Source organism: Elaeis guineensis, chromosome 12 (genome assembly GCF_000442705.2).
Source record: "Elaeis guineensis isolate ETL-2024a chromosome 12, EG11, whole genome shotgun sequence".
In the NCBI taxonomy this organism is placed as follows: Eukaryota; Viridiplantae; Streptophyta; class Magnoliopsida; order Arecales; family Arecaceae; genus Elaeis; species Elaeis guineensis.
In genome coordinates this window covers 23,656,373-23,728,461 of record NC_026004.2, presented here as the reverse complement: position 1 = coordinate 23,728,461, position 72,089 = coordinate 23,656,373, and the positions used below count along the sequence as shown (strand labels likewise).

Here is a 72,089-nt window from a genome sequence, read left to right as displayed (position 1 = left end):
ATCAAGACATATGATGTACATGGCCAGGCCATGTCGAGTGCATACACAATATCACTAGTCCACTTCCCTCAAAGTCCAACTTGGGCTTCATGAGAAAGGATTTCTATTTAAGCAAGTGGTCTTGCTTTCATATATATGATAAAAAAGAAGATATTTAAAAATATTTGAACAAATTAAAATTTAGTGATAAGGTTGGTTTAATTTTTAAAATTTAAATCTTTTTTTCAAAATAAAACTCCAACACTAAGCAATTAAGCAATCGCATATAATGGACATCCACGTTCAATATCCCAATGGCACCTATGATAGAAGCATCCATTACCCTAGTTGCAATGCTTATTGATTTAGATCCTTAAATTCGTGAAAGAATGTATTTGTTTGACATACTAGATATTTATGTTCAACATTTCCATCATCATCGATACCATGAATCTTTTAAAACAACTGCCTAACAAGAGACATATGCATCATCTTTGGTACCATCAATCTTTCGAAAAAAAAAAAAAATCTTCCTTCCGTTTAACATTTAAAGGGTATTTTTCTTATTTGGTATGGTAAATTGTTGAGCATTCTTCTTTTATGTATATAACCATGTGCCTCTCACCAATGCATCTAATATTAGGCTAGAGATGAAGGATGACAAAAACAAGTTAATAAGACATTCAACAATTCTCCTTGGGGTTCATTCCTCTTCATTTTTTGTTGTTAATGTTTAAGCCAATTTGGTCTAGTTATGTTACTTTATGTCATCTTGCCAGAACAAGATGGAATTACCATTACGATCTGATTTTTTTAATTCTAAACTATCATTATGTGTGGTAAAAAAGTTTTATACAATTATTTTGCATACCTTTTGTTATGCAACATTCCAGCTTTGTTTACTTATATATAGTCTATATATTTAACATTTTTAATATCTTTTCTGTACTTTTAATTAAATATTAAAATACAAACACAATCTTTAAAATGTAGGATAATGAAATCATGTGCTAGCAACTACTAAGTTGACTAAGATGATGGTAAAAAATGATGATTTCTTGATCACCATCATCAAGTTTTATCATGAAAATGTATAATTCCTTTTACTTATTTGTGCCTTTCATTTAATTAATTTTGTCCACTCATAATGGGTAAGCAATAATCATTTTGCACAAATGATAAGTATATATTTAAGTATGTTTGTGTGCGTATTTATGTTTGCATATTTGTATGTACATGTATTTATATATGCATTATAATGACTTTCAAACTTGAAAATTGAAATATTAAAACATATCTGATGCAAGAAATATTCTCTTTGACCTCAGCATGCACCGAAGACAGTGAGCTCAGTGGAATACCAACTTATTCACCTTGGTCAGGAACAAGGTAAAGGTGCAATCTTGTAGGTCTGAAAGATGTTTATGCCCTTGATAGCTACCCAATCATTGAGGAACAAATATGGCATCTAAAACTACCAGATGATAGCTTGGCCCTCCAGCATGCAGAGAATAGGGTGTAATCACCATTGATGTGATTCACATAACTCCCTCAATGATAGCGCTACTCATTATAGGAATGGCCTTCAACCCCCATTTGTAAATAGGGGGAGGCAGGAGACCTCAAGCAAGTCTCAAAAGACCATCTCGGGCCTCTCTTTATTTTATTCCTCATGCTCTATTTTACCGTTCTACACTCAACAATTAATTTAAGCATCGGAGGATCCTACTAAAAAAATTTTCAGTTAGAAACTTGTTTTCATATCTAGCCTTCATTGGAGCGTACGACACTCTATCAGTTCCAACTCTCTTCAACCAGATCGATCTCAACTTCAACTCGGAGATCGGCAGCAACAACATCTATTTTAAGCATGCTTCCATAATTTTTTATTTTACTCTCTAACATTATCTCTAAGTTGTATGCAAGAAAACTGAAAAAGAAAATCATCTCTAAATTTGCTCTCTCTAAGCATGCTTGCTTCTTACATCAATATTTTGTAATTATTTAAATTTGCCTTCTAGTTTAATTTGATAATAATCGGAATCAATAATTTTGAGTTTATTTTTATTTTCTTATATTTAAAAGATGAGGATCAATGTTGATGGTTGTACTCTTGTTAGCCTTTTATAAGCTATCCTTACCATCCATATCTACAAAAGATATGATATCATCTTTTTCGTTCTAAAAAGGAAGCATCGCATGTCTAGGAGGCTAGGAGCAACATCTACTACATGTTTGACTTCTCTATTTCGGTAGACAAGGAAATGAAGTTGTCAATTATGATGCAGCCTAGAACAGCAATCCTCATTCTTTTGCATATATATCTTTTTACATGTTTAACTTATGATTTTTATCTCAAATATCTTGTAATGCATTATGTTTTATAAATAAAATACCATTTCAATGTAAAACAACTTTTACTTACTAGACTATGTAAGAAACAAGAGTGTATTAGAATCCAGCTTGATCAAACCTAGGCTAGATCAACCTTCGCTTGAAACTAGTTTCAAGCTTGAATTTTGAGGCTTGACTACTTAATCCAATTTGAACTTAGCTTTGAATTAAGTTGAACATGATCCTCATGAGTTGCCTTAATAATATCAAACCAAATCAAAATCAGTTCATGCTTGTGCAAAGCGTGAATTAACGTGTGATGATTTAAACAACTAAAGTTAAAAAAGCTATTAGAATTGAATAACAGAATGTAAATCTAAAAAATTATTAAACATGCCATGAAATGTATTATCACACAATGAAACATAATAATTTAACTAAGGGTGCGTTTGGTTAGCCATTAAAAAAATATTTTTTTTGCTTTTTGATTTTTAAAAGTAAAAATCAAAAAATAATATTTGATAATACCATGAAAAGTAAAAAATCAAAATCAAAATAATTACTTTATATGCAAAGCAAAAAATTTTTACTTTCCAAAACTTATTTTTCTGCTTTTTTGACTTCCGTACATCTAAAATGCTAAACCAAAATGTAAAGAGCTCGAATCCTTCTCCCTCGTCGAGCTCTTCACCTCCCCACCTCCTTCTCTCTTCCTTCCTGAATCCTTGTCCATCATGGAGCTCTTCATCTGCCGTCCTCAAACGTTACTTTTTGCTTTATAGCAACGTAGTTATCAAACATATTTTTTATTTTTTTTATTTTTACTCAATAGCAAAAATCAAAAAAAATAAAAAGTATTTTTTAAAAATTAAAAAGTGTAACCAAACGCACCCTAAATTACCGATCATAGATTTTTATGTGTATGTATGTATATGTATATGTGTGTGTGTATATGCATATTACCACAAATATATAATATTTCACATTATATGATATTTTTGAACCTTATGGAGCTGCACGAGATCGAGACATGTTAATTTCAAGCTGGATTGGAAATTTACTCTAGCTTATAAACCAGGTTCGAGCTAGATATACTAAAATATGATTCAAGATTTAATTGAGCTTTATTCAAACAAAGCTCAAGCTTCTTAGATCAATTGATAGCCTTAATAAGAATGTTTGATATACTACGTGGAAAGCTAGTTGTGAGAACTAAGATAGTAGTTGGTCTAACTGTAATTTGCTGTTTTACATCTTCAGCCGACGCAAGTTAATTATTAATATAATGTAATGACTCTATATATGTCAAATGAATGTCAAGTAGAACACTTATGTTCTTAGGGCATAATTAATATATTTTGCCAAGCTATCCTAAAATACATCTTGGGCAAGCCACAATGATAATTGACACCATTTATTATCTATTTCAAATATTCAAGAAAAATACTAATAAAAATTTAAACATTTAGATATTTTTGACCAAGGGCTTGTGTTGGTCAAAAATCATTTGACTTTTGATTGCTAGATGCAGTAGGCAACAAGCAGCCCAAATGTTTCATCACTAATACTCAGTCATTGCAATAATTTAGACTATAATGAATGGCACAATTATATTTTACACCAGGGCATAATTCCTTGAGTACACAAACTGTTTCTAGTGCTGTGGATTGTATAATATATAATATGATTAATTAGCTTGAGCAGAGATTAATTTGAATATTTCCCCTGAATCATTTGACAAAAGAGAGAGCACTGGATGATCACCCATCTACTCTCAACAATCTGGAACTAGCTGCTAGTGACTTAGATTATTTTTGAAATATTTTCTGATATTCAACAAAAAAAGACTACTTGCTGGATTATCTTCCACCCTCATGTTTTTTTTTTATTTTAAGCAATGCTATAGAACCCATATGAGCAGTTCCCACACTGCTTAGTCATCATAGTTTATGGGATCATAGTTGATGAGAGAACTTTCCCATGGAAAATATTGTAGGAGATTGTGATTTCGTCGATCCCCATTTGACGATAGATTCACTTGCAATGCAATATAATTAAAAAGCGATAAGATCATTGTTCCAATTCCTACTAGATGTTAATTAACATGGTGTTCCGGAAATGGTAATGCACCAGATGTCCCCATGCTTCTCGTTTGGGATGCTTTTTTACATTCTTTCCACATCCAAACAAGTATGGTTCATATGTTAATAGCTGATGAGAGAACTTTCCTGTTTGAAGGGATGAGTGTGGAAATTATTGCAGGAAATCACGATTTCTTCGATCACCGTTTAATGGTAGATTCACCTGCAAAATGATATGAAAATTGCTAAACATCATTGCAATAATCACTCTTATCTAGAGCATGTAGGTGCAACTTAGTGCGCACCTTGCATGTTGATTGGGTAGCAATGTTTCCTAATGCTACTTTAACTTGATACTTCCACTTGGCTACTGTTGCGGCCAATCGCCTCGTCGCCCGATCGCCGGGAAGCGTGCACCTGCAAAAGGAAGTCCGCACTGACCGGAGGCGGCTCCGGCGGGGACCCTCCGACGGTCAAGTCAGAGAGGTGACTGGGCAACAGTGAAATATAGACGGAGAGCTCGAGAGAGAGAGAGAGAGAGGGAGAGAGAGAGAGAGAGAGGAGCGAGCCTGCATTTTTGGGAGAGACGGAGCGGATCGATCCTTTGCACTGTTGCCTTCTCCGGTATATATAGTGGAGCTAGGTATGGCGCCGTCATTAATGGCGCGGACAAGTGAGGAACTGTCAACTCACTGTGGGCTGTCAGAGCCGCCGTGAAAACGTCATGTCGCCGTCCGGCCGTCCAATCACCAGGGTTGACCCGGCTCTCGGCGGGACAATGCCCCTAGGTAACTGCGCCGCATGTCCGTGTCAGAGCTGACAACGTCTGGCGGCTGTACGGTGGTTGGAGGAGCCGACCGACCTAAAGTCGGTAGCCAGCCGAGTGGTGTCGGGCCCCTCCATCGGTCGGCGAGCTTCATGTAAGTCGGCCATATAACCTCGGGGTTCAGTCGGTCGAGATGGATACGCCCGACATACCCCCAGTCGGCGATGGGCCGTTGGACGGCCGGCGGTTAGCCGCTGATGGCATCCGTCAGTCGGTCGCCCCGACCGACGATCGGTCGGTCTGTCGGCCAGTCGGAGTCGTCCAACAGAGGCGGTCAGGCCATCAGCCGGTCGGGCGGTCGGGCCCTCCGGCAGTCGGTCGGGCGGTCGGGCCCTCCGGCGGTCGGTCGGGCCCTCCGACAGTCGGTCGGCGGGTATCCCCCAACAGTTGCCCCCCTCCACTCCTAAGTTGGGTGGAGAGCTGGCCGAGGCTTCCATTCGGGCAGCAATCCCGGACGACTGGGAGTGGATTTGTCGCATGTATAGATCTGACCGTACTGCCGGATGATCCGATGTCAGACGCCTCATGAATGCCTAGCGATCCGGACGTCCAATCGATTTCAGAAGTCACGTCGGCGTCAGGTGTCAGACGCCACGTCTTGTCGTCGTCAGTCGTTACGTCGGTGTCAGAAGATCGGGCGTCGGACGATACGGCGTCAGTCGATCGGATATTCGGCGCCGATCGCGGGAGAGAGGGCCGCTGTCAGGCGTCCCATCGGGAACGCGAACCGGTGCGGGCGCGTGAATGCAGGGCCGCGCCCCGCATGCCGCATGTCAAGGTGGTTGGCCGGTGCCCCCTCCGGCATTTAATGGGGGCGGTGCGGCCGTCCCGGGGCGGGGCACGCCGAATCCTCCGCCAATCGGTGGGCGCCACGCGTCGCGCATCTGCAGGTCTTCGGTCGGCGCGGAAGGATCTCGGCCGTCGGTCGGCCCTATATATATAGGACCTCCCGGACCCTGACCCACATTTGCAACATTTCGCTGGGGAAACTCTGTCCGGGCGATTTTTCAGTCGTCGCGGGCAGAGCTCTTCTTCGCTTGCGGAGGGTCCATCCGGTTCGTAGTCCCCCCTTCTCCTGCTTCCTTCCTTTCTTCTCTTTCTTCTCTTTCGGTCCCTGCATAATGACCAGGAAACCGACTCAGGGAGCTCGGTCGGGGAACCCGACCGACGACTCCCGGTCGGCTCCAGAAGATGAGGCCTCCTCGCTTTCGGGGCCGAACGTCGATCAGCTTCGGGAGCACTATCGCATCCCGGAGCAGTTTCGGCTCTCCGCTCCAGGGGCCGGCGGTCGGGTCAACAACCCTCCGCCTGGCGATCTGGCGCTGTACGTTGAAGACCTTCGCGCGGGTCTTCGACTTCCGATTCCGGAGTTCATCCGGAATCTACTTGATTACTACGGACTCTGTCCGGCGCAACTGGCGCCGAACTCTGTTCGGTTAATCATTTCTTTCGCGCTGTTGTGTCAGCTCTTGCCAACCAACCCCCGTGTTTCACTCTTTCGGGCCTTCTTTGTGCTCCGACCCCACCCTAAAGCCCGAGGGTGGTGGCTCTTCAACCCCCGGAAGGGTCTTGCTTTCATAACTGGTCTTGCATCGTCCATTCATGGATGGAAGAACCAGTTTTTCTTTGTTTCCTCCTCTTCTTCCTGAGGCTTTCCTTCTCGTTGGGGTATACCCCGAACAGAGGTCAACGACAACAGTCGGGTGGATGCGGACGACCGGGAGGACTTCCACCGACTGAAGGACATGTCGGTACCAAAGCAGAGGGAGCTTGTTACCGAGCAAGCTCTCTATGACACCGGCTTGAGTCTGGTCCCCCGAATAGGTATCGCCCGATCCTCCGGCTTTTCTTTTTGTTCATCTTTTGGTCGGCCTTTTGGTCCAGCCTTTAACTCTCTTGTCGGTATTGCAGGGACACCACCGAGGATGAGGCCGACTGACGCCGAAATTCGGCAGTTCGCCACAAGGAAGAGGCCAGCGTCGGGGGCCGGCCCTTCGCGCCCTGCAAAGAAACCAACCCCAGCTCCGCCAACCGTCGAGGCGTCGGCGACCGATCAGTCAGAGCCGGTCATAGCCCTCGTGGCTCCGACGGTCCCAGCTGAGGAGAGGCCGACTGAGGAGGCGGCCGAAGAAATATCGGCGGTTTCGCCGGTGCGGGTGGAGCCGGATGACATTCGGGAAACCGAACATCATCCGGCGGCGTCCGCTGGCGCAACGGGGGGCGCCGGGTCGAACTCCAGCGTGCCGTCGCTGCCAGTTCCGTCGGTCGGGGCAGCTGATCGGGGGAAAGCCCCGATGGAGCCCACGGAGGAGGATAGGTCGGGGAGCCGTTCTATGCCTCCCAGCGCATACTACCCCGAGGGTGCGTCGGCGTTGGCCGACCACAACCTTGCAAGGAGGTTGTGCCAAGGGATCCTCCTCCCAGCCGACGTAGAATCGCTGCGGTCTCGGCAGGTGACCGAGATGCTGTCGCGGTTCTACCCGACGATGGTTGAGGTAAGCTTCGCGTCACCCTTCTTTTGACTTAGAAATTTTTCTTGTCATGCAATTCTGACGAAGCTTTTTGATCGGCAGCTGATCTTCACAATGTCCGAACTTGAGGCCGGGTACCGAAGGTTCGGCAACGTTCGGGCAGCCTTCAAGGAGAAGTCGGCGGCGGCCGAAGCTGAGAGGGCGATGTTGGCCGAACAACTCCTGCAGTCGGCCGACCGGGAGGCCAAGTTAGTCGACGAGGTCTCCCGGCTTGGGTCCGAACTACAGTCGGCCAAGAAGGAGGCCCGGCACAAAGGTCGGGCCGTGCGTCGTCTTCGACGCGAACGGGATGGCGCAACTGCCGAACTTCAAGGGGAACGCGAGCAACTTCGGGTTAGCCTGGAGAAGCTCGCGGAAGCCGAAGAGGAGCTGTCCATCGTCCAGATCGACGCCGAAATGGCGAAGGTCGAGGCGGAGTCGGCGAGGCAGGAGCTCGCCCAAGCTGAGGACGAGGCAATGTCGGCGAGGGAGTCGGCCGATCGGGCGGTGGAGGACTTCCGGTCCTCCGACCGATACCGGGAGGAGATGCTCGAATCGAGCTTCGCCTCATACCGGGTCGGGTTCGAGGACGGTCGGGACGCCGTCCAATCCTTGTACCCGTAGTTGGACGTCAGCCGCGTCGTCCCGCCGCTAGCCGAGGAGGAAGGAGCCGAAGGAGAAGGAACGGAGGAGATGGCCGACCAGCCGTCAGGAGGCGTCATCGTGGTGGAGGAGGCCGTCCCGGAGCAGGTGCCGACCGAAGTTCCTTTGCCAACCGAAGCCCATCCCTCGGCGGCCGACCCAGCGCCGCTTATGGCCGAGACGTCGATTATCCCCGATCCTCCGTCGGTCGAAGAGATCGACTAGGACGGATGATCGGCCCTGCCGACCATCTTTACTTTTTGTCTTTTTGAAAATACATGTAATCGGGCTTCGACCCGACTCTGTAATTTCTCTTTATCAACGAATGAAACTTCTTTCTTTTTCCTTCCTGTTTGTAATGCCGACTATAGCTGTGATGTCGAACTTTAGTCGCTAACTTAAGTAAGCCACTAACTCACGTGAGTCGGTAGGACTCCGACAACTTGCGCAGCCCTGAGAGTAGAATGGGTCCCGACTTTGGGTCGGCTTCCAATAGTCGAAGTCGTCAGTCGGGTGCATCTATTGAGTCGGGAGCCGACCGAACCCGACAAAGGTTCGGTAGCCGGACTTCCATAGATGCATTTAGTCGATCGTCGTCCGGCGCAGTGTCGGGGGAACGATAGTAAGTCGGGTCCCCATGCTCTTGCGTCGGGTTCTATGCCCTTTGACAGACGGTGGCAAGCCGAATGTCGTTCAGCCGGCCGTTGGTAGGTCGGCAAGTAGTGGGTGCGACTAAGGTCGCGTCGTGTGATAGACGGTGGTAAGCCGAATATCCCTTGACCGGCCGTAGCCTGGTCGGAAGTCGCGACAATAGTCGCATGGGCTTTTAGCCTTTCTTCGGTCGGGGCCCGATCGGTCTGTCGGTCGATGGATTCTGCCCGAAAATTCGACCGTAGAAGGAGTATGAACTCCCGTCGCAACAGCTGCATCGGCCTTTGGGCGGATGTGTTGCCGAAAGTCGAAGGAGTGTAACTCTCGTTCATAAGAGTCCGTCGGCTCTTGTGAAGGTCCGACGAGTCGTCGAAGGAGTGTCGACTCCCGTCATTGTAGATGCATCGGTCCGTGTAAGGGCCCGGTGTGTCGTCGGTGCCAGGTCCACGTCGATACGTCGGGGCTGAGCGCCGATTGCTAGTCGAAGAGTTAGAACTCCGATTTTTCAAACTGAACTTGTATTCCGACAATGGAGTTACAAAATTCACTGGTAGTACAGCTTCAAGTTGTCGGCGTTCTAAGTCCGGGGAATGGGTTTCCCCTCAAGGGTCTCCAGCCGATAGGCTCTCGGCCCGAAGGTGTCAGCAACCTTGTAGGGTCCTTCCCAGTTGGGAGCCAGCTTCCCTTGGTCCAAGGGCTTCGACACTTCTGCCTTCCTCAAGACTAGGTCGCCAGGCCTGAAGAGCTTTGGTCTGACCTTGGCGTTGTAGTACCGGACGACCCTCTGTCGGTATGAAGCCATTCAGATTTGAGCCTCATCTCGCAGTTCGGGGAGGAGGTCCAGGTCGGCCCTCCGACTCTCAGAGTTGTCCGGCTCCTGGTACTGTTCGACCCTTGAAGATGGCAGGCCGATCTCGAGCGGGATCATAGCTTCTGTCCCGTAGGCCAAACTGAACGGCGACTCCCCGGTCGGGACGCGGGGGGTCGTTCGGTAAGCCCACAGAACGGAGCCCAGCTCGTCGACCCAGAGACCTTTGGCTTCGTTCAGTCGGGTCTTGAGTCCATGGAGCAAGGTTCGGTTAGTCACCTCAACCTCACCGTTGGACTGCGGGTGCCCGACTGAAGTTAGTCGATGACAGATGTGGAACCTGGCGCAGAAGTCTCTGAAGTCTTGGTTGTCGAATTGCCATCCGTTGTCGGTAATGATGGTGTGCGGCAATCCGAACCTGAAGATGATGGACTTTTGGATGAAGTCCTCCATCTTCCGCTCGGTGATCTGCGCCAAGGGCTCGGCCTCGACCTACTTCGTGAAGTAGTCGATGGCGACAACGATGAACTTCCTCTGGCCCGACGCCGGTGGGAATGGGCCGAGAATATCGATTTCCCACTGAGCGAAGGGCCACGAAGCGACAATGGGAGCGATTTGGCTGGCCGGTTGATGCTGAATATTGGCATACTTCTGGCATGGCTCGCACCTTCGGACCAGCTCTGCCGCATCCTTCCTCATGGTCGGCCAGTAGTAGCCTTGTCGCAAGACCTTGAAGGCTAAGGACTTGCCCCCCAAGTGGTTCCCACAAATTCCTTCGTGAACCTCTCGGAGAGCGTAGTCGGCATCGGTCGGCCCCAAGCACCTGAGCAGAGGGAGGGAGAACGACCTTTTGTAAAGTCGGCCGTCCATGATCACATACTGCGACGCCGACCATCGGAGTCGCTTGGCCTCCGCGGGATCTTCGGGACTGGTCCCGTTGGTCAGGTACTGGACGATCGGGTCCATCCAACTTGGTTCGGACGTTAGCTGCTGTACCTCTTCGACCCGATCGATGCTCGGCTGCTGGAGATTTTCGACGAACGTCCGACCCAAAGAGTCATAGGCCGACGTTGCCAATCTGGAGAGAGCATCGGCGCGGGCATTCTCCATCCTGGGGATGTGGGAGATCTCGAAATACTCGAGGCGTTCCACGAGGTCCTTCACCTTCTGAAGATACTTGACCATGGTCGAATCTCGCGCCTCGAAGTCGCCCTTGACCTGCCCCACGATCAGCTGAGAGTCGGAGAATGCCCGGAGGCTGTCGATGCCCAGCTCCTTCGCCATCCTCAAGCCCGCGAGGAGCGCCTCGTATTCGGCTTGATTGTTGGAGGCCTTGAAGTCGAACCGGAGGGCGTATTCGGTGACTACCCCATCCGAATTCGTGAGCAGGAGCCCGGCCCCGCTTCCCTGAGCGTTGGAGGCTCCGTCGATGTGGAGTACCCAGGTGGAGATCGGGTCTGGCTCAGAGACCGAATCTCATCCCGGGCCTTCAGCTCCCGACCCTCGGTCGGTCGTCGGGCATTCGACGATGAAGTCGGCCAAGACCTGGGCCTTCAAGGCAGGCCTTGGCCGGTACTGAATGTCGAACTCGCTAAGCTTCATCGCCCACTTAGCGAGTCGTCCGGATGTGTCGGGTCGGCGCAGTATGGCCCTCAGGGGCTGGTTGGTGAGTACCACGATGGCGTGGGCCTGGAAGTATGGTCGAAGCCGTTGCGCGGAGACGGTCAGGGTGAAAATCATCTTTTCAGTCTCCGAGTATCTGGCTTCGGCACCGTGGAGCACTTTGCTGGTGTAGTAGATGGGCTGATGAGTCCGGTACTCATTTTCCTGAACAAGCACCGAACTGATCGCCTCGAAAGATGTGGCCAAGTAGAGATACAAGGTCTCCCCGACTTGCGGCTTTACGAGCAGCGGCGGGGAAGCCAAGTACCTTTTCAGGTCTTCGAAGGCCTGTTCGCACTCATCCGACCAAGAGAAGCCGTTCGCCTGACGCAGAGTCTTGAAGAACGGGAGGCACCTTTCAGCCGATCGGGAAATGAATCGGCTAAGAGCGACGATTCTTCCGTTCAGCTGTTGGACCTCCTTCTTGGTGTTCGGATGACGCATGTCGAGGATTGCCTTTATTTTCTCAGGATTGGCCTCGATCCCTCTCTGAGAAACGAGGAATCCGAAGAACTTCCCTGAGGTCACCCCGAAAGCACATTTGGTCGGGTTGAGCTTCATTCGGTGTCGTCGAAGGGTGCAGAAGGTCTCCTCGAGATCCTGAACATGGTCCGGGATCTGCGTGCTCTTTACTAGCATGTCGTCCACGTACACTTCCATGTTACGCCCGATCTGGTCTTTAAAGACCTTATTGACGAGTCGCTGGTAGGTGGCGCCGGCGTTCTTCAATCCAAAGGGCATCACCCGATAACAGTAGAGGCCTTGGGAGTTACGAACGCGGTGTGCTCCTCGTCTTCAGGCACCATCCGGATCTGGTTGTACCCGGCGAAGGCATCCATGAAGCTGAGCAGTCGAAATCCGGACGTCGCATCCACCAGCTGGTCGATCTTCGGAAGTGGGAAGCTATCCTTCGGGCAGGCTCGGTTGAGGTCGGTATAGTCGATGCAAATCCTCCACTTCCCGTTGGCTTTCTTGACCATGACGACATTGGCGAGCCAATCGGGATACTTAGATTCCCGAATGAAGCCTGCTTCGAGCAGCTTGTCCACTTCTTCGTCGATGGCCTTCTGCCTTTCTGGGGCGAAGGACCTTTTCTTCTGCCTCACCGGCTTCATCATCGGGTCGATGTTGAGTCGGTGAGTAATTGTTTCTGGAGGGATGCCCGACATATCTGCTGCCGACCAAGCGAATATGTCGGCATTGGCCGTCAGCAGCTCCGCCAGTCGATGACGTTCGGTGTCGGGCAATTGAGACCCGACCCAAACTTTTCTGTCGGGATTTTCTCCAATCGGGATTGCCTCGAGCTGCTCGGCGGGCGAACCCCGTTCTTCCTCCTCCCTTTGGTCCAGTTTGTCGATTGTCAGAGGATCCTTCGTCCCGTCGCTTTGAGCGGAGATTTGAAAGCATCGGCGAGCGAGCTGTTGATCTCCGCGCATCTCCCCGACTCCGTTTTTGGTCGGGAATCGAACAAGGAGATGGTACGTCGAGACGATCGCCTTGAGGGCGTTCAATCCGGGTCGTCCGAGTATGGCGTTGTAGGCCGAAGGAACTTGGGCGACCGCGAAAGTAAGGGAGACCGTGCTTTGCCGTGGTTCAGCGCCGACCGTCACGGGCAGGGTAATTTCTCCCTCTGTCATGACGGTGTCTCCGGCAAAGCCGATCAGGGGCACAGGGATCCTTCTAAGTCGGTCAGTTGACAGTCGCATTCGGGAGAAAGTCGAGTAGAACAAAACATTTGTCGAACTTCCATTATCAACAAAAATTCATTTTACATCATAATTGGCTATTGTCGCCGACACAACAACAGCATCGTCGTGGGGAGTCTGGATGCCCCGAACGTCGTCTTCTGTGAAGGTGATTACGTCGTCCGGGCGTGGCCTTTTCGTCGGCTCCCCCCTGCTGACGTCCCCGGTCCCAGCCGCTTGGAGATCATGTTGATGACTCCGGCCGTCGGCTGGTTAGTCGGCGCCTCTTCAGTCGGCTGGAGGCGTCGTTCGGCAATCGGTTGGGTCGGCGGACCCTTCCGGAATTTGCCGAGATACCCCCGACGGATGAGATTTTCGATCTCGTCCTTCAACTGGATGCACCGCTCGGTGTCGTGGCCGTGGCTCCGATGGAACCGGCAGTACTTCCGATGGTCGAGGCCCTTTGCCTTCAGAGGCGGAGGCCGTCGCAGGTATTCTTCTCCCTCGATCTCCATCAGGATCTGCGCACGGGGAGCGAAGAGAGGAGTGTAGGAGTCATACCTGGGACGCACCGGCCTCGGAGTCTGCCGACGGGGCGATTTTTGGATCTGTCGGGGTGGAGAAAGCCGACTATCGGTCGGGGGCCGGCTTGGTTCGGCGGGCTCCCGACCTTTTCTCCGCTTCTCCTTCGGGCCTCTGGGCTCGGCCAAGCGTCGGTCGGACGCTCCTTCGTCCGCGCGCATATACTTGTATGCGCGCTCTAGTAGCTCGGCATACGTTCGGGGGAGGGTCTTGTCCAGAGAATAGGTAAATCGGGACGACCTCAGGCCCCGCTTCATGGCCGAAACAGCCATGTCTTCGTTGAGGTCCCGGACCTCGAGTGTGGCCGCGTTGAATCGCGCCACGAAGTGTCGGAGCATCTCGTTTTCTCCCTGCTTGAGGGAGAAAAGGCTGTCCGACGTTCGCGGCGGCTTTCGGCTGGTGCTGAAATGGGCCACGAACGAGTGCTCGAGCTGCCCGAAGGAATGGATACTTCCCGATCGAAGACCGGAGTACCAGGCCCTGGCAGCCTTGCGGAGTGTGGCGGGGAAGCCGATGCAAAAAAGAGCGTCGGTTGCCCCTTGAATCGTCATGAGAGCTTTATAGCTCTCGAGGTGGTCGACTGGGTCGGTGGAGCCGTCGTATGGCTCCACGTGCGGCATCTTGAACCGATTGAGAATCGGTTCGTCGAGGACCAGTCGGGAGAGAGGTTGGGCGGTCTGGAAGTCGACGTCGTTCGAAGACTTCTGACCGTCCACCCGCAATTGGGCGAGTCGGCGGTCGATTTCCTCGAACCGTCGCTCGTAGTCGTCCGCTCGTCGATGCTGAGAGACCCCAGGGGTGGAGCCTCCGGAAGATTCTGAAAGAGAGGCCGACGGTGTGCGCGGCCGCTTCTCCTTCCTTACCCGTTCCAACGGGGAAGGAGAGGGCCGCTGGGACCGTCGGTCGTCGCGCCGTGGTCGTCCCTCCTCCTCTCTGTGGGAGCGCTGCTGGGAGCGCTCGCACGGAGGCGACAGGGATCGGCGCGGTCGTCGGCGGCTGCTCCTGGAAGGCATAGGTCGGGCCGCCGGCTGCTGCTGGAGGCTTTTGACTGCGTCGGTCAGTACGGTCATCTGCCGTACGATGGCCGCGATCTGGGCCTCCGTGGTCACTGCAGGGCGCGGAGAGCTAGGCTCCGCCGCCGGTGGTGGCGGGGAGGCCTCTTCCCGGCGGGAAGAGCGCCTGGCCGACCCAGTGACTCTCGATCGTTGAGCTCTTGTCTTTGTCATACTGCCCCCTTCCTGGCGTGCCAATCTGTTGCGGCCAATCGCCTCGTCGCCCGATCGCCGGGAAGCGTGCACCTGCAAAAGGAAGTCCGCACTGACCGGAGGCGGCTCCGGCGGGGACCCTCCGACGGTCAAGTCAGAGAGGTGACTGGGCAACAGTGAAATATAGACGGAGAGCTCGAGAGAGAGAGAGAGAGAGAGAGGGAGGAGCGAGCCTGCGTTTTTGGGAGAGACGGAGCGGATCGATCCTTTGCACTGTTGCCTTCCCCGGTATATATAGTGGAGCTAGGTATGGCGCCGTCATTAATGGCGCGGACAAGTGAGGAACTGTCAACTCACTGTGGGCTGTCAGAGCCGCCGTGAAAACGTCATGTCGCCGTGCGGCCGTCCAATCACCAGGGTTGACCCGGCTCTCGGCGGGACAATGCCCCTAGGTAACTGCGCCGCATGTCCGTGTCAGAGCTGACAACGTCTGGCGGCTGTACGGTGGTTGGAGGAGCCGACCGACCTAAAGTCGGTAGCCAGCCGAGTGGTGTCGGGCCCCTCCATCGGTCGGCGAGCTTCATGTAAGTCGGCCATATAACCTCGGGGTTCAGTCGGTCGGGATGGATACGCCCGACATACCCCCAGTCGGCGATGGGCCGTTGGACGACCGGCGGTTAGCCGCTGATGGCATCCGTCAGTCGGTCGCCCCGACCGACGATCGGTCGGTCTGTCGGCCAGTCGGAGTCGTCCAACGGAGGCGATCAGGCCGTCAGCCGGTCGGACGGTCGGGTCCTCCGGCAGTCGGTCGGGCCCTCCGGCAGTCGGTCGGGCGGTCGGGCCCTCCGGCGGTCGGTCGGACCCTCGGCAGTCGGTCGGTGGATATCCCCCAACAGCTACAGAGCTAGAATCCTCAACAGTGCGCTTTTTGCACCGTAGAGTGCTATACTATCCTGGATAGCCATCATATCATCAATCTCAAATACGGATAGCTGCGGCACATTTAGAAGCATACCATGGATGGCACCAAGCACGACTGCTCGCATTCTACGGTGCAAAAGGTGCACTGCAGAAGACTTCCTCCTGCAAAACCTTTCAGATTTTGAGAAATTTTTTAGAAGATCTTATCACCGAGCTACCCCACTTGAGTCTGATTCATGGTTCACATTCCTCAGCATGCTCTCCTTCAGCTTCTCTGACCCACAGAGTAATTATTGCAATCATGTGGCGTGTTATCCACCGTGGGATTTGTGCAGTCCGATTGTGCATGCAATGCGGAGGCGACCCACAGGGTTCCCGAGGTGATAGGAAATGCGAAGCAGGTCCCCAAGAGGAACAGGAATGTGTGAGACGCATCCTCAGCACTGCCGGGGAAATGCTCAATGGAACCATTCCAACTGCTCCCCTCGCTTTTTCACTTCTTATCCTACTTAGCAATAGGACAGTTCTCAACACCGTCTAGTGCTATGAATTAAGAACTAGCAGGACATTTTCTCTGTCAAGATAGATATGGAAGGAGCAAGACATTCCATTATGTTGCCAAAAACCGGCTATGACTTCATGGTCTTCAGACATGGATCTTCCATTGTCCCTGCATGCCGATCACCGCTGCTTCAGTCGCACTGCCTGAGGACACCGATCCACCCAGGAAGAAAGGCAATCCTGGAAGGAGTCTGAATTAAGTTTGTGGTTCACCACGTCACAAAATATGCTTCAGAAACATGTTATACAATCAAACTTGGGGATGGGTTTAAGAAATAGCATAACTCTGGTAGATGTCCTGAGAGAGTCTTCAGCTTGGAGAAGATGGTCTTATGTTAGCCTTGGTGTCTCATTACAAGCACGTCTGATCTCATGATAGCAATGTAGAAGGCAGTCTCAATTGCAATCAAAACTCAGAAACTTCCCGTGCAAATAAACACATCAAGCTTGTTCTATGAAAGCACAAAACGACCTTCTGGACTCCAGTCATATATCACACACATAAAAAGCCAACATAGAAAACAATGGGCTGAAGCTTACATTAAACAGTAACATACATCATGTTATCTTGATCTGCTTCTTGCCCATTTGTCGCACCATATGCCAATAATAAAAGCACAGGATGTATCAAAATCACGACTGAAGTAGCTAATTCCCATTGGCTTTGAAATCCATAACATTTCTTTCAGGATGAGTGCATGTCACGTTGCTCAGAAGGCTCGATCATCTTTGCCATCTCCTCTCTGAAAACAGACATTTCAAGATGTGTGACGATGATCAACATATCAATAAGCTTGAACAAAGAGGATAGATATTAGCTATTATTAATCAGGTCAATAGCAAATTACAGCTAAAGAACATGTTCAATTCCCACAATCCTGATAAACAAATTGGATGAATTTGAATTCACACAAACCATATCAAAAAGAGATTTTGAAATTTCAAAAAACTGTTAATTTGTCACTTTTATATATTAAATATAATTTAGCTTTTATTATTGTCTCATAAAGATCCAATTAAGTGGATATTGAAAATCCCACACTCTATTTCATATATGTTTTTGTCTCTCTAACATCCACTGCATGCATTCTTTATTCCTTCCCCATCCCCAATCTGAACATCACCGCATTGGATGATGCAAATTGTTTAAATTTACTCATTGATGCAACAACTGTCATTTGCCATGCAAGTGCCATAAACTGAAACAAGTTCCACAAAGTTGTAACACCTTATGAGCTAAAGTTGGCATTGACAATGCCATTTCTATTGTCCGCAAACTCAAGTGGTAGGAGAATAACAAGACAATTATGTGACTTCAATCCAGTGCTCCTAGCATGGTGTGACCGTTAATATTATAAAAAAATGATATGGTGTTTTATGATCACAAATTAAAGTCCAAAATGATATAGTTTGTAAATTAATATCCCAATCTTTGCCCGTTCAGGTAACTTATGAGCAATTTCAATGAAAGTTTATCCAGCAATAAATGGATCACAGTATATGACAAAGATCTATTTTGGCCAAAAGAATGTAGTGCTGCTAGCAGAACATAATGCCAAAATAAAACACAAGATTTAAGATTGTTAATATTTAAGTGCTAGGTCAATCAGCACCCACAATGGTTGATAGATGTTTACCAATTAGAATGACCCCATCAAACACTTAAATAGGAAGCATTATACTAGATGGCATGGTGCATTACATAAATCTGAATTAGTTGGATTAGCAAACTAAAGAAATTTAGTATCTGCAGCCCATGATAGTAATGTACAAAAGACTGACAAGTTACCTGCAGAATTATGAGGAGAATGACTGGCATTGCCCTTTGAATTCTGTTGTGCTTGTGATGTTGATCTCTGCATCCGTGGGGATGAACCCTGTTTGCCATTTGCCATAGGTAAGGAATGTCTTTTCTTCATGTGGTTATCTTGCACCTCAGGGCTTAATTTTGGAGAAATACTGGCATGGGCCTTGGCCCTTGCAGATTCAGTGGCTTGCATGTAACTTGGAAGGGAATTGCTGCTGCTTATCCGGGGCTCATTATCAGCATGATCTGGTTTAGCCATCCCCAGCGAGTTACGTCTTTTTGCATTCTTTGAATCCCTCGGCAATTTCTCTGTACTAGTCCTTCCATCTGAATCATTGTTTGGATTAGATGGTGACCTCTTGCCTGCTAATAGGGACCTTTGACTTTGAGCAGGCACGTTACCATCTTTTTTGGTCTTTTTGGCATTCACAGATGTCTGACTTGATGGTGTTCCATGTGACTCAGGGATCATTGTACGGCTTTTGGGGGTTCCTTCTGGCGATGACTGAATGGAACTTTCCAGTTGAGTCGGCATATCTGATGCGGTTGGCTCAGATGGCTGATGTTCCACCTGCACTACATTACTGGCAGCTGTTGACTTGGGTAAATTTCCATCACTTTCCACAGATCTTTGCGACTGAAGGACCTCCGAATCAAAGGCTGAGTTATTTTCTTCAGTATTCATTTTAACAAGATCATGATCAGTATCGGTATCAGCATTGACATCATAGTGGCCCTTCTCCAAAGCTCCAATTTCTAGGACAATTTCCCCACCTTCAGTTTCAGATCTGTCTGGTGAATCAAGTGTGGAGGAGATAGAAATTTCAGTGCCACATTCTGAAGCAGCATTTTGAACTCTTGGATCATGAGATACTGAGTTATCTGTTAAGCTTATGTCCTTACTCTCCTTCGAAGCATCTACTTGAAGATGAAAGCTATTTAATTTTGACTTGGCTGCAGCATCTTGACAGGCAGAACTACCAGACCTGCCGATGGAAGAGCTCGAGCTCAGTGCTTCAAATTTCGACTGTGCAGCAGCAAATGCTGGATTGCATGGTTTTCTCAACCCCTGTACAAGCTTCTTTCCTTCAGCTACTGGTTCAAAAAATGCACTTTTAGAAGTATTCTTCAAGCTATTGCAGTCAAAATCATGCTTCTCAGAAACATTATCAAGAACTATATTTGCAGCTGGATTTGATTCCAATTGCTTCTGACTTGAGAGAGAATCCATAATTGTTTCATGAACATTCTCAATCTTTGCACAATTGTCTTGTGTGATGCTCAATGTCTCATTCTTGAACTGAGTTTTTTCCTGGTGATCCTTCACTAATGAACTCGAGCAATTATCTGGAACATACATTGCAGCCTCAAACTTCAGGGTACCAGAACTTTTAGTTGTTTCATCCCCTTCACCATTAGCTGGTACTCTTATTTGAGCTAACTCTGCATCAGATGACATAGAGACTAGAGGTGGAACCTTTTCTCTTGCTTCATAATCAACCGACTCAGTGTTTTCTTCTTGTCCCATATGACCCTGATTAAGTTTTTGCTCCAGCTGCTGTCCAATATCTGATGAAGTCACAGCCATCCACCTCTCCAACCATTTCCATGATGAATCATCAGATTTTGAAGCATCACATTTTATTTGAATGGGTTTATTCTTCGGTGTAGCCTCCAAAAGCTTGTAAAATTTGAAACGTGTAAATTAATTTGGAGGAAAAGTAAATTAATTTTAAAGGAGATCAGATTAAGATAACAAACCACGGTTTACAACATATTAAACTTGTAAAAAAAATAGATCACTCATACCTGACAAGCAAATTGATTTGAAAGGAGTATCTTGGTTGAGGAATACGTTTTATTTGGCTTTACACATGAATTTCCCTTCTGAAACCAAAAAAGGAAAAATCTGATAAGAGATAAAACAAATACAATGCTTCACAAGAAGAAGAGGAAACCATTTTCATAGCATGAGACAACAACTACAAGACAATGTTTAAGCACATAGATCAGTTGATTGATAAGTACAAATACTACTTTACGCACCCTCTCCACCCTCTTCTCAAAATGCAATCAAAAATTGATTCTCTAATGAAAGTTGACAAAGCCAAATTTATTTATCACCAGTTCCAGCAGTCGGCTAAATGAACAAATATCGCAGCATTAAAAGGCAACAAAGCAAGAGAAAATATAAAAGTAATGAAAATATAAAAGTAACAAGATTAGTCAAATCCCCATCATGCTCAGCCACAAAACGTTTGCTAATGCTGTGATGGTAGTGTCGGAATAGAGTCAGCTGTCCTACAAGGAGAGTCCTGCCAGATCAAGAGTTGCCTTCACTAAGATCTTTGATTGTTATTTAAGGCTAGAACAAGCCACTCGCAAGTTCTTAAAATACAATAATGGAATTTTTGTTGTTATGTAAAACATAATGATTAAAAATGGTGAAATTATTTTATGCAACCCTGAGTTCATTTTTTTTTAGGATGCAAGTCAATAATCAGTGAAGCAAAAACCCATTACCAATAATCTTGACAGCAGGGCATGTACCTGGAGCTTATCCTCTTGTACAACTGATTTCTCAGTGCGGCGAGCTCGCACAAGTGCCTGCAGTTTTACAATGGCTTGGACGCAACGCAATGTTCCAATGGCCTGTCTCCTAACCAAATGTCCACGTACAGCAGCTTGCAACTTGACGATGCTCTTAAGTTTTTGGAATTCTCTCCTAGCCTGAACATATTCACAGGAAATCAGAGAAAAATAATACAAACACTTGGAAAATACAAAAAGTAGTTGCAACCAAGAAAAGAATATACCAAGCATCCCCGGGTAGCAGCCTGAATGACAATAGCAACAGATTCATTGAGGTTGATGTCATTGGCAGGAAAATTTTTCTTTGTTGCCAAAGGATTAGCTATTTCAGAATCCACAACAGCAGATGGTAATGGGAAAGTTTCGTTTATCCTTTCTTCTATGGATTTTTTTTCTGGAATAGAAGAATAGATTGGAGAATCGAAAGTATTGGTCACAACTTCTGCATTTTCCTTGTTATAGGTGATAGACACAGGTTCTGAGACCACATTGTTGCTTAGTACTCGGTGCCTGGCTGATCTCTTTCGAAAACTCCATCGGCGTTTTTCAGATGAAGCTTTGCTCTGAGAAAGAATGGATCAAAAGTCTGAGATCCTCTCATATTAAATAATAGTAAGATAGTATGGGACAGGCATCGACAGAATCTGCCTATCTGAAGCATTATATGCTGCCAGTGACAGAGAAAAAAATTCACATGCAATGTTCCAGTTATATTATTTTGGTATCACATCATATTGACTCTATGCCCCTGAGGATGACAAATTAAATTCACCAATTAGGCATGTGTTAATCAAGTTTCAATTTAAGAAATATTTGCAAAATATTCCAATAAGTTGTGCAAGCTAATAAAGATAACATAATAATGGGCTCATGCTAGTCAACATGCCCTTTCCAACTTATGCAAAATCCAAGCAAAGGCATTCTCAAACTCAGATCCATGGTGCTGGACAATCACTTATGTCTTCTTTCTTTCTCTCTCATTCTTCCCACTCCCTGCCTGCAGTGGCCAACCAGCCCCTACATCTGATCCATCAGGTTTAAGAAGCATCTCTTTAATGGTTCCAGCCAGATCTAGTGGAGGGTGTTCTCAAGGAATACCAAAATACAGTTTTTTTTGCTAAATTAAATTTTTGGATCATATTAAGCATAACATCAAAATCAATTCTTTTCTCATGCCTCTAATTTTGGGCAATTACACAGACCCCTGGTTTTCTCTCTTCCAGATCCAAGCGAATAGAACATCCACTTCACCATCTTCCATTGAAAACATACACAAGTAACCATTTCCCAAATCAGTGCGTTCCAGCAACCCAATCAGTTCCCAATCTTCCTCCTAAAGAAAACTATTTCCTGTAGAAAGCGAAATCAACATACAGAAACAAACAATGTGCTTCCAAGTGCAGCTAAGTAGCAACTCCTAGTATAACACAGACACCCATCAAAAGTAAAAAGGAAAGGAATAAAGACAACAATGACACTTTTATGAGACCTCCGCACCTTTTTTGAGCACCCACATTCATGGATCTAGCAACAATCCGAACCAAATCCAAGCCAGAAAAGATCAAAATCTTACCCAAATTCCACCACAAGCCCTCCAGTTACACTAAACCACAACCTAATCCAACACCCGACTCTCACGAACTGATCAAAACCTCCACCAAGCTCCACTAATCTCACAACTACAGCATCAAAGAACAAGCTTTGACGCTCCAACCAAACAGCAAAGCACAACAAAACAAGAAGAGATCGCGAGTCGCGACAAAGAGATCCAAATACCTCAGCCATCGAAACATCGTCGTCGTCGTTCGCATCACCGCCACCATTGCAGGCAATGATCTTCAAGCAGGAGCCTTTCGATCTCCCCATCACCTCCTCGTCCGATTTTTTTCTCGAATTTTTCTTCTTTTGCTCTAAGTTCGAGAGAGAGATTGGGGCAGTGGGCTTCTCAGTTTCGCAGTAGCGTTTCAGCTGGTTGGCATGCCGCTGGATACTTATTTACTTTTTGGGGGAGCTCGGAATTGTCGGATTTCTTTAAACAAAAAAAGAGTGGTTCATTAAATTGGGTTTAATTCGGCGGCTGGCGTCCACCATTTATTAGCGCGCTCGCTCCCAACCGCTCGGCTAGTCGGCTTGAAACGTGCGGATAGGGGAAGGAAACGCCTCGTTTTCGTAACTCCGTTACGATTCAGGTTTTTTTTTTTTTTTTTGGTAAAAAAAACCGTTACGATTCGGTTAATGGGTCAAACTAGAACGGTGGTGGTGGTAACGTTAAATAAGGTGGGAGGATCCAGTTTGATGGGGCTATCCTACCCGTCGGCGGTCACAATATTCATGAGAACGGCCCTGATACCGGCTGTATCATTTCATTTGTATTTGTGCTCCCGGATTGGTAATCCACTTGATTTATATGCAAAAATTAAAAAAAAAAATTATTAATTTTTTTAACTAAAAAGTAATCATTATAATAAATAGTTGCTATTAGTGTCAAAAATAGAGACTATGGACTATCAATTAGAAATACCAAAGCATGAAATAATGACTATGGTTGATTCTATTACTATTTGTAGAATAAAATAATTTTCAAACTTAAAGTATTTTAATTGAATGCATGAACAGATAAAAAAATGTCAACCGGTTACTATTACTCTATAGATAATTATTATAATCCGTTATGTACATAGACTATCTAATCAATTCACTGTGTTTGTTGCGCATTGCAGTTTGCTATTTTATTTACCGAGGGCCGTTATGCGAGGATAAACGGCGTTAGTAACAGTACTCGAAGGTGGGCCCCACCTCGGCTGCCTTACACGTGACGCGGGCGAGAGCTGGAGAAGGAAAACTGGGATCTCCTGGCACACGTCCCGCAGGAACAAGTTTGCCCTACGGCGGCTGGCGAGCGCGCGGCCCAGACTTCCCAGCTTCGATGGATGTGGCGGTTCCTGCGGAACATCTGAAACGATCCCATGATAGGCACGGACTGTGGGGCCCACAAGGCCACCAGGCTGTCAGGCCACGAGTCGGCATAGCATTGGCCAGAGTCCTTGCAGTTGGCACGTGCAAGGATAGTGTGCGAAGACCTCGCCTCCCCATGTTGATCGACCCAATGATGGGTGCCAACGATCCCATGATGCTGACCGTTGGATGTGAAAGGAGAATAATAATTAATATTAAACAGATATGGTTTAATACCCGGTTTAGGAAAGCAGGGCTTTTTTTAGGTATCAAAAAAAAAGGGCAGGGTTGCTTCACTATTGTTGTTTTTCTTAATGAAGACCTTATAATTGAAGCATAGATTAAGGTTTAGAAACTAAGATGGTTTTGTCTTTAATGAGAAGATTATTATTGGGAAGATGTTTGAGAGAGTCTTTGTCATAAAGTAGGGGGGCAAAGACAGCCTACTCCATGTTGCTTGTGAAGAAAAAAAGAGAAGTTTCCATCACTTGCATCCCCTGTGGGGGACCAAAGCATACAATATATGAGATTTATTCATGGACTCCATGTGTTAGACTAGACAACAAGGGGTTCCCTCTTGTGAGTGAAGTTTGGTAGCCTATATTGTGTCATATGAACATTACTGGATTTTTAGGTTATAAAGTTTCTGTGCTGACAATGTAGCAGCTTAGATGGAAAAATTCTAAAGATCATGCATGTGTGGCTGCAAATAAGAGCCACGGAATCCTAAGTATGACAAATTGATGATTACATTGCATGAAATTTTCCCACAGCAAAGAATTTGGTGCTACAACAGTTTTCAAGTGATGCGTAAGTCGACTGTAGGGAGAAATTTAAACACTATTCCTGGATTCTCAAAAACTAGTGAGTGCCACTAAATGTGGAAGTTTAACAAGAAGCCATGATACAGAATGTAGGAGTTGGATGAAGACAGAATTTAGAGATAGTATGGCTATTTAACTTTTGTGCGTACTAAAGCAGGAAACAGAAGTTTTATCTGTTTTATGGGAAATGTTATTGTTCGAGGACCAACTAATGCTCTAAAATTTTATTATTTCTACAATATTTTCAGGTGATGTTAGATGGAAATTGGTCAAGTAGGTTTCTAGCTCAACTTAACCTAGATTTTATTGAATATATTCTTTCATGTTTAGATCCATAACCACTTACATCAAATCAGCAATCAGGTCGGGCCCTCTATCAGTTTCAAATTTAGTGTGCTATAGTTAGATCTTTTAATTATATTTGTCAGCTCTATGCAAATCTATGTAAGCCTAGCCAAGTAGTCAATTCTGCCACTGCCACATACATGCAGTATCGAACTGGAGCTCTTGTCCCAGTTTGGGACCATACCTGACCCACAAGTCAGGAAGCTTGGCCTCTCAAGTCCACTTTCAGATGCAAGTTAGGTCTACATGCTCAAATCACAGCATGCCATGTATGATATGTGGGTCTCAGCTGCTTGATACTCTCTTTCTTCCCCCTTTTTTCTAACAAAAATTATGGACTGTCTGTATTCAATATGTGTGCTAATGTTTTGTAATGTGAGCAAAGACTAGCATATAGCATCATATTGCAGTCTGCACATAGAATTTTCTTATGCTTCGAGGTACACGATGCATGCAGATGTGATCCATGAGCAGATCTGTGTATCGGGAACACCGCTTTTACTCGTAGTAGTACAATGTGGGTCGGTACGATCATTTGAACTTGGGACAATAACTTGGGTCTGTCAATCTATAACTTCCTAACTGGAAATAATCCACAATGTGAAATCATCTATTCCTTTTGGAAACAGTCCCATTTCATGACTGAAAGTTTAATTGCCAACAATAAAATGAATGGGACTTGCAAGGCCACACGTAATTGTCGGTATCTGTTAAACTTTCCTATTCATTTTTGTTTGTAACTTAAATTTCTGGCAACTGTTTCACGAATTTTTAAAATAATAGAGCCCATTGAACTGTGTGATGCTGCTACTTTGTTCATAATGAGCATCATTATTAAGTCAAAATTTAGAACTAATACAGTGATCTCAGTTTTAGCTGCCATACCTTTCCTATAAATGTTGAAAACAAATGCTAACCTACTTTTAGGAGACCCAAAACAAGAAGAACTGCAGCCGAAATTCCATGCCTTACCTACCTGGAATTGAAACCTCTTCTATAAACAACTCAAGGCTGAAAGGAAAATGGGGAAACATAAACTTTAGATAGTCATGATGATGATTTATCACTCCCCGGCAGATCTAACATCACATGAGCAAAGATCAGAGGAGCCCACACATGACATGGAGAAAGTGTTTTGAGGATTGGTGACTGACTAATTGTCCCATTCAACAACCACCACTTGGTGTTGTGCTCTTTGTCAAACAAGCAAGGCTCCCATTGAGCCAAATGCCTTTCTCTGCAAACTGATAAAAGAACCCTCTGTTTTCTTTGAATGTAGAACCTCTTTGATTTCGAATGCATCTATGCTTAAAAGGCTTGGCTTCACATTCTAGCTGGTCATTTGATGCTAGTTTGTAAACACATTTAATAATGTTTTCTCTCTGTCTATGTTCTCTGACAGTAGCCATAATAATCTTATGTTATTAGATAGAAAAATGATTAAAATGACTAATGGACCCGGAGTCACGCTGAGATTCATTGATTTTATCCCTTTATTCTCATGTCTGCAGAATTTATCATGACCTTTTCGATCCCAAATAAACACTGTACATTATTTCCAAGGATTTTCCTGATCAACATGAGAATTACATAATTCTTACTACAAGCCTCTCAGCTTGTTTCTTCTCATTCATGATCCTTTTAGTCAGACTGCCATATCTTTGCTTCTAGTCCACTTTTTGACTCCATAAAGATGAATTACATGAGAAGCCATCTCATAAAGCACAAACACACGACTCATCACTGCCATTTCTATGAGTAGCACTCATCTTTCTGCTCTTCTGAATGTCTGTCATCACCAGAATTCCTGCACAAGTATAGGTACTGATCCAGCCAAATAAGTTCCTCATCCTCCACCTGGATCACCCACTACTAGGGCCCATCATTTTTATGGGAAGCTCTTGAAATTGATGATGGCATTACATTTGCAGTCATAGCTTCATCAAACACATCGATATCTCAACGATTGGTTTGTTCATCTGAAGTGAATACAGGAGTCTTCTTTCTTCCTTCTTTTTGCACTTCATCCAGGTTCCTTGTGGGGAATTACATATTATACAGATATGTACCCAGACCTGGAAAAGTCCCACAAACAACCAAGTGGCTATTCTATCTAATGAGCAATGCTGAAGATATGGAGTTTCTCACCAACTAATGTAACTTGAGCTAATCATTAACCAATGTAGCCTTGGAACAGTTATTGTTGTTATGTCCCTTTCCTGTTGTTACATGACTGATCGAATTGCCTAGAGACAATGCAGGTCATCTAGCTAAATCGATTATTGAATTGGACTGCAAAATAAAAGATCTCTCCATCCAAGCTACCGGTTTCATGAGTGAAAAAGGTGGGAGACCATGCACTCACTCTTCACAAAATTAAAATAAGAGAAGAAGGAAAGTCGCAGGGCATATTGCAGGCATTCTTAGGTTCTTCGGAGGTGATACATGCCAACGTTTGAATATGGAATGGCATATGTTGGACTAGTCTGGTGATAGGTAATGGCTGTTGGCATCCTGCGGTCACAAACCATATGGAATACTGAACATAGAATGGCTGGTTGAGTGCTATGAAATAGGAATTTGATGTAGTATAGAATAAGGATATACAAACAAGAAGCAATTTCAGCAGGGCAGGGGATAATGGTGTTGGTAAATAATACTATGATACCTCCTGATACAATGAGTGATGTCAGAAATACTACAAGAACATCATGCATCAGTCTAGGCAAGTCCATTATATATGAAGTCAAACAAACAAATGATTGAGTCCATTTTTTTTTTTTTTTTTTCTTCTCATATGTACGTTTCCACTTGAGTTAAATACTTTTTTATATGATCAATTGTAGATACAACAAAAATATTGAGAAAACAGTAGTGGTGTGCCTGCCACATTGGACAGTCTTGGCCTTTGCAGAAGATCTCTGCCTTCCTACGCCTGGGACAGGAAAACCACTGAACGCAACCCACTCCTGTGCGATGGACCCCTAGAGAACATGGATGAACAAAAACCAACAAAGACAGCCCTTTTCACCCATGTCCTTTGGCTGGTGCCAGCTATATATTGCAATATTGGAGGATCGTCTTATTCATGCTACAGTTGAAGCCATCAAAGTGAAAGAGACCTTTTATCTTAGCGAATGAAAAATTCTGTGTGGTGTAAAAAAAATGCGTCACTCCATCTGATTGGACTATATAGTTACCACTTTTTAACATGCATTTAATATTTGCCGTTCTACTTTTTCGTTTGAAATTTTAAATAACAAAAATATTTTTTTTTATTTTGAAAAAATTAACATCCTGTGTTGATACTATGACATCCTGTATAGAAATTATGATTTGTATAACTTTTAACGAGATATTATAAAAAATATATTTTTTTTTTTATCATTAAAATATTTATAAAATTTTAAATGATGAAAATTGTGAAAACCCGGCCCACTAAGCCCAGTAAACCAAAAAAAAAAAAAAACAGAGCAGGAAGACTCCCGATCGGAGTCTTCCTCTTCCCCGTTTCCGATCAAAAATCGGAGTCCTAGGGCCATTAAAAGACCCTAGGACGAGCTCTATAAGAACCCCCTCTTCTCCTCTAAGTGTAGATCCAGCAGTCACCGACGATCGTCGGAGTTTTTCTCCAATTTTTTCGTTTGAAGCCGCGGCCCCTCGACCTGTACTCGCCGCGATTTCACGCCGGTGGGGGTCACCGGAGGTTGTGGTAAGGTCTCCCTGCTCTCCCTCTCTTCTCTCCCTTCTTCCCCGTGCCTGTGGGCACGATGGCCGGCGACGGGTGTCGCCGGATTTTGTTGGAAAAAAGAAAACCCCTGTTCTGACCGATTCTTTTCTCCGATTTTCCGGCACCGACGGTCACCACCGACCGCCGGTACGAGCCCCTCCAAACTCGGGGGAAGACCGCCCTTGCCGCCGGCCACCGCCGGGCAAGGCATGGCCGTGAACGGCCGGTTTAAGGAACGGGGACCTCTAGGTCCCCTGTTCCGGCCAAAGAAGGCCACCGGGGGAAAAAAGAAAAAGAAAAGAAAAGGAAAAAGAAAAAGAAAAGAAAAGGAAAAAGAAAAAGAAAAAGGAAAAAGAAAAGAAAAAGAAAAGAAAAGAAAATACAAAATAAAAAAATAATAAAATAGAAAAAAAAATAATAATAAGAAAAGAGAAAAATTTTCTCTTTCCCCCTCTTTCTCCCTCTTTCTCTCTCTTTCTCTCTCTATTATCTCTCTCTAAAAAGAAAAAGAAAAAAAAAAAGAAAAAAAAAAGAGAAAAATATAATAATAAAAAATACATGTGAGAGAGTTTTTCTCATCTCTCTCTTAAGTCTTTCTCTTTCTAGAATTGGACTTTCTCTCTCTACTTTCTCTCTATATTTTCTCTCTCTAGATTTTCTTTCTATTTTCTCTCTCTAGACCTTTTATCTCTTTTTATGGATTTCGTCTCTCTAGGGTCATTCTCTCTCTGATTGCATCACAGACCCTAGAATGAAGTGGGAGGTATTGATATATTATGTTAGGTATATTTGATGATATTGGAATGCTAAACCTATACGGATAAAGGACATGATAATTTTGCTAATTTTTGATGTTAAATTCTTTGCAAAAGAAAAGTTGGTTTGGAAGTTGTCTAAATGATTGTAAGGTAAATCGAAGGTTAACTCAAATTAATTCTAGACATATTGGATTCTTGAGGAGTGGTGAAGCTTATGTAATAAGTTCAAACATAGAAGGTGGATGAAGATTTAATTTTGATGTGCTATGCCTAAGAGATAGTAATGACAAAAAAATCTTAAATTTTACCCTAAATTATATATGAAATCTGAAAGTTGAATCTATCTTTGATTGATTTAACATACAAAGATATTTTTGATAGACTTAGATAATTTGGTAAGTTGAGATCAGAGTGCGCAGCAAAAGCGTGATGGTCTGAATTGATTAGAAATATTAATTTTGTTAAATCAAAAGATATTATGAAATATGTTAGTTGTAAATAAGAAAGGATTTTACTGATAATAAATGGATGCTAGAGAGAAAATCTATCTGATCAAGGAAAGACTCAAAGCAGCATAGGATAGACAGAAGAGTTGGACAGATAGAAAAAGAAGAGAATTGAAATTTCACTTCGATGATCATATTTTTCTAAAAGTATCACATACAAAAAGTGTCATGAGGTTTGGGAGACATGGCAAGCTGAGTCCGCGATTTATTAGATCTTTTGAAAATTTTGAACCGAGTAGGAGATGTTGCTTACGAACTAGCTTTACCACCAGAATTATCTAAAGTGCACAATATCTTTCATATTTCACCACTAAGAAAATTTGTACCTGATCCAAATAATGTGATAAAGTATGAGCCATTGCAAGTTCATGAAAATCTAACCTATGAAGAATTTTCTCTCTGAATTATTGATCGAAAAGAGCAAGTTATAAGACGGCATATCATTCCGTATGTAAAGATTCATTGGAGTAATTATGAAGAGAGAGAGGCCACATGGGAGCTTGAAGATGATATGAAAACGAGATATCCACACTTATTTGAAAATGAAGGTATATTAAATTTCGAGGACGAAATTTTTTTTAAGGGAGGTAGAATGTGAAAACCCGGCCCACTAAGCCCAGTAAACCAAAAAAAAAAAAAACAAAGCAGGAAGACTCCCGATCGGAGTCTTCCTCTTCCCCATTTTCGATCAAAAATTGGAGTCCTAGGGCCATTAAAAGACCCTAGGACGAGCTCTATAAGAACCCCCTCTTCTCCTCTAAGTGTAGATCCAGCAGTCACCGACGATCGCCGGAGTTTTTCTTCGATTTTTCTATTTGAAGCCGCGGCCCCTCGACCTGTGCTCGCCGCGATTTCACGCCGGTGGGGGTCACCGGAGGTTGTGGTAAGGTCTCCCTCTCTTCTCTCCCTTCTTCCCTGTGCCTGTGGGCACGATGGCCGGCGACGGGTGTCGTCGGATTTTGTTGGAAAAAAGAAAACCCCTATTCTGATCGATTCTTTTCTCTGATTTTTCGGCACCGACGGTCACCACCGACCGCCGGTACGAGCCCCTCCGAACTCGGGGGAAGACCGCCCTTGCCGCCGGCCACCATCGGGCAAGGCGTGGCCGTGAACGGCCGGTTTAAGGAACGGGGACCTCTAGGTCCCCTGTTCCGGCCAAAGAAGGCCACGGGGGAAAAAAGAAAAGGAAAAAGAAAAAGAAAAGAAAAGGAAAAGAAAAAGAAAAAGAAAAAAAAAAGAAAAAGAAAAAAAAAGAAAATGCAAAATAATAAAATAATAAAATAGAAAAAAAAATAATAATAAGAAAAGAGAAAAATTTCCTCTTTCCCCCTCTTTCTCCCTCTTTCTCTCTCTCTATTGTCTCTCTCTAAAAAGAAAAAGAAAAAGAAAAAGAAAAAAAAAGAGAAAAATATAATAATAAAAAATACATGTGAGAGAAAGTTTTTCTCATCTCTCTCTTAAGTCTTTCTCTCTCTAGAATTGGACTTTCTCTCTCTACCTTCTCTTTATATTTTCTCTCTCTAGATTTTCTTCCTATTTTCTCTCTCTAGACCTTTTATCTCTTTTTATGGATTTTGTCTCTCTAGGGTCATTCTCTCTCTGATTGCATCACAGATCCTAGAATGAAGTGGGAGGTATTGATATATTATGTTAGGTATATTTGATGATATTGGAATGCTAAACATATACGGATAAAGGACATGATAATTTTGCTAATTTTTTATGTTGAATTCTTTGCAAAAGAAAAGTTGGTTTGAAAGTTGTCTAAATGATTGTAAGGTAAATCGAAGGTTAACTCAAATTAATTCTAGACATATTGGATTCTTGAGGAGTGGTTAAGCTTATGTAATAAGTTCAAACATAGAAGGTGGATGAAGATTTAATTTTGATGTGCTATGCCTAAGAGATAGTAATGACAAGAAAATCTTAAATTTTACCCTAAATTGTATATGAAATCTGAAAGTTGGATCTATCTTTGATTGATTTAACATACAAAGATATTTTTGATAGACTTAGATAATTTGGTAAGTTGAGATCAGAGTGCGCAGCAAAAGCGTGATGGTCTGAATTGATTAGAAATATTAATTTTATTAAATCAAAAGATATTATGAAATATGTTAGTTGTAAATAAGGAAGGATTTTACTGATAATAAATAGATGCTAGAGAGAAAATATATCTGATCAAGGAAAGACTCAAAGCAGCATAGGATAGACAGAAGAGTTGGACAGATAGAAAAAGAAGAGAATTGGAATTTTACTTCGATGATCATATTTTTCTAAAAGTATCACATACAAAAAGTGTCATGAGGTTTGGGAGACATGGCAAGCTGAGTCAACGATTTATTAGACCTTTTAAAATTTTTGAACCGAGTAGGAGATGTTGCTTACGAACTAGCTTTACCACCAGAATTATCTAAAGTGCACAATATTTTTCATATTTCACCATTAAGAAAATTTGTACCTGATCCAAATAATGTGATAAAGTATGAGCCATTGCAAGTTCGTGAAGATCTAACCTATGAAGAATTTTCTCTCTGAATTATTGATTGAAAAGAGCAAGTTATAAGACGGCATATCATTCCGTATGTAAAGATTCATTGGAGTAATTATGAAGAGAGAGAGGCCACATGGGAGCTTGAAGATGATATGAAGACGAGATATCCACACTTATTTGAAAATGAAGGTATGTTAAATTTCGAGGATGAAATTTTTTTTAAGGGGGGTAGAATGTGAACCAAAAAAAAACAAAGCAGGAAGACTCCCGATCGGAGTCTTCCTCTTCCCCGTTTTCGATCAAAAATCGAAGTCCTAGGGCCATTAAAAGACCCTAGGACGAGCTCTATAAGAACCCCCTCTTCTCCTCTAAGTGTAGATCCAGCAGTCACCGACGATCGTCGGAGTTTTTCTCTGATTTTCCCATTTGAAGCCGCGGCCCCTCGACCTGTGCTCGCCGCGATTTCACGCCGGTGGGGGTCACCGGAGGTTGTGGTAAGGTCTCCCTCCTCTCCCTCTCTTCTCTCCCTTCTTCCCCGTGCCTGTGGGCACGATGGCCGGCGACGGGTGTCGCCGAATTTTGTTGGAAAAAAGAAAACCCCTGTTCTGACCGATTCTTTTCTCCGATTTTCCGGCACCGACGGTCACCACCGACCGCCGGTACGAGCCCCTCCGAACTCGAGGGAAGACCACCCTTGCCGCCGGCCACCACCGGGCAAGGCGTGGCCGTGAACGGCCGGTTTAAGGAACGGGGACCTCTAGGTCCCCTGTTCCGGCCAAGGAAGGCCACAGGGGGGAAAAAAGAAAAAGAAAAGAAAAGGAAAAAGAAAAAGAAAAGAAAAGGAAAAGAAAAAGAAAAAGGAAAAAAAAAAAAGAAAAGAAAAAAAAAATGCAAAATAGAAAAATAATAAAAGAGAAAAAAAAATAATAATAAGAAAAGAGAAAATTTTCCTCTTTCCCCCTCTTTCTCCCTCTTTCTCTCTCTCTATTGTCTCTCTCTAAAAAGAAAAAGAAAAAAAATATAATAATAAAAAATACATGTGAGAAAATTTTTCTCATCTCTCTCTTAAATCTTTCTCTCTCTAGAATTGGACTTTCTCTCTCTACCTTCTCTCTATATTTTCTCTCTCTAGATTTTCTTTCTATTTTCTCTCTCTAGACCTTTTATCTCTTTTTATGGATTTCGTCTCTCTAGGGTCATTCTCTCTCTGATTGCATCACAGACCCTAGGATAAACTTGAGATGAAAATATGATGATCTGAGACTGCTCTGAAATTCGTGCAGTAGATTAGATCCTGATCCGATCCTTCTTCGAAATTAATAACATCGATCATGGTTAATCCATATTAAGTCATCCTGATATAACCTCTGATGATCTCAACCATGATTGCCACTTTTGAAGGATACGAAGATTCTCTCTCCACTTTCTCTCTCTACTTTCTCTCTCATGACCGACTTTCTCTCTCTAAGAAGGTCTATGAATCCTGTACCGAGTCATGCCTTCATCTTTTAGGGGTTCATATTGACTCTAACAAGATGATCCGAAGTTGCTTTCATATCCGTGCTGTATGTCAACCTCATTTGATCATATCAAGGATCTTTTAAATTCATTATTAAAGAACCCTATTGATTGATCTTGACTTTAATTCGATCTGTGCTTCACGATTTCTTGATCAAGTCACTTGAATCTGACTCTCAGATAAGAGATCTTGAATTGACTTGGTATCTGGATGGTCCGACACATCCGGTCAACAGTCCTCTTTTCTTATGATTTAATCTTATTATATTTATGGAATAGAATTTGATAATGATTTAATATTTTAAATAGGATTAGCTAATTCTTCTAACGAAGTCTGAAGATCTAAAATGAACGAAGTAAGTGGATTTTATGCTCCTTATTTATTTTTAAATAATCATGTTTTTATATAAAGAATTGCTATTGATGAAATCATAATTTTTCATAAAATAAGGATCGGTATATGTGATATGAAAAAGCATGTTTTATTATGAGCATTGATTTCATGAACATGTCTTATGAAAATAGCATGATTATGAAGCATGAATTTCATTGTTTTTCTATCTATGTATATGTATGCTTTAAGAAAAAGAAATAATGATTTCAAAGGCTCTCAGATGGCTATGAATGAATCCCTTCGGAAAGGTCGACATCCGGAGCTAGCATCCACACGAAATATGGCCCTGCCAGCGGGTATAAAGTTGGCACATGAATTAAGAACTCTGTCGATTAAGAAATATGGCCCTGTCACGGGTATAATAGTGACCTTAATACGAATATCTGTGAGCAATGTTTTGAAACATGACATGAATACATGATGAAAATGATTTATGATTCATGATTGTGAAATATACATGATTTATGCATGCATGATGAGTTTATAACTTGTTTTGTTATATGCTCTATGAAATGCTTTATTTTGTATTATCTGTTATTTTCTAAATATTATATTATCATGAAAAACTTATGCTTGATCCGATAAGGAAGCGCAAGTTCTACTTACTGGGCTAGTGTAGCTCATATTTTTTTATTTTCTTTTTGTTTGAACAGAGAAATAAGATTAAGATCGGCAAAAGGAATCCAATCTTGAAGATCGACATAGCAAGCTGAAAAATTTGACAACAAAAATTTAATTTATTTTATAATCATAAATTTGTAGTTATTTATGAATGTTGAGATTCGAATTAGTACTTGCTTTTGGATTTAGATGCTCTGAACCATTATTGGTTCGATTATTTGATGAATAATAAAATTAAATTTTTTTTATTTGATGAATTTTAGATGATTATGATGAATTGACTTCGTGTTATCGTGGATTCCATCCCTCGATAGCATGACCGTGTTATGTCCCGAATTTGGAACGTGACAAAAATATTGCTATCAAATTTATGACATCAAATACAGAAAATCATAATTTAAAAATAAAATATCATAATTTAAAAAATATATTTTTATCATTCAAAAATTTAAAAAAAAAATTAAAATTATAAATATTAAATATATATTAAAAAATAATAACCACGTAACACAATCATACAAGACAGTATATTTTTTTGTACACCGCATATGGTGTACAATGAATCTCCTCACAGAATTAATTGTTTGATTCAAAAGAGACGTGCAAATAAGTGGGCTTGTGGTTTATCCACCACCACAAGAAATTCTATATCAAAGTAAATTGCGACCCTTGTACTAATCTTGGAAAAAGACGAGACCTGTAGTTGAGACTGCAATGCTTCGCCATCCCATCTCCTGGAACACCAGTTCACATATTATCATTAGCTCAAAGGCTCATGGGTTTCTCAAAGCTTTCCCCCAAACTGATGAATTTATTGTACGAGGAAATGGAAATGCAAGCCTGGCATCAGTACCTCAGCTTCCAGGCTCAAATATCCGAGAGAAGATAACAAAAAGAGACAAAAAAAGACCTCATCGCCAACCACATTTGAAGAACAGCTAAAATAAAAACCATGAAAGAAATCATCCTGCTGAAGTATACAATGCACCATTTGATTTCACATGCATCAGCAAGGACTCATCAGAAAAGATACGTGTACACATTGCTGAAGCTGAAAAAATATCTATTCCGCAACGCATTCCTACCCTCTCATAGCTACTCTTTTACAGGCCTTCAGCTGAGAACAATTCCACAGATTGATCTATTCTACTCTTTCTCTAATCACAGCGGCATAGGTTCAGGAGTTCAGGACCATTCTGGCAGGTTCTAATATAAAGACTGCAAGTTTAGAAATTTGAGAGAAGCTGTCTGGAGTACAAATAAACAATAGCATAAAATGACAGTTGCTTTAACACCAACAGAAATTAAAAAACAAATGGATATACAACATTTTCTTGCTTTTGGCCCATCCTAAAGTGACAATTAGAAGTCCAGTAACATGTTGAGGAAACCATTAGAATTGAAATAAATGTTAAAATAAAGAAACCCTCAGGTCACAGCATCCAGGCTACCCAATTTGCTATGCTATCCCAAACAAAATTTGTGTCTACTGGTAAATGATCACCTACTAGACCTCCCCCTCTTCCCAGCCCTCCCTCTCCCACGACCACGTCCTGAGCTTGCTTTCTCAGCTTCAAGATGCCCTTGGCCACGGCCAGAACCTTTCGCAGATTTAGGACGACCCCTCCCTCTTCCTGAACTCCTCACCTGAGTTACCCCCTTCCTGGCACCCCTTCCTCGGCCTCTACCAGATGATTTGCCACCCCGCTTACCCTTTGTGCCCTGAATCTCGCCATTCATGTCTTCATCATCATTGCTTTCATCCCCTTCATCTTCATAATCTGATGAGTCCCCATTCTTCCTTTTCTTCGAATTTGCAGAAGAATTAGCAGCACTTTTGTTCGTGTTCTTACCAGTTGTGATATTTTCATTTTCTTTTTCTTCTGTTCCTGCAGAAGCGATAACCTTAATTAGATGTTACATCAGGATGTAAGTTGCCAGACATCCACAAAATCAAATGTCAGCTCAAATGCTGTCAACTAAAGATTTTATATATCCATTACATAGTCTAATCAGGAAAAAAATATTTTCGCTTGTTCTAGAAGTTTAACAAGACGCCTGAACCATTGTTTTTGAAAGTCAAAATATTATGTACCCAAAAAAAAAATCAAAATATTACGGGAGAACTGCATGATCAGCCGTGTATTTATTGAACAGAGTCCTCACATATCTCTGTTACAAAAGCAACCAATTATATTTTACTGAATAAAATCTGATGACATAAAAGGTGGCCTACTCCAAAGATATTCGAAAGTGATCAATAAAGTTTAAAGATTTTGAATAAATTTTTAATAGGAAATGAAAACATGGAGGAAAATAGGGTCGAAAGGAAGGCATAATAACACCTCTATAATTTCTCAGTTGTGTTCCCGTCACAATGTTTCTCACCTTCCCCTTCTGACAAAGTATATCCAACCCTACTTGGCTTTTAAATCATCATGTCCAGGACTCCTAGGATGGCAAGCAAAAAATCTGACGTAAAGTCAAACCTAACCTCCATTATACAAACTAAAAATTGCCATTATCATCATGCCTTTCTTCCATCAGATAGCACTTCCAATTTGCACAGAATCAACAACTAGACTGGAAATTGGACCTGTTCACAAGGTTGGGCTGGGTTCGGGCCAAGCTCCGCCAAGGTTTAGTTAGGCCTGGGTCTGGCCTGGCCCACCCTTTGGGCCAACTTCCCAGGCCTAAGCCTGGCACATACTCGAGCTTCGGGCTTTGTGCTGGGCCTTGAGCTTCTTGATCTTATTTTTCAATTTCAAAAAAAAAAAAAAAAACTTACAAATGCTTTTTTAAAAAAATGCTAAATAAACCATTCCTGATCTTCCTCCTGAGCTTAAACTTCCCCTAGTCACATGCTCTAGACTAGGCAGCATGGGCAGCAGCATTGCTGCCATTGACCTAGGAGATGGGGGGTGGCAGCTGACCTCAGATTGCATAAGGACCTTTTCAGTTAATAAATCCTATGAAATATTAGAAAAACATTCAACTGGGGTTCGGTTCTCATTGATCCAATGCATACCACTAGCATTGGGCGTAATTAGAGCATGCCCCAAAACATTGTCTGATCTTTAACATGAAAGACCTTCAATTGTAGAAATCAAAATGTGACAAAAATACATAACAGCACATGTTCATATTACATCGACAATGCTATGAGCCACAATATCATTCTCCGATGGAGAAAACAGAAAAAATTTTCTTCCTTATTCTACTCAGAAGTTCATCAACTATACAAACGTAAACGAGTTCTATGCCAGGCCAAACAAAGAAAAGAAATTGAGCTATTACCTAAACCAGAAACACTATAATCTCTGTTATAATAACAGCAAATAATACAAAGTCCAGATTCCCCTAATCCAAAAGCCCAAATCCAAGGAAACAACAGAGTATTCCCCAAGGAGCACTCTCGGATTAAGATGCAAATCCAAGAATAAGATGAATTACCTCCAAATATCAGAAATGGAGAAAAAGGCAAACAAGAAGAGGATGAAGTGCGTATAAATCCCAAAGAACGAGGGTTAAGATGTACACTTGGGGACCAAATCTTAGAGACTGCCATGACAAATCCACTTCTCTAGTTTGTTCCAGATGATGGGAACAAATACAAGAACCGCCATGGAAGAAGGTCTACAAGGAGATTGTGGCCATGTAGAGGAGTTGCAGTGCTGCGGTTGACGACGTAGAGGGCTAGCAGGCTGCCATGGCAGCGCAGTGGTTGACAGTGTCACAGTAGACACATGAGAGAAGAAGACGAGAGCGATGGCTGCCACAGCTGTGATGGGAGAAGAAAAGGAGAGGAGTGATAGCCAGCTACACTTGGAGAAGGAACAGAAAAGAAGAGAGAACTAGCTTTCTTCCTTCCTAATCTCCAATAAGCAGCGGTGAACCAGCTAGCTGAAGCACCCATAAGCGTGCGCACGCACACATACAGCACGCACGTAACACATACGTAAAATAAATCAGGCACATGTATATGTGTGCACATACATAAAATAAATCAGGTGGGCTTTAATGCCTAAACCTGAGTCTGGCTTGGCCTGCCGGATTTTACATAGCACATACACACACACATATATAAAATATATCATGCCAGGCTTTAATGCCCAAACGGGCCAAACCTGAGTCTGACTCAGCCTGCCAGCAGGCCCACCAGAAAAATTTCAGGCTTGAGCAGGCTGCCTGGCCTGTGAATAGGGAACAAGTAGGAAGGATAAGAAGCGATCTACATGGGAAAAGTCTGAACAACTCTGATTTGACCAAGGAACCTGCAAGTATTCACCATTCCTCAAGAAACAAGTGTGCGATACAGCTTCCAGGAGCACTCATGTTCCATATAATTACCACAGGAGCATAGAACCATGCAGTCAAGAGGCTATCTCATTTTGTAATCAATTTTTTGTTTACCATAGGTGCTTGTTCAATCTCATTAAAAGCCACCTATCTAATTAAAACTAGGTAAGCCAACGAATACATCCCTTTCCTACCACCTCATATCCACTTTCCCCTATTTCATTGCAAACAATCCATGACTTTGATCCCCTAAATCTGACCAACCACCAGTGTCTCAGAAAAAACAGACATGCCTTAACTACTTGGGTTCATTCCATAAATTATAATGGTAGTGATATAAATTGTATTGTACAAGCAAAACTAAAATATCATTTAAGCTGAATTAAGCGAGCTAATTTGCAATTTACAAAGTCCCAGCAAAGATTGTAAAAATCATTACATCTGGTAAGTACAGATAGCCAGAATTCAGCTAGAGAAGTTCACCAAATTACTATTATTGTGTTTCATGGTTATTAGGTCCCATCTCATATATGACCACCAACTCCATAAAATTTATTGTCCTACATGATAAAAATTTTTCCATCCAACAAGCCCTGCAAGGGTAGAGACTATGTCTGTTCAATTCCAACTGACAACCTAGACTAGCAAGAAATTTCCAATTCAGCTTACATCCACTTTACATGCCTCCATTCCAAAATAATATGAAGTGATTTCATCAACGAACTTGGACATCATCATGATGGCAGACCCTAAAAACTTCATTTAGTTGCCTAGACCTATCCCAAAGTGCTAATTTAGATATTTATGATTACAATCACTTAGTAAACAATTAGATAAGATTTTTTTTTCTTCTCCCTTCTGCTTTTTTCCATTCAGAAATTTCACTCAGATGAGAGAGTAAAATCAAACTAATAGTAATGAAACATAAAGTAATAGTCCAGAAAACTGCTTGAATAGCAGGGTAGACATACCATCAGCAGAACTTTCACCATTGTAAACTTCCAGCTGACAACAAAAAAAAAAAAAAAGGAAATCATTAGATCGATCAGAACAGTACTGCATGGACTGTTAAAACTATGCATAAACACTTATAAGACAAGCACCCAAAAAAAGGGCTTGATCATATTTTTACAAGAAAGGAAATGATAATAAAGATATATGCAGTACTAAGCTGACTGCTAACCTAACATAATAGAATTCAAAGCAACATCAAAAAGGCTACACTCAGTTCTTTAAGATAAAAGAAGCATGACCGTCCCTGATATCCTGAGACTGCCTCTCTACATGGCATAATAATGCTTTAATAAAATTATATACATTATCATATACTGAAGAACTGGGACCCAGTCAAACCTGTAAAATAAATCACTTCATTAAAACTTCATCTGATTAAGCCTAAGTTGCCTACATATCTTTCCCACCTGTCCTAAAAAATGTAATGTCAGTTATCTATTTCCTTGCTGCCATCCAAAGAGGCTAAATAAGTGATTAAACTTATCACTGTTTTTCAGTGTTGTTACTTAATTTAGAAGAAACTACAACACAGACATCTAAGCCAGCAAAGGAAAGTCCTCTTGTTTGCTTGGGTTCGAATTCTTAAACTTACCAGCATTTCCTTTTATTATCTCTGATTAGCTGATCCTTCCACTTTGTCCATGTCCAAGTTTATAAAATTCAAGGTTCTCATCTTGGCTGAGATCTCAGATTATATAGATATTGGACACCTCCAAATACAATGTATAAAAACCTCAACAAACAAAATTTCAGATATAAGCCAATATGATGGATTCATATCGGGTGCAATATTATTCAATAACTATTTTAGTTTCTTAAATAGGATTTCTTAATTAATAAACATTGAAATTAATATTCTAATATAGTTCAAATTTAGCTTTGCCGTATCCCTGAGATTTTGATATCACATTCCAAAGATATTGGAAAATCTCAGTTCCTCCTAAATCTTCCTAGTTACCAATATCCGCCAAGATAAATCAAGATCTTGGTTCATTCTGGTCTCAGCCACTCACCAAAATAACTAATATATCAATATCTAAAAACCATGATTAAAGTCATGTGAAATCATGTATTCATGAAAAGTACTGCAAGCTAGTGTTACTTGGACACAAGTAATGGGTGTCAAGTGTTAGTATCTCAAAGAATCTAACATAGCAATCTTAAAAAATTTGGACACATGGACATGGATAACATAGCAATCTTAAAAAATTTGGACACATGGACATGGATAGTTCAATTTAATATTAATATAGTATATACAAACTTATTTGGAATCATCTTTGATTATCTAGTTGTATTGGCTTTGAAAATATTTCAAGCGATAGAAAACCGAAGTACCATAGCTTTGTCCAGGCCCATATTTGTCTAGTGCCAAGTCTTAGTCAGATGACCTAGTGGAAAACCCCCAAAAAATAAAGGTATGACGTGCCATGTTATATTGGCTATGCATATTTTTCCATCCAACCAAGGACCACTCTCGCCTACGCATCTAAAACCCCTTCCATCGAAGCCTCATTTCCTACAACCCTAGAGATCTCCGGAAAGAAAGGAAGGGTTGCCAACAGTTGGAGCCCAGATAATTCAACACGTCCTCGACATCCAAGGGCATCAAGACATGAAAGAGTGGTGGAATTACTACCATGAGGTCATTGGAAACATCAAAGCAGTTCTCCTTCCATTCTCTCTTTCCTTTTTTTTTCTTTCAATTTTCTCCCTTTCTTTTTGCTACCATGGGATGTGCTACCAATTTAGGGCAACACATGTTTTCTTTCCTTCATTGGCTAGAGTTGGACAAAAGAGAGCCGTGTCTTGGGTATGTCCCATGCATCTCATGCATGTCATGTCATGTCCACATTGGGATATAACAAAAAACCTAGAATATGTAGTGTCCGGGTAACAGTGGTGCAGGCAATAAGAATAAACACACTAAAAGATAACAAACATGAATACCCATATTACACGAAAAGCAACATAGCAAATGTAAATTCACTGATCCATGGTTTCTAACATCACAATGAACTGAGGCCAAAACCATGCAAACTGATCCAAAACTAAGTCAATTTTAATGTTTCAACCAAAACATCTTATGGGACCTAATTTATCAAATGTACAGGGCCCGAGTTAACAAACTTTAGGCAAAAGACCTTACTTCGGCATTTTTTGTGCACACGTGTGCAAGTGTCTGTCAATAGGTTATTCTTAGGTGATATATTAAGCCTCTAGAAAGTATTATCACAAGAGCAAATTCAAAATTTCCAGTTTTTGAGTAGATTTTCAAACTTGCAGGTGTTTGATTAACTAAACTAAGCAAGACCCAGAAAACCTTTCTTACAACTTGTGAAATGCATTAAACCATATTAATAAAATAGCATATATTGCTATTTAAAGTACTTTTGTTATTCCAACACATACATGGTGTATAAGATAGCTTCCTCATAAAATATTATAATTTAAAACTATATGAACTATAATTATGAACTTGAGCTAGTTTTCTACCATGTTTGTGGAATTTTTTATATTTATTAACTTGGCATTGTTGCTGTCTTTGTATTTTTATCTCTACAAATTAGTGAAATGGCACATGGAGATTGATGTGGAAGATAGCATTTGCATCAAACTTCTGCTATTCCTTGCTTCTATTTCCGCTCTTCTTTAAAAACAATAAACCTATGCTTTCAAAAAATCTGTTACAAAGAATTTCGAAAAACAAAAATGTTTCATCATACAATTTATAAAATTTTTCACCTTGGGTCATTGAAAAGAAAAAAAAAAAAGAAAAAGAATAACAAATGGGCCCTAAGTTACTTGCTTTGCTTTTCTTTACATTTATATCTTTCTTTCTCTAGTACTTTTTTTCTTTGTGCTGACACAATGAAGCTCAAATAGAAATATTTAAAAGTTTCAAAACTGGATCATATTATGGTCCCCAGACAAAAAGCAACAAAAAGACAATGTACTTAAAGTTATCCCTTACACTACATTTTCCTCCCATATGAATCATAATAAGTTTTAAAAGATTCAATCTCCAACTTCAGAATCTATTTCAATGACACCTGACTACGTGCTATAGATTAAAAGTTACTAAAGCAATCAGAGAAAGAACATAGAATAAGAGATTAATCTAGATTTATAACTCAGCGCAAAATAGTGCACCACCGTGACATTATTTTGTGAAACTTACCCACTACACTTTTCTTAGGGCAACAAACATGTTATGCAGATAACTTTTACCTTCAGGACACAGATAAAAGCAGTACTCATGCCCATAAAGCAAGCATCTTATCCAGACACATAAGTGTCTAAATCAATGAACTAGAAAAAGGAGATACAGGGCATGTAACAAAACAATTCAATACGTACACATGGAGACACGCACATATATACAGAGAGGAGAGAGACGCATGCAAGCTCACGATTTTCTATACCCAAACAACAGATTGTAAATATTGTAAAACATAAATCATTAGAAGATATTACTTGTTAAGGTGTTCAGCTATGCAGGTATTTATCCAGACCCCAAGATTAGCCTACGGATACAAGAAACACAAGTTCACAGAGATATTTTAATGCCTGTTCCCAACATAACTATAGTCTTTGAACTCATTGCTACAAAGGATAATTGTCCATTGATCTCTAAAATTTGCAAACAAAGAATTCGATAAATACCTAAGGATTTAATGTGCATATGGTCATGGATATGTAACCAGCACAAATTCTTCAAGATGGATGAAAAGGTCCAGGTAATACAGGCAGGCAACCAGTTCAGACAAATACCAAAAACAACTCGGGAATCTAACCTTTGAGATCACGCTATAGCGAAGCAAGAGAGAATTTAAAATGTGAGCTACGGGAGCAAAAAGTCACCAACAAAATCATAAATAAATAAAGCAGAAGACTATCATTTTTTTAAATGGCAAATGTGCAGAAAGAGTTCAAAATCTAAGGGACAAAGCTAATGCTGTGATGAACAAGGTTTCATATGTTTCCTCCTATAAAATTTATATAAGGAAAAAGAAAGGAACATTGAAAAATAAAATCATAAAGATGTTGGGTACAGATTTCATGTTTGGTAAGAGAAAACCTAAGCATACTTTAAATACGGATGTATCATAAATCAAATAAATCAGAACTGGATGCTTCAGTTTAGTGTCACCATCAATTGGACCATAGACAATAGATTCCTCCATTTTGAAGACTAACATCTGACTTCCTGTACAACATCTTGCAAAAATCTAAAATTTGAGAATATCTATACTTTGTGCTGGTTCTTGAAAATAACTAAAATTTAACTTATATAACCATAACATAATCATCCACCACTATCCTAACTAGATAGGGCCAGCTTTAGGATCCTCATTTGTCAAATACTCCTATATAGTACTACTTGTGCTATTTCAAGCTTCCCCTATCCTTTCTCATAACCTCCATCCATGTGATTGTAGGTCTTCCAATTCCTTTTTCATCTTCCAACATAATTAACACTGTTTTTTAAATACGGTGTGCAGGGCCACATATGCAGGCTGCATATGCATATGCGGTCCCCTGATCACATCGTATACCTTTGATCCAGCAACTATATGAGATTGGGTCACATATAGGTGGAAAAATGGTTCGTTTAGCACTTAAGGGACATACTTGTACTTATGCAGCATGATTAGCATTATGTATATTTCAATGAACCCTACTTATCATTATGGGACCGCATATAGGCTCTTTTAGCATTGTACAACCATATACATGACCAGTCTCACACATGTCCATGCGAACAAGGTATGTTAAGGCAAATGGTGGGGTTGGATGTGGGTTTTAAGCAGGTTGGATCAGTAATTAACAATGCCAATATGTCAATTATGCTATAATTATTTCTACCAAGTGTCAAGTAAAAGGTAGCAAGTATTGACTGCTAGTATTATTAAGATTTCTAATTTATAACTAAAAGTTGCTATCGCTATCGTATATAATGTATTTTCTTTATCTTAAACATTCATATGAGCTCGGAAATGCGGCCACAAAATTGCTTTGTGATCCCTTGAACACCCTGCGTACCGCAACCTACCTTTTAAAACATTGTAAATTAAAACACCTCTACTTATTGGAGTCCCCTTGCGTCATTGTTGCACATGTTCATACCTTCTCAATCAATTCTTCACTAGTTTGTCCTCAATTAGTGTGAAGGCTGATCTCCTTAAATGTAATAGGTGAATCGTAACACCTCCCCTCTCCCCGCATGCAGCTCAGGCATGCATATGGAGGGACAAAAATGACCGAAATGAGTAAAGACTATAATCGGGATAATTAAATAAATAGCTAGCATAGAGGGGATTCAAACTCATGACCTCCAACAAACTTGAGCTATAATACTATGTTAATTAACCAATTGACCATGAAAGCTTAAGCTGATAGGGACAAGGTCGACGATATAAATCATGCTTAACATGCTTCTTTCTAAATTTATTAAAGATCCATCTAAAGGTTCTTTTCTATACTCGATTTGTTACCTTATATTCTTTTGTATTGCCCAACTTTTAGAATAATGTAACATTAAGTCTACACTATTATAATATACAATGTTCTAGCACATCACCAAGGTATGTATTTATCACATAATACCGCAAGAGCACCTCTCCACTTTCATCCAACCAACTCTATTTCTGTTGCATACATCTTCATCTATCTCCTCGAGGGTAAGCCTTAGTGCAACAATAAAGTCCGGAGGTCACATGCTCGAAACATGGAAATAGCCTCTCCTCATGCAAGGGTAAGGCTATGTACACCTGACCCGCTCCAAACTCTGTAATGGAAAGAGTCTTGCGCAGTAGCCTGTCCTTTTTTCTTATTTCCTCATTAATCCAAATTAAAAATAAAAATAAAAAATGATCCCTCTGTGATACTCTTATACATCAATCTTAGTTGGAGGCTCATCTTCATTTCTATTTTCACACAAATTGTGTCATATATGTTTGTTTTTATTCTACCAATTTTCGGGTGCCAATTTTCTAGAACTTTCTTCTACAGATTCAACTTAGCATTTGGTCTTGTTCTTTTCTCATCAATCAACTTTATATCATCTATACACCATGGTACAATCTCCTAATCATTATTCATCTATAATTGGCAATAAATAAATATGGCCCTATATCCTTACTGTGTCTGGACACTAATTATGCCTATTCCTAACTCAAGTCACATGCTCTAGCACAGCTACAAAAAATTTTAGCGTGATGCAGATACACATCCTTCTTAAAGCCACACCAAAGAATCTTCCTTGATACCTTATGATAAAATTTATTCAATTTAATAAAGACCATATAGAGATTTTCACTTCTCTCCATATTCATTTGTTAATTGGCTAAGAAGATGGCATCAATTATTCACTTTCTACCATTAAACCGAATTGGTTTTCTGAATCCATACTCATTTTTTAATGTCTATTCAAATTTCCTTTATTGTAACTTTATAGGGTGGCTCATTAATTTTACTCCGTGATAATTAGAGCAAACTATATACGCTGCATTTGTTCTAAGAGATACGTACCACAATGCTCCAATCATTGTCATTTTCTTGGTTTCTGTGATATCATAAGCTAGAAAAGCAAGGAAGCCAGCATATCCCGCAATTTTCCAAACCTAAATAGGTATTTCATATAATGCAAATGTCTTACCCTATTGGATCCCTTCCTGAGCTATCTCCCCTACAGTTTTACTAATTTTAAGACAAACTTGACAACCCCTTAATTCTCTGGTAGAATCATCACCTGACAATTTTTGAAAATAATGTCTCCATGTTTATTAAATTTCCCCATCCTTGCACGAGGTCCTGTTATTCTCTCTATTGAGGTATCTAATTTGATCAATATCTTTAAATTTCCTCTCTCTCATTTTATCTATTTTATAAAACATTTTAAGTTCCATTGAAATTAAAAAGAAAAAGAATATTCTCATTCTGAGAAAGGGAAATCCATAACCTCTCATTGTAGATCTATCCCAATAATTCCATCATAAGGACAAGAAAGAGAGATCTCATATTTATATGAAATCCAATTTATTTGCCTCCATAGGAGTTGGAAAATTAGGTGTAAGAAGTGCAGCTCAAATGAAAATTGTTCATATGTGCATGCCCACCTAGTTATTCTCATAGCATTCCAAAGCACTACTAAAGTGTCTCAAAAGTCAAATTGAATAAATACTACTAAAAATGATAATCATATTAAAAGTTCATTTAGTGACAAATTCCAATTTCATGTAAATGTATACGTGCATATGCACGCACATGCATGTGCATGCAAGCATTAGAGCTATCAATTTGGGTTAGGCCCGTCGGATTGGCCCGCCCCACCATGTAAATGGGGCGGGTTGGGTTCATATTTTAGCAACCCATTTAAAAACAGGTCAAATGACCCGCCCCGTTTGGGTTGGTGGATCAGGGCGGGTCGGGGCAGACTGGCCCGCCTATTTTGTTTAGTAAAAAAAAATATTACCAAATCCCCTTGAGGCCTTGACCCTTGTCCAATTATCCACCTATTTTGTTTAGTAAAAACTTACCAATCTTCCGGAGATCGTGGAGGGGATGCGAAGAGGAGAGGGAAGGGTTAACAGTTTCTTTTTTTTTGGGGGGGGGGGGGGGGGTGGGGGCTGCGGTGGGAGGATTTTGGCTGGTTGGCCTGTTTAACCCGCAGCCCATAACGGGTCGGGTCGAGTTAGAGTTTTTCCAACCCACCAGTTAAACGGGTCAGCCCGCCCCACCCGTTTAGAGGTGTGTCGGGGCGAGGCGGCCCATCTTGACAGCTCTAGCAAGCATACATGTGCATGTGGATGCCTCTGTTCTAACTCAAGCAAGGGGCCAAGAGTGCAGGGAAATGGGAACCACAAAATTATTAATATTGCAAATTGATAGCTGCAAGGTAACAAAAGCTGATGTATAGGCTTACTAATGAGCCAAATTACTAATAATCATATTCAAAGTCTATTTAGTGACAAATTCTAATTTCATCTACATGTATACATGTGTGTAGATGTCTACGTCTTAACTCAAGAAAGGGGACGAGATTGAAGGAAAATGGGAACCACAAAATTACTTATAAGCAAATTGCCAGATGCAAGGCAACAAAAGCTAATTGTATGGGCTTACTAAAATTTGGAAGTATCTTAATGCATCAATTAATTTCCAAAAATGCTGCAGTTATGGCAACCAATTTAGAAGGCTATCATAACTAAAGTATGGGTCAAACTTAAGTTCTATCAATGCCAAGTTTAAGATAAATTGATATCTGACCCATAAACACAAGAAATTTCGTACTGGCCCGAATCGAACGGTACACCCCGTACCGAGCTGGATCGATAGGGAACCGAGATGGTTCGACCGGCGAAACCGGTATACCGAAGGAGGGAGACGGAAAGAGAGGAAGAGAGAGAGGAGAGTGAGAGAAAGCCCTAACTGCCAAAGGTCGGCGATGGCCCGCTGCGGCCGTCGGAGGACTTCCGCGATCCGATTATCATCCGATAGGACTTTTACAAGAGCGAGAAAAAGAGAGAGCTTAGAAGGGGAGCTACATACTGGAGGACGTGCAGCTGACGGAGGGGCCACTGGTGTCTGTCGGGTGGCCGCCATGGCCATCGGACGACGGAAACCATGCGGACGGAGCCGCAACCATGGAACAAGGGCCACATTCCCTGTTCATCGTCCTTTTTAAAAATAAAGATGAATAGTGAAGCCACCAATCGGTTTGCCGGTTTCACTTTTGAATTTTTTTTTTTAAAGGCCAAAACAGTGAAACCGGCAAACCGATTGCCGACTTCAAGTATTTCAGGCTTTTTTAAAAAAAAAATAGCCGTGAAACAAGGGCATCGCCCCTATTTCACGCCCGCGGCGCCACATGCGTGGAATGCACCGTCCGGCAGCCACGGCAGCCAACTAGAGGCCGTCCGACGACATCTCCGACGGATTCTCCTCCCTCCTTTTCTTTCTTCTCCCCCCCTCTATTTCTCTCTATCTCTCTCTTTTTCTCCTCCCAATTCGCTTCCTTTACCTATGTCGATTTGCATCGGTCCGGTCTAATATGGAACTGTACCAATCCATACCGCCAGCCGGCCGACATGGATTTCGGTACCAAATCCGCAAATCTTGCATAAACCTATAAATGAATATGCATGAACTTTTGCACAAGGTCATTATTGGCTTCATATTTGACAAAATTGACTTGTCCTATTAATAATTTTTACAAAATTAAGGATAAGGCATTTTCAACCATACAGGAAAAAACTACGAAGGCTATTAAAAACCAAGCTCCATAAATTGAGTCCAAAAGTCCTACAGTTAAACCTGGTAACGATTCATATGTGGTAACTATAATCTACATCTCGCCTCACAAGGCTAGGACTCATAAACTGATTGTTTACTCGAAATTTGCACCAAAAATAGTACTGCAAGATATAGATTTCAGTTTATCAGTATTACCTTTTTCTAAACAGGAATTTATCTAACTAATAAAAAGTACTGTTCATAAATATTTTGCATTTGATGAGGGAATTCATCTCAAAGTCGTATCACATATGATGCAGAGCCAAAAACTGATAAATGAATCAGGTGAAAGGACTGACTACAATCATCTAATGAAGACCATTTGGTTCGCACATCAACAAAATTACATGATCCAAGAAACAACATATTCGGAGCCATGGACCAACTACAGCATATATCAGATAATTGTATCATGATGGATCAAAGAAGTTAACCAGAAAGCAGCAAACAATATTTTCATGTGGCTGTGCATTTTGAGAACATATTACTACTTTTACATTCAAGGTAGGCAAATAGCTCCTAGTCAAGCAACATAGTTCAGACTTCTTGAAGGTGCTAGCTAGCCTGGTGATAAGAAATCTTGCTGATTGTACCATAAACATGATAATGTATTCAACCTTCCTCAAGAATAGAGGGGTATATGGTACTGGGCAAAGGCTACCCTTTGTAATGTAGTCTGATGCTGTAAAGCACCGTGGGTGCATGACGGACAATAAAAGCCTTCCCCAGAACCTATATGATAGGCAGGAACAAAAGGTTAAGGAACCTATAAAATGTAAAAGCCCAAAGAAACGGGGGAAGCAAATAAACCAAAAGGCATAATTTCAATATTTTTTATCCATATTGCAACCATTTATCCTTTCAACAGCGTAGCATCAACTAATGTAGCCTCTGTCCCTGTCTTCAGCGGTTGTTGTTGTTGCTCACCTATGTTGCTTGTGGTAACACAAGGCACTGCTAAATATGCCAGTGGCAGAAGAGGTAGCAGCGACTGCCACAAACGCCAAACAAAAAAAGGAAAGACAAGAAAACAGGAGGTGGAAGAGTAGGAAGAAAAATAAGATTGGCTGCAGGAGAAGGTAAAAGATGTACCTCAAGCTGGGTCCCTTGCCACTGCTTGGCCTTGTTGTTGCCTTTAGATCCCATACCTGTGTCTTGATTTACATCTAGCCAATCAAATTAAAAACCAACCAAACTGCCTAATTTTCCTAACCTGACTCATCACACCCACCACCTCTTCACTGTCTAGCCCAATTTGTCTGACCATAGCACCGCTTTAGGTCCAGCAAGGTGCCTTTGCACCTGCCCAGGCCCAAGCAGGTCATTTAGCAGTACAGCCCACCTAAGTTATGCATCCAGTCCTTTTTCTTAGAATGGTGGCATAGCACATAAAAAATGGAGGGGGAAAAACAAAAACAAAAGATCTAACTTAACTGGCTGCTGTTAAATCTAGAGGTAGCATCAGATTTTTCTTGACTTGTGCTAATATATGAACTTTCCAGATTAAAAATGAAAAATAATAAGCATCCAGGAGTAAACAGTCGGCAAAAAAAACCTTATTATATTCAATACAGTTACCTGATCCAGTCGATCACCAACATTTGCTCTACCAACAACAATCAGAGAAAGACCCAATCCACAGGCCACGCTACAGAAGTGTTTCAAAATTTAGGCCAAATATATAAAAATATATAATATTATAATCCATGAAAGTGGCAGTGCCCTAAGTACCTTGTCACATGCATGCCATTAAGAATATCAACTTTTTTGGGGTTCGCAGAAGACCTATTGTGCAGACAAATATGTACCGATTTTTTTGTCATAATTATACAAAAATCTCAGCAACTCATAATGAAATAAAAATACAAAATGTCAAATAAACATACTTCTGTCCTAGGGGACCATAACCAAGCTCCCCGTACTGAGCATGACCCCAACTAATGCATGAATCTTCAGCACCAACAACATGGTGCATATAACCAGAGGCCATGCATCGAATATTCCACCCACTGATAACCAAACAAAGAAAAAGAAAAAGAAAAAGAAAAGAAAGAAGAACAAGTGAAGAATCAAGTGTACCAGTCAGAAACAGTGAAATAAAAGCAAAAAGTAAATCAAAGTGCTCAGACTGATAGTAGTAAAGTACACAACGTTAGTACATATGACTTAATAATAATTGCATAATTCATCTCAGACACTAATTTTGGAAAAATTTAGTTATTACGTGGAATCTTTGACGTGCAGGATAGAAATTGCAGGATGCTCATAACAGCAAGAGCTTTTAACAACAGACTATTGGACATTTTAACAGCATGTTTTAGGGAAGTATCAGCCACTATTACGTCAGCTGATGTCGCATGGTGATCCTAGCATTATGTTAAACTAAGCTGCATGAACGAGTTATTAAGAGCATATCATTTAGTAAGTACTCATTATTATCAACTAATAATTTCGCTTGACATTCTAAAAATACCTGTCCCAATCGTCTTCTTTAATCCTTGTTGTAATGCAGCTCTGTTTTTTATTTCTTCACCCTCTTCCTCTCCCTAATCTTTGGTATCACATCCATGAGGACAGAATATAAGTTTAACAAAACACAAGAACATTACGAGGCTACATATGTCCCATACCCAATAAGTAAACCGAGGTCTCAGATGCAGAGAGACCAAAGCAGATTTCAGGTACCACAGTTGACCAATAAGGACTCCATCAAATGCAATTTTTCTATCCACCCTTGCCTTGCTATGATAACATTGATTAGTATGTTAACCAAAATACTAGCCTTACACCAGTCCAAAGGATACCAATAGAACCAAGACTCCAATATAAGATTTCTTGACAAGCTTGGAGACTAAATAATTAAATTGTCACTATTATAAGCAAATGTTAAACAAAAGAACATAGACATAATAGTGCATGAAGGAAAATGGTTATCTAGAGAATAAACATCAATGGAGGAACAGGAACTGTCAATATCGAATTAGTTCAATTCATCAAAAACACATCAGTTACAATAACATATATAAGTGAATATATGTATGTATAAATGTACATTTAAAAGTATATACGTGTCTATATGTATGCATTTCTAAGAAGAAACATGAAAGTTATCTATTTCTGCAAAGTAATTGACTTTCTAGAAAGGAAGTATGTCTACACATGCCAGTGCATGTAAGACGCCGGCATATTGCCAGCTAAACTTCTTTTCAGTAACATAAACATGTGTGTATATTTACGTTTGCATTTCTAAGCAGAAACATGAAATTTATCTATTTTGTGAAGTTTGACCTTGCAGAAAGGAAATATGTCTAAGGATGCCAACACAATGCAAGATGCAAGTAAACTGCCAACAAACTTTCTTAAAAAAACATAAAATATCTAATTAAAATAGTTTTACAAGCTAATTAATACAAATTTGACAGCTACAGTTCCATGTCAAGCTAAATAAGAAAAGCCAAAAAGATAACCAGTGATTCACCATTAATTATTTGAGAAAGCAAAGGCTTAAGAAATCAAACCTCAAATCCATAACTGGCTTAGGATACATCCAGTCATCGCCCGTGGTCTTCAATTTTCCCCACATATACAACTGACCTCCTCCTGGAAAAGGAATACAGTCATGAAGGCAAGTAAATATTTTCTGAATTACCATTGTCCCCTACCAGTAATGTGCTGATCTAAACGTTTGATAACAAGTATTAAGGTCATAACGACATAAATAATAAGAATACTTTGTACTTCTTTAAATCCCTAAAAGGAAAAACTTGAATGTATAATGAATAATGATCTTTTATGACCAATATCGAAAAATCCATACTGCATCTCTGTTTTTTATATAAACTGAAAGTCTGGCATTTATAACAAAGCAAGAGGTTTCATCTATTGAGAAACCAGTGTCAAATATAGGCTTTGAGAAGTTGGGGTTTCTTTAATTATATTAGTAGCATGTTGCCTGTGCTTTGCAGATAAGTTATTTAGAGTCAAGGTAATAAGTCAAAAGTTCAGACTTTAAAAAGGCCCAGAATATTAAATTTTGAACTGATACAGGCTGAAGTTGGTGGTCAACTAACTGCTACATTTGGATGATGCTGTCAATGTAGAAAACCCAGTATATGTGAGCATTAAAATGGAACATTTCTGACATCAGCAGTTCAACTTAAATACTTGGGTAGCCTGATGTGTTTCTCAGGCACTGAAGTTGATGGGATGCCTAAAATTATTAGCAATTGAAGAAAGTACAACATCAAACTAATTAGCACACAAACATGCACCAATTCCCAACAAAATTTAGCTCAACAACCAGACAACAATGACAAAAAGATATAAAACGCTAATTAAGGAACTTATAGGGGGCCAATAATGACAAAACAGTGCCATTGGTGCTCTACAGAACTTGACTAAAACACATCCTAATATTTCATAGCAATAGATCTATTTCTGTTGTTTATGCATGCTCCAACTTCCTTAGATTATGAAGCCACAAAGAAAACTTTAAGACAACTTTTTGGGCACCATAGTTGCAGTACATTTTATTGGAAGAAAAAGATCAATGACATGCAGCTTCATCCATCATTGGACTTGCGAATGCATATATGTTTCTCAAATCATTTGCTTCAACAAGTTTTTTCAAAGAAAGCATCTTATATCTCAAGGAAACAAGAAAGTAAGGTTCGGAAGATCAAGCATAGATGTAAAGCATTCAGACAGAGGAATAACTTTACAATGACCACAACATTTTTTTTTCAATAATAAGGACCAAAGCTAGCATGTTAAATGTACAATTAAAAAGCAACTAATTTATAATATTTTGAAAAGTCAAACAGAGGAGCAACTCCACAATGGCCATAGCATGTAAGGAAGGAGAAAACAATACCAGCAGTGCATGCAGAACTGACAGAACCTGCTGAGACTATAGCATCAGGTGGTAGAACGTTCTGCCTTTGGAATACTTCAACAAGACGAGGAACCCATTCATCCTTCTGCTCTCTGTGACCCAGCCTGAACTTCATGGAATCAAACAGTCAAAAGAAAAATGTAAACAGACACATTGTGCAAGCATATGGCTCAGGTAATCAAATTTCCACCGATGCAAAAGAACTAGCAAGTTCAAGCAATAGTTCCCACTTGTAAGTACCTTCCATATCCACCAAATCCCCAGCTGGAGTCACGCCATCAGAAAGAAAAGTTAAAAAGGAGGAAAAGCATGAGTTAAGTCAGATGCATAAATCAGATGACTTGGTAGCAATACACAGTCATGCACTTACAAAGAAGTTTCAATCTGAAAATTTGGAGATGGTAGAATACAAAAGGGATATGAAACAGCCCAGAGAAGTATGAAACAGCCAATATAAGACCATGAATGGTCACAAACTAATGTCTGCATAAAATAAACCGTACACAAAAAAAGGAAGCTTACTGCACATACGTGTAAACAAAGCCACTTGAATCAGCAGCAACTGGATGTAGTTGGGCAGGCCAGTACCCAGAAAAAGAAGAAAAGCTGATCAATATTCATTTGGAATAAATATCCATGGAATAAAACCAAGAGAAACTAATTAATGGAACCTGTATGGTTAGTTCCACAGGCAACTTTAACAATTGTTTTTCCTGAAAATGCAGCTATCGCTCGTGGACGAGGCTGAGGCTCATAGGCTAGTTTTACAGAGCTTTCTTTGACATTATACTGACAGTACACAACACAAACATCAATGAATGAAAGATTTTTTTAAAAACGATTATCACAAAAGGTATTCCTATTCGAACCTCATTGTCTGTTCCATGACCAAGTTGTCCATACTGTGGTAGACCTGCCGTTCTGCAGAACATAGTAAAACATAATTGACTAAGAAAACTGCTAACATAGTACCCATTTGAAATCACCATGAAAACAGACAGAAAGCAAACGAGATATGAACTGTTTCAGAACAGATATTCTGCATCACGTACAATATGGAGGAGCCTTCCACTGATGACAGCCATACAGTAAAATCAGCCCCACAAACAGCATTCGTGGCTTCAGAAACCAAACAAGCAACAGGAGAGGGCTCGATTTCTATAGAAAGTAAAGAACCAGAAGTTAAATACATATTAAAGTAGTAATATTTATGTCGGGCTTGTTGTCACCATGTTCACTCCTAAGTGATGTATGTTTAACAAATTTGCTAAAAGATATAAGAAAGAAATAGCAAAAAGTTGGTGCATATGAAATTTAATGGATCGAGCATATTTTAAGAAAAAAAGTGTTTTAAGTCTCACCTCTAGATAAAATAGTAAATAAGCAATATCAGAACAGTATCATATTGACACATAAAATGTATATATTAACTATAATTTTTCTAAGAAAAAAATCTGTAGCAGCAGCCAGCAGCAGATTCCTCCATTGTAATTACAAGAAAAAACTAGATAAGATGTCATAGGACATGTTTCCCAAGTAAAGAGTGGTGATTCGTTTGCTTCAGCCTTTCAATAAACATTAGTGATCAAATATTACAATCAGAATTTTCCCTATTCCTCTCTTTTTGTCTAATTCTATATATATTGATGATGTCCTATTGTCTGCCTGTGTACCTTACTTGGCTCAGCCAACACATGTTTACATAATTTCTCATTATGTTGCACAATGTATGTAACTTGCTACAATTTAGATGCACCATTACGAAGCATAAACACAAAATTATTTCATCAAAAATCCATAGCTATTAGTTGGTAGCAAGGTTTTAAATCCCGTGGGATGGGACTGTTCCGATTTTCCCATGGAACAGGATGCACCACCATCACACCCTGTCCCGATACTTGGGACAAAGGATGTCCCAAGATGTCCAAATGAAACCAGCATGAAACATGCATAATACATCTCTCAAGTCCAATTTAAAGCAACAATAGCAGAAGAGTATAATTAACTATATGTCTTAAGGCACATGTTTATTGTCATGCATCTCTATCATTTCATGAGCAAAGAAGGGTAGGAAACTAATCTTTGGATGCTTGATATCAGCATACATATGATACACTGAACCTTGACTATAGCAAGCTTTATAATCAGAACATTCTTAAACAAGATGAATCAGGGCAAGAAAAATAAGGTACAGGACAAGGCACAACAAATCAATCCATGGATTGTAAACTAACCATTCTTTGTTGAACCTGACCCCAATTGCCCATGCTTATTCAAACCAAAAGAGAAAGATTTCCCATCTTCAGTTACCACAACTGTATGGTTCCTCCCGGTACCAGCTCTGATAATTTTATACCTGTAAAAAAAATGTACAGCATTCAGCCAATTGTTGACAGTACAAGTCACACTGCTTATAAGGTTCAGCAACTTGAGTTAAAAATATCTAGGCTCAAACATAATGCAATAATCGGGATGGCAAACTTGTGCAGGAATTATAATTTTCTGCAATAAACACACTTAATAAAGCTATCTGCCGGGGTATATAATAAAGATATCAAGAAAAATAAATCAAATAATCCCACTTAAAAGACTTTGGAGTGCATAATAAAGATGTCAAAAAAAAATAAACAGATCCAAATCCCTGGACAAGTCATGATGTTTTGTGACTCGAATGCACAAGAAAAACAAGCAAAAAAAAATCAGAAGAACACTATTCATCAGTGTGTAAATAATTAATAATTGCTATTACTGAGATCACATAAACATACTTTAATGCATTTATTGTCCATATAAATGGGATAAATGTGATATAAGATAATCACAAATTCTAAGCAATAATGATTCGTTATCATCTAAATATAGTGCACCCAACAGATTTGGAAATGTAAATACAAGATAAAACTTCAGTATAACATTTTCATTAACATGAAAGACGCTGCTTTGGCATGAATGAGGTTTTGAGCAAAAGGCCATTACAAAAGACCAAATTTAAATAGTGGCCATTTTCCAGAAAGGTTGCCAGCATCAATCTGTACATCCATTGAATTACTATTGCTACAGTCAGAACCACAAGAACCAAAAAATTTTTAACAGGCATATAAATACAACAAATCAATTAGCTATCATATGATATGATGATCATATTATGAACATGAATACTAGGGGGGTACCAATACAACTATCCCATGGACTGGACCTCTATAACTCAACTGTTCTGGACTTAAGATCAGGTGATTACTGTATGATCTTATCAGAAAGATTTGCAGATCGGTTTCGGCAAATTTGATATGGCCAGGTTTTGACTCAATAAATGACTTTCAAAATCATGCTTATGACTCCTTCAACATAACTTGACTCAAAGAAGGACATATCATAAACATTAAACTAGACTATATTCTTATCTCACCTAATACCAGCCAAATAAAAGGAAAGAAAGGACACTATCAAGAGGGAGTCTGGAGCTTCTAAATAAGACTCCTAGAAATTCTCTAAATTTACACCATTTAACTTCTCCGAAAGTTCAGATCATAAATTTAAGGTACAAGAAAGCCCTTTTTAATGATGAAATTAGGAATTCTGACTCTGATTCCTTTTTTTTTGGCTCCTTTGATGATCTAGGTACCTGATATTGACTTGGACTTCACATAATCTCATGTATTGTATGATCTCAGCCATGTACAGCATCACTACTCTAATTGTTTGCTTTAATCCAACTAGGGAGAAATAGTGCAGGGCCCACATATATAATGAATCTAACAAAGTTTGTACAATTATAATTAATATCCCTCAAAGATCAAGAAAGGGTTTCTAACAATGCCTCATCTCCTACACCTGAAAGTATCCTAGGTCAACAGAACCTGGAGATGGATATCCCTTCTAGCCAACTAGCTTCCAGTGTCTCATGGCAAGCCCCTATTATTGTTTGAAGCTGCCCTATCAAGGATCCCACAAAATTCTCATAAAGGGTGGACTCTAGGTAGAGAATGAATACACAATGATGTTAAAGTTTGATGGCTCCTACCTTTATCAGTAAAACCATCACTTTGAATATTTCTTAGTTAAGTATCAAGGCAGGAAAATTATTTTAAAAAAAATTAAGTTAAGAATGAAGACAGCTGCGATTTGGAGATGTATGTATGAGGTCAGATTACATAATAGAAGTTCAAAAGAATGCTAGTTTGATTAAAAAAAAAAGAAGAAGCAAAAAATAGATGTAGACTTCTAAATACCTTAAGTACATGGAAAAGCTATAGTTACATGACATAGATGTAATAATGAAATCAGATAATGAGACTACTGACTACTAGAGTTCTGGGATACTAGAATAGCACATGCGAGGGGATGTCTAAATGAGATAAGGTAGTATTGTAGACATAATGCCATGACAGCCTTTGAGTAATTATATAGAAGACAGATCTGTTTACACTCATTAAAATACATGAACCAACATTGAGCAGTAAATTATGAACAGGAAAATATGAACTTTACATAAATATGAGCTTTACAGACAATACATCATAGGAATATGAGCAGTAAATCACTCACAGCAAAGACTGGAAGGAAAACAAAAATATGAGATTTACATACACACAATAACTGAAACTTATCCTTGTAACACAATCATATATATACACTTATATAAGCTAACACCAAGATATCATCATATGAATAGCATAATAACACAGACAAGCTTAGGAATGATTGAAACATTTAAATTCCAGGGCAAAACTTAAAAAAGTTAAAAGGATGGTATTTGCATGACTTACTTTGACAACCCAGACACAATAGTTGGCAAATTTCTTTGAAGAGCATCCCCATGTCCCAATTGTCCCTTCTGTGAGCATATCATGATGTGAGTATTTGCAGGACAGAAATACAACTTTCTTACGATCATACCTCATTCCGTCCCCATGTATAGCAACGGCCTTCAACATCCAAAGCCACGCAATGGCAAGAAGCTAGAGACAAATTAGTAAATAATCATCAGAATTTGTATCTCTCGATAGATAAATGCAGGAGATAAAAAAAATATAAAAGGTGAGGCAACATAAATGTTAGAGTAGAAACAAATACAATGAGGAAAAAGGAACTAGCCAATCACCAATCAATATCCCAAATTCTTGGGACATTAACTACCCTAGAAGACCAACTTGATCATGCTTCCACATATCAACATATGTCAAGCACAGCAACCCAGTAAATCAGCACATTGCAGGCAGTGTTTGAGCAACACAAAAAGGAAAACTTGCTGTAGCTAAGACAATGAAGTGGATATACAGGGGAAAGGCTCAAAAATACATAAGAGATATTAGGTCTCATGCTTCCAAAGCTTTCACAAGGATGCCACGGTTTGCCACTTTGTCTCACTTTCAAGCTCTAAGGAACATGCTTATTAAGAAATACACATAGACTCTCGTAACCCATTTCACATTTAGTTTCTCCTCTTGAGAAATCTACCACAAGATGCTGTCTAGGAAAGAGGTTTTTCACACATCTCTCACAATTTAAAATCACAAGCATTCTTTATCATGGCTAAAGTCTTCGCTTCTAGACTACAAGCTTGAAGACTAGTATTTTGAATCTTCCACAAGGAAATGACTTAATAAAGGCCGGGACTTGGATGGGAAGATGGTGGTAAAGTGAGGAAAAAATAAGAGCAGCAGCAGCTGCTGACTGTTATCACAATAAATGGTTTGAGAAGTCATCCTTATATCAAGAAATTGTTCAATGAAAAAAAAATTATTACAAAAGGAAGAATAGAAAAAGCAACAGTCACTTGAAATTTTCCAGTATTACATAAGCACATACAAGACAACATAACATAACTGTTTCCAAAAATTTGCTTCCAGTATATCACAATATTTGAGTCTAAATTGAAACATATTGTCATACATGGGCTAATGAGCTAGCCAGTTTTATGTGGTAGAATTCCTCCAAAAGTTTGATCATCAGTTTAGCATATGCTCCACAAAAGAGTTGGCAAGATGACATAAAATGTAATCATGTTCCATATTTTCCTATTATGGTTAGATCCCTTGTCATCGCAAGTTTCTCAAGCTATTTCTCACTGTTTTTATCCATGTGATTATATGTCTCCCCGGATTCCCTGTTGACCTTTCAAAAGATCCTATTTCTTATTTTTACCAATTTGTTTGCACTTTTGCATATCATCTAAATTGATTTTTAACACTATCATTAATTAATACAACTCATATACTTCATATAATGCACTCATTTCTCACCATATCCTTTACTTCATATAATATACTCATTCCTCAGCCTATCCTTTCTAGTTTTATTAGGTACCCACCAAGGATGAGCCCTAGGATTTGACGGCAGACTTTAAAAGCCACCTGCAACCGTTTGACGCCTAATAATTTCGAATAATGTTTGCACCCTATGTTACTGCAACCATCAGCATAGAATTAGCCGATGCTAATTCCTCAGATACTGTCATTTCTTCTTCTCCAAGAAAAGAGTTTTTTTCAGTCATTTATCATAAGATTATCCCCCACTAATGAATGATAAGTACCTATTTTACGAAATTTATATTTTAAATTAACTTTCTTATTTATATTAAGATGAACTTAACTATGAGATTTATTTATTATCGTTTCTTGCATGTCTCACAAAACTTAAACCAAGCAAGGGGAAGAAACCTTTCGTACAAAATAAAAGAAGTAGGGTATTTTTCAATTGGGGAAATCCATTTGGTTTTATTTTTTTTTTTTTTTAAAAAAAAGTCAAATGATCCACATATGCTTTAACAGGAAAAGCAGAATTTCGGGACTCAATCCTGTACTCTGACCAATTAGCTACCAACCATCCATAAGCAACGAAAGGAAGCAAAGAGATAGGAATAGCCAGGATAGTTGTCATGCAACTCGAGGAAACAGGTTAAGTTGATACATATTTGTATCCGAGGATTGCAGCCCAAGTATCAGGGACCACTAATTGCTGGGGGAGTACGGCGGAGTTTTGATGACTTGATTTACTGAGCTTGTGCACTCAAGGACTTCTATACTTGTATTTTTTAACTCTACAACACCATGAAGTTTAGAATCATCTCATATAACTTCACCATTAGTCTTAAAGGCATATGTTAATTAAATAGAAACCCAAAAGAACTTCTGATCTTATCAATCAATCTTATACCATTACATGTCTCTATCACCATTTACTCTTCTAGACAAGATATCAATGAAATAAAATTGATCGCACTACCATATTGGAGCCTCATATTCATTCTCTACTATTTCTTTGTGAGAGTTACTGATCACAACTGCATCCCATATGCTCCTTTCTAGATCTAGTTTTTCCCAATACTTTCCTCCACAAAAAGTTTGAGCATTTAGATATGTTACTATAACCAATAAATTTCCACTGAATAGCAAGCAAATTAAACATACACAGTACCTCATTGTCATCAGTAGTAACTCCATCTTTGAGCAAGCCATCCTGCTGCAGTTACTTCAGAAACTTGTGTTCGGACCCCTTCATGGATGTCTTTAACATATTAAAATATAATTTTAGGTACATCTTTCATCCTTAGTTCCCCTAAAATAGTTCAATATGGTTCCTTACAAAACATGCAAATATTCAAATAGACAGATTTGCCCAGCATGATTCTTTACGGACAAGGAGAAGTTCATCATGCAGATCAACCATAAGCTGTTTTACTGCTAGCCAGTTGGCAATACCAAATATAATCCATGAAAGACATTTCTTTGGCTTTCTGTGATAGGATGTGACTACAAGAGTAACAAGCAAAAGAACACTGCAATATTTCGATAAACTATTGTTTATTTCTACACGTTCACATGGGGTGTTGCCACATGAGGGTACCAAAATCAGTTCACTGATGTCCAAGATAACCCAACCACCTATCAAAGGGCAACAGAATTACCAATATAGGAAAGTGATACATGCAAGGTGTGCTTGCATGTTCCATGGTATCACTAAGTTTTTGTATTTTTTTTTCCTGATCTTAATCAAGTTTAAGAAGTGCATTTTCAAAAATTGTGTTCAGATCCCTTTAAAAATGAAATAATACGTAAAAACAAGAAATTTAAATTCTTCCCCATAACAAGAATTTTTCAAAGCACAACATTCCCTAGATTCCTGTTTCATATGATCCGTTTTAAACTCCACAAAAGAATAACATCATAACACAAATTTGGAAATAAAAGAATTTCAAAAACCGCACAAATGCTACAGGACCTTGCGGTTCCACGAAATCACCTGTCCAGCAGGCAACAATTTAAAAAAATTGGAACATTGAGCCAGTTAAATCCCTTCTACCCTCCAGAATCCATAGAACCTCCTTCCAAAATCAATGATTTAAAGAAAAAAAATCAAATCAAAGAAGACGAAATGCAACTCTCATCTAACATCAAAACAAAACCCAGATCCACCGAATGCCCAACCCCATTTTTAAACAAAAAACAAAAAAAAGGTTTTTATGCAAGACTTTCCCACCTTCCATATCTGCGCCATAGAGAAGTGCAACATTGCAACTGGAAGAACTATCTATACATTTTTTTTTTCCTAGAGAAATATCAAACAAGCAATCCCCTCACTGGAGACAACAGCATTTGATGAGAGAAAATGGAAAGAATGGTCGAAGGAATAGAAGACCAAGGAGAAGAAGAAGAAGAAGAAGAGAGGACTCACTGCAGCCAGAGGCAACGAAGCAGATGTCGACCCCAACAAGGGGGCGGAGGCGGGTGGGGGAGACGAGATTCCCGGTGAGAGGTCCTCCGGCCTTGCGGCCCAAGACATCCCAGTTGGTGCCACCGCAATACAGCATCTCCCCGGCGGCAGCCGCCGCTTTCTCCCCCTCCCCCGTCTTCTTCTCAGCGTCGGCGGCCGACATTTCGACAACGGGTGGGAGGCGGCGGAGGATTGGGGAGCTAGGGTTTGTGCCCTAGATCCGAAAAAGGACGCAAGAGAACACGAATAAGGTTGCCAAAAAAAAGAGTTTTGGGGGGCTCTTAACGTTTGGCGTGAGGGGATGGTGGGGAATTAATGGGTCCAGGAGAGAGATGGAGCGCGGTTTTTGTGCCTCTTTTGGGAGGGTTTTAATCCTCGGGCGCTGAGACTGATGGGCGGGGTCCTGGATTTCCTGTGGGACATGTTTCCCGTTGTTGGATCTTTCTTTAGAAAAAAAATAATAAAAAATTATGAAAAAAAATGCGTGCGAGGAAGAGGCGGAAAAGATCAAATGGGGAGTGCGAGGGAGCGAGCATCGGCTATGGGTGGCAGACAGCTTAGTTGGCCGTGTTCCAATTGAGTTAATTCGGGTTAGGTCAAGATACCTTCAATTTATATTCAATCCATTTATAATAAATTGATTTATTTTATATGGACATGTATCCCATCTATCAATGCGATTGGTACTTTCTTGCTTAATTGTATCCCTTAATAAGTAAAATTAAAATGTAGTGAGAAGTAAGAAAAAAATTCCCAATGTAATAAGAAAACAGGGAGAGAGAAAAATAAATAGAAAAGAAAAGGCCTTAAACATGCCATTCGTTCATTTCTATTTTCAAGATTTTCAAATTTAGATATTTAAAAATTCGTTCAACCTAATATAGCCCACTAGATTGAGCTCATAAATACTCAACCCAATTATAAAAAACTCTTATCTAAAATTATCTGTTTTTAGTAAGCTCAAGCAGGTTGGTTGGTTTTGGTTAAAAATTGCCACACATAGCATTAATTAGGCATTTGGACTAGCTAAAAATTCAAAATAGATTAGCATGAACTTGAATAATCATCATGCATGTGATGTTACGCTTTAGTATGGATAGCTAATATTAGATATATCTAAATATTTATCATATGTTTTTTGACATCCTTTATATTTGACCTTGAGACACTTTCATACTGCAAAGGCATTATCAAAATAAATAGGAAATAAGATATCCTAGTGGGAGCAATATTTGTCAAAATAATAAAAAAGAGGAAGAGAAATAAAAAGAATGTGCCAAGTTAGGTGCTTTCCACAACTAGTCCCAACTTTTTCTAAGATAGTGGAGACCAATCAAAAATGATAGGTTTCGCATTTGAGAACTTTGAATTATGCAATCCTCATCATAGTTTCTTCAAATTTTTATTATTTTGCTATCTTCTATGCATTCTTTATCTATTAGGATATTTGAAGATAAATTGATAGCCAATTAAGAAAATGCTCTGAAAAGTAGTTACATTTTTTCATATATGGTAATGAGCTATAGGATAGCATCCCCACTTCAAAAAAAAAAAACACCTCAATTTTCATGATTTCATGAATTAAAGTAATGTCATAAAAGATCCATGAAATGCATCTCATTGAGAGCACAATGATCAACTATAATAAACATTTTTTCAAAGCCATAAAGATCATAATAGCCGCAATCGATGTATGCTAGTGCTCATAATGTTCTAACATTATATAAAAATAACTTCTTATCAAACCACAAAAGAGTTCAAGACTCATGTTAATTAAGTTGTTGTATCATGGGAACAAATGAATACACTTACTTTTTGATTAAAACTAGTAATTCAAGGATGTATAATGCATGTTTTAAAAAAAAAAAGTAAAGAAGGATGAAATTATAGATAATTAAATTAATATTTTACATGATATAAATGTAAAATAAAAGTAACAAATTGAATGTATAAAATTTTAATTAGGAAAAAAATAGAGATGGTGTGCTTGGTGGGTTATAGGGAAACTATTTTTGAAGAAAGTAAATATGAAATTAATGAGAGAATGATTAGGATGGGAGGTAAAAAAATTTTAAATGATTTAATTTAAAGATAGTATGTGAATTGATAGGATTCAAAAGATACTAAGTCATCCAAATGGCAATTGACCAAATAAAAATAGAACATATTATTTGATAGTTCCTATGACTTATCTATCTCTGAATCAGTTGATTCCCTTTATAACGAAAAAGACGGTCGTCATGAAAAATAGTCGTTTCCACCCAAAATATCCTTACTTTTGAGGGGCGGTCTCCAAAGATTCAACTCGCATTTCACATGAGAGGGAGGGAGAGTCCGCTTGAGTCTTTAGCCTCCTTTAGGATAGGTTCGTCGTTGGTCTTTCTTTCACTAAGAATCTCATGATCTCAATTAAATGTGAATAACCCATCCTCCTCTCTTTAAAACAAGGGGTGCTTCCGGTGCTACTTGAACTAAACAAGCCTACTTTGGTTATCTTGGACAAGGTGAGAACTCAAGCTAGTCGGACTTAGCTGAAACCAGCCTTCAAAGGCTAGCAATGTATGTCACCTCCGAGTAGGATCGAGATTTAAAAAATTAAGGATATTTTGGTTAGCAATTGGTAGATTCCTCTTAGTTTTATAATGTAGCATAGATACTTTGAGCAATTTATTATAAATTTTGGGGATAGATTTAGGTTGATTTTAATCTATCATAAATAAATTATAATAACAAATTCTTCAAATTTTTAGCACTATGTATAGAAATAATCTAAAAATTGCTAGCCATCTTTGTTTTTATTAGAATAATTATTTTACTAAGATTTTATATTTTTAGCACAACTGCTTTTGGAAGGATTTTGGATTAAGAAATTGATTCCTAAATATTAATATGACTATGAGATGATAATCAGGTCATGCTCGTATTTTATTTAACTCATAATTATTATTGAAATTTTATATACACTTTTGTCTTGTTATATACATCACCTATTTACATATAATGGAGTCTAATGGTGCACATTAGATCAGGCTTATCTATAACCTACTTCATTTAATGTATATTTAACATTAGCTTGTAAACCAATATCTTTATGGGGGTGACCATATTTTTGCCCCAATTTAAGGTTCTATTGAGCTTGAGCTAATAGCTTATCATCTTGATTGTTCAGCACAATATATTTGAGCAATATTTATAATATAAATAAAAGAGATTGACTATCGTCCTCTTGAGAGGAGAGGTATTTGCTCCTTCCATATCCAAAATTCATGATCGAGCATACAAAACAAAGATTTATATTATTGACAATAATGGATAACGTGAAAATATCTAGAAATCAAAATTATACGACAAATAAAAGAGATTGGCTATACTCCTCTTGAGACGAGGGGTACTTGCTCCTCTCATATAAAAAATTAATATTTGGACATACAAATCAAAGATTTACATCATTGACAATAATCTACAATATGAAATTATTTAGAGAATAAAATTATATGTTTATATAGTCTCTAACCGATGTATCAAATGGATGCAAAACTACACACTTAAAATGATACAAAATCATGTTTTTGCAAAGCATTGAAAACTATTAATTTCAAACTATATATGCTTTAACAAATGTAGATTATGATTTATAAGGTGAATTCTCAACTTAAATATTTTATTATATATTTTATCACACCAGCTCATTAAAAATTATGCATTTTTTTGTTTATTTAATGCATAGATTAGGGAATATCAAAATATGTAATTTTTGTTTTTAGACTTATTTAGTAGCACAATTCAAAATTGGTGATATAAATCTTAGATTTGGATGCTTGATCATTGATTTTGGATCAAAGAAGAATAGATAGCTTTTCCTCTCAAGAAGAGTGTTATCATAGAAGCTTAGCTTGTGTTAAGTCTCTCCATCATGATATGGATATTTGTATTAATGACAAAATAAGTTAATCGAGAGTAGTAAGCAGAATATTTTTGAGAGTTCTAATGAAAAGAGGATAACATATTAAAGATTATACATGCTCATTTTGAATTTGTCATGCTTTACTCCTACCAATAGCAAATAAACATTATAGATATGCTTGGCTAATATGATTAAGAATTGTCTACTACTGAAAAAAATCAATATTTGCAATAATTTGCAAAAGTTGAGTACTTTATATTAGGACTCTTTGACCTACACTAGGTAAGTTAACTTTAATCTTTTTACATTCTATTTCTTTCAGTAATAGATAAACATTATGAGCATGCTGTATTGATATAATCCAAAACTAACCTACATTAATACACCAGTTGTGATGATCTACAAAAGTTGAATATTTTGTATTAAGATTCTTCAACTTATATTCTTTAATAATGATGCTATTAAATCCTAACCGAGTTCATGCATCGTTGTTTTTGTTCATGTTTCTAAATTTTGATTTGTAGCAAAAAAAGTTTGAATTCTATGTCCCTTATTTTTCTAAGTATAAAAAAGTAGTGAAAATATTAACTATATGGGTTTGTATATCAAAAACCCACAATCCGAATGTGATATACTTGCTTTATGAACTTTCATTGATCTTCTAATACCTCCTCAAAGTGTGTGCACGACCCCAGCAATCTTGAACCTCTTTCTTGATTTTGTAGGGCCTACTAGAGTCTCTTTTTATGGCTGCATGCCAAATCTTAAAGTTCTAAGATGGTGACTTTAGAGAGATATGCTTTAAAGAGAGAGGATGTAGGTATTCTCATAATGAGGTTGATGATAGACAAACGTACATATCATGTACTTATAGATGAGACTCAGTAAGAGTTTTACTCATTTCAAATATTTAGTTGGATAAGAGTCTTGCTCATTTCAAACATTTAGTTGGATCATCCCAATCCTTATTAGAGAATTTTATCATGATAAGTTGGATTCTTAGTAGAAACCAACTCTCACATCATCCCAACAACCCATGTAGATGAACAATGGGTATGGATCGCATTCAAAATCGATCACATTCCAACATCTCTCACTTATCCATATTGGATGTCGTACCTCTTTTAATCTCTTATGCTACTGTCTTCATGCAGGAAATGGCATGTACAACTTTGATGAAGAAATCTCGAAGCGAGTATGCTATATTAAGTCACCATCAAACTAACATAGCATGATACCCACAAAAAAATATCATCTTTGCCTTACAACCTATTCAAATCAGGTTTCCAACCTTTGAATGTCTAATAGCCACTAATGTGTGGTGTTTATGAAAAGAACGTAACTCACACATCTTTCGCTATTGTGGCACCATGCCGCTGGTAATAGTCAAGCAAGCAGCTCTCACACTGAAGAGCTGGGCATCAATTATCACTAACCAAAATCTACACCAACTAGTTACTCAACTTCATCACCTTATCGACATCGACGGTGTCTAAAGAATCTATTCAACAAGGAGGCTCTGAGTTTGATTTTTATCAAATTTTATCAAATTTTTTTTCTATATATGTTTTATTCAATTTTATCAAATTTCTATTAGATTTATCACGAGCTATGAGTCACATGGTATTTCTAAAATCCTCTTTTGCATCCATGGGGCTCCCTCCCTCTCCCATCCTTAATTGTCTAATCGGACTATCCCATGCAATGCTAAGGTTAGCCATTATAGGTTGAAAAAGAGATCCTAACCGACCCTTTATATCCTCCTTGATGTGAACTAAATAAAATATACTCGGGAGAAAAGCCTTACTTTCACCTGATTTTTCACAAAAAAAAACATCATCTTTGCCCTAGATAATTTAACCAAATCAAATTAAGTATCTCTTATCCCTCTTGAGATTTATCTCAGAGCATCATTTGACCCCTAATCTAAGTATTTATGCTCATGATTATCACATGCAGCTAATCGAGATAATCACCTGAGCTATGAGCCACAAAACTAGAGTGTGATTCTAAATTATCTTCCTTAGAACCCCTGACCACTTCACTTTGATTCAGCCACTTTTCTAGACATGCTTTACGAGACTGCATCATTTCATGGTCCTGAGATACATGCTAAAGTAGTAATGCTGAACCTTAATGTCATAACGTAGTTCTTGATCAAAAAGATATAAAGTATAGGACTCACACAGTGACAAAGAGAGAATTAGATCATATCATTCCCTAAATATTTGACTCTTAGCATATAAGTATGATATGTATGCTACGATGGAGCTCCCACTCAAATTGGGACATGTCACACCCAAAAATATTGTATGAACCTTAGTCTAGCTACCACAAAGATTTCTAAGTCAAGTTAGTTCTGGCTCAACCATTCACTAAGAGTAAGTCAAAGTACGTACTCACATTCGGCTCTCAACTAGGCTCTATATGAAAATATAAAATCTTTCCATATTTGACTCATGAGTTTCATCTTGGACTAACTAAGGCAACATTTATATTTTTGCTCACCATATTAGGTGGCAAAGGATTTCGCAAACTTGTTACCAAGGCAAAAATCTATTTCATTTGTCTCGTCCTACTTACTACTAAGCACCGGGACGATCATCCGTGTGAGTAAACCGATCTTAGTCTTCTAGTATTTCAGCAATCATGTGCCTTTATTCAAATATCTATTTATGCCGTCACAAGTAAACAATAACAAAAATCTTATATTACTTAAAGCATAAATGTATACAAAATATCCAATCATGTAATCTAAGCAACTCAAATCTTATGAAGTCTCCGTCCTCTAACATGGGACTGATAAATATCTCCAGCAATTGGTTTGGTTAACGGGTCAACCATTATCCTGATGGTGAAAATATGTTTTAGGACTACCTCTCCTTATTTGACTATGTCACGAATGTAGTAAAATCATATATCTATACACTTGATTTTTCTATGGTACTTAGGATCTTTTATATATGCTAAAGCAGCTATGCTATCAGCATGGATCTCCACAGGTTCGCCAGCTCATGCCATGATATCAAAGCATTACATAAATCTATTCAATCATACTACCTCATAACTGTTGCTGAATAGGCAACATACTCAGCCTCCATGATGGATAAGGGAATGCAAGTTTGTTTCTTGCTACATCAAGAAACAACTCCACCTTCAAGGATAAACGTATATCTTGAGGTTGACTTGCATTCATCTCTATCTCTGCCCCAATCTGCATCACAAAAATATTTCAATCTCAAGTCTTCTCCATAAAAATATTGGATGAGATCATCGGTACTATTGAGATATCAAAAAATCTTTTTGATTGTTTACCCATGAAGTGGATCTAAATTACTCTGATAACGACTTATCAATCCTACTGCAAAGCAGATATCAGAATGTGTACACAACACAGTATACATCAAACTTTCAATTGTACTTACATAAGGAATCCTTTCCATTTCCTTTTTTTCCTTATCAGTCTTAGGGCAATGATCATTGATCAATACTCAAGATATGACCCCTTTCAACAAAAGTATCAACGGGTTTGAAATTGTGCATATGAAATTGTTATAAAATTCTTTCAATATAATTCTTTAGGACAAACCTAAAAACTTCTTTGAACAATCTCTAAGAATTTTTATCTTGAGCAAATAATTTGCTCATCCATATCCTTCATCTCAAAAGTAGAGGACAATCGCTCTCTTGTAGTGTTAACCATCTCCATATTGTTTCCTACTATAAGGATGTTATCAATATATAGAGATAGAATCAAAATCTCTTTCTCTATTTTTTTGACAAACACACAGTGGTCCTCTTCTATCATAGATAGGCCAAACGAGATTATAGCCTCATAAAATCTCCAGTACTACTGCCTGAATAATTGCTTGAGACCATAAATAGATCTTTTAAGATGACAAATCTTATGTTTTTTTCTTGAAAATAAATCTAAGAGATTGATCCATATAGATCTCTTCATCTAGTTTTCATTAAGAAATGCAGTCTTGACATCTATTTGGAAGAACTCCAAGTCCAAATGAGCTACTATGGCTAGGATTAGGCAAATGGAGGCAAATCATACCATTGAAGAGAATATCTCATCATAGTCTATGCCCTCCTTTTGAGTATATTCTTTTGCCTCAAGATGGATCTTAAATTTGTTAATCGATCCATCAGTCTTATGCTTAATCTTTAAAATCTATTTATTTCCAATGATTTTGCTCCCAGGCAGAAGATCAACTAACTCCCACACTTGGTTCCTCATTATGGAATCCATCTTATCCTGCATAGCTGCTATTCATTCTTTGAAGCTAGATGAAGATAATACTTCTTGATAAGAAATCGGCTCATCAATATCTAATAAAGCACACATAAATAAAGCTTTCCTCTTCTATTCTAAAATGATATCAAAAAATATTTCACATCCGCTTCTGCATAATTGGACATTTTGAGAGTTACTCTTTGGTGATGTGCTTCCACTAGGTTGCACATCACTCTCACTATCTATAGTGATTTCTAGATGGAAACCAAATCCCACATTTTTGCTATCATTTGAAGTAATCTCTTCTTAAAGCTCAAAATTTTTTTTAACTTCACTTATGCTGCAGAACTCCTTCTCTAGGAATTCTACATCATAGGACTCAATCTCAATCATACATTTATCGGGATGTTCATCATACATTACGTATCCCTTTGATCTCTTAGAATACTTGATGAACAGATGCTTGCTGGCCTAAGGGCCAAGCTTGCCATGTTTCTGGGATGGGTTGTGAATATATCCAGCCAATCCTCATGCATATAAATTTTTTAAGTTGGGTTTTATGCCGTTCCACAACTCATAGAGGGTCGAAGGCACTGATTTACTTGAAACTTGATTAAGTATATAGACGGCAGTTAAAAGTGGATCCCCCAAAAAATTTATTAGAGGTTTGGCTTGTGCCATCGTTGACCTAACCATATCCTATAATATACAATTTTTCTTTTTCACAACATCATT

General features: G+C 39.9%; 2 protein-coding genes across 5 annotated transcripts; both read right to left on the bottom strand.

Annotated features, from left to right (window-relative positions):
• Nucleotides 1–16,874: 16,874 nt before the first annotated feature.
• Nucleotides 16,875–22,842, bottom strand: LOC105054660 (protein IQ-DOMAIN 32). The gene is made up of 6 exons (XM_010936232.4): nt 22,623–22,842; nt 21,071–21,409; nt 20,805–20,984; nt 20,064–20,141; nt 18,237–19,935; nt 16,875–17,190 (listed from the first exon to the last, which is right to left on the bottom strand). Exons 1-6 carry the CDS (start codon nt 22,710–22,712, stop codon nt 17,171–17,173), a joined length of 2,406 nt encoding a protein of 801 aa, XP_010934534.1. The 5' UTR covers nt 22,713–22,842; the 3' UTR covers nt 16,875–17,170.
• Nucleotides 22,843–36,240: 13,398 nt separating this feature from the next.
• LOC105054661 (uncharacterized) lies at nt 36,241–63,612 on the bottom strand. 4 transcript variants are annotated; one of them, XM_010936234.4, is made up of 17 exons: nt 63,169–63,611; nt 59,392–59,453; nt 59,262–59,329; nt 56,730–56,851; nt 55,548–55,653; nt 55,365–55,416; nt 55,167–55,284; nt 55,027–55,057; nt 54,736–54,759; nt 54,475–54,599; nt 53,120–53,201; nt 51,488–51,610; nt 51,333–51,386; nt 51,180–51,249; nt 50,263–50,333; nt 40,262–40,295; nt 36,503–36,880 (listed from the first exon to the last, which is right to left on the bottom strand). In XM_010936234.4, the coding sequence occupies exons 1-17, from the start codon at nt 63,368–63,370 to the stop codon at nt 36,728–36,730; spliced, it is 1,497 nt and encodes a 498-aa protein (XP_010934536.1). In that variant the 5' UTR covers nt 63,371–63,611; the 3' UTR covers nt 36,503–36,727. The 4 variants fall into 4 exon arrangements, with proteins under 4 accessions (XP_010934535.1, XP_010934536.1, XP_073102850.1 ...); XM_073246749.1 differs by lacking the exon at nt 50,263–50,333 and adding an exon at nt 43,782–43,831 and having other exon boundaries at nt 63,169–63,610; XM_073246750.1 differs by lacking the exon at nt 36,503–36,880 and adding an exon at nt 43,782–43,831 and having other exon boundaries at nt 40,261–40,295; nt 63,169–63,612.
• Nucleotides 63,613–72,089: the final 8,477 nt, after the last annotated feature.

What these genes read in the sequence shown, in the direction of transcription:
- LOC105054660 (XM_010936232.4), bottom strand. Translation starts at nt 22,712, where the DNA reads ATGGGGAGATCGAAAGGCTCCTGCTTGAAGATCATTGCCTGCAATGGT. An exon ending in CTGCTACCCGGGGATGCTTG is followed by an intron (nt 20,985 to 21,070) that starts GTATATTCTTTT and finishes GAATATGTTCAG; the next exon opens with GCTAGGAGAGAATTCCAAAA. An exon ending in CAAATCAATTTGCTTGTCAG is followed by an intron (nt 19,936 to 20,063) that starts GTATGAGTGATC and finishes AAATTTTACAAG; the next exon opens with CTTTTGGAGGCTACACCGAA.
- LOC105054661 (XM_010936233.4), bottom strand. Translation starts at nt 63,370, where the DNA reads ATGTCGGCCGCCGACGCTGAGAAGAAGACGGGGGAGGGGGAGAAAGCG. An exon ending in ATTGTGTCTGGGTTGTCAAA is followed by an intron (nt 56,852 to 59,261) that starts GTAAGTCATGCA and finishes TTTTTTTTACAG; the next exon opens with GTATAAAATTATCAGAGCTG. An exon ending in GTCAGGTTCAACAAAGAATG is followed by an intron (nt 55,654 to 56,729) that starts GTTAGTTTACAA and finishes TACTTTCTATAG; the next exon opens with AAATCGAGCCCTCTCCTGTT.